This window comes from Vigna unguiculata, chromosome 5 (genome assembly GCF_004118075.2).
Source record: "Vigna unguiculata cultivar IT97K-499-35 chromosome 5, ASM411807v1, whole genome shotgun sequence".
NCBI lineage: Eukaryota > Viridiplantae > Streptophyta > Magnoliopsida > Fabales > Fabaceae > Vigna > Vigna unguiculata.
In genome coordinates this window covers 43783411-43844116 of record NC_040283.1, presented here as the reverse complement: position 1 = coordinate 43844116, position 60706 = coordinate 43783411, and the positions used below count along the sequence as shown (strand labels likewise).

General features: G+C 31.6%; 6 protein-coding genes across 6 annotated transcripts; 2 read left to right on the top strand and 4 right to left on the bottom strand.

Moving 5' to 3' along the window:
* Window positions 1-2167: 2167 nt before the first annotated feature.
* LOC114184759 (heavy metal-associated isoprenylated plant protein 3-like) lies at window positions 2168-13292 on the bottom strand (the record flags this gene model as incomplete). Its single annotated transcript, XM_028072071.1, has 6 exons — window positions 13284-13292; window positions 12933-12986; window positions 2880-3036; window positions 2570-2739; window positions 2397-2490; window positions 2168-2313 (listed from the first exon to the last, which is right to left on the bottom strand). Coding segments are annotated over exons 1-6 (630 nt in total), but the record flags the coding sequence as incomplete, so codon positions are not given.
* Window positions 13293-27780: 14488 nt separating this feature from the next.
* LOC114185049 (4-coumarate--CoA ligase-like 7) lies at window positions 27781-31270 on the bottom strand. The gene is made up of 6 exons (XM_028072544.1): window positions 30091-31270; window positions 29628-29817; window positions 28732-28877; window positions 28373-28440; window positions 28162-28264; window positions 27781-28069 (listed from the first exon to the last, which is right to left on the bottom strand). Exons 1-6 carry the CDS (start codon window positions 31078-31080, stop codon window positions 27956-27958), a joined length of 1611 nt encoding a protein of 536 aa, XP_027928345.1. The 5' UTR covers window positions 31081-31270; the 3' UTR covers window positions 27781-27955.
* A 5832-nt stretch (window positions 31271-37102) lies between these two features.
* Window positions 37103-39016, bottom strand: LOC114185050 (transcription factor RAX2-like). Its single transcript, XM_028072545.1, has 3 exons — window positions 38729-39016; window positions 38488-38617; window positions 37103-38094 (listed from the first exon to the last, which is right to left on the bottom strand). The coding sequence occupies exons 1-3, from the start codon at window positions 38862-38864 to the stop codon at window positions 37350-37352; spliced, it is 1011 nt and encodes a 336-aa protein (XP_027928346.1). The 5' UTR covers window positions 38865-39016; the 3' UTR covers window positions 37103-37349.
* Window positions 39017-48815: 9799 nt separating this feature from the next.
* LOC114183490 (alpha-L-fucosidase 1) lies at window positions 48816-51677 on the top strand. The gene is made up of 3 exons (XM_028070522.1): window positions 48816-49579; window positions 50126-50362; window positions 50791-51677. Exons 1-3 carry the CDS (start codon window positions 48975-48977, stop codon window positions 51554-51556), a joined length of 1608 nt encoding a protein of 535 aa, XP_027926323.1. The 5' UTR covers window positions 48816-48974; the 3' UTR covers window positions 51557-51677.
* Window positions 51678-51835: 158 nt separating this feature from the next.
* LOC114183493 lies at window positions 51836-52875 on the top strand. The gene is made up of 3 exons (XM_028070524.1): window positions 51836-52237; window positions 52340-52460; window positions 52537-52875. The coding sequence occupies exons 1-3, from the start codon at window positions 52076-52078 to the stop codon at window positions 52707-52709; spliced, it is 456 nt and encodes a 151-aa protein (XP_027926325.1). The 5' UTR covers window positions 51836-52075; the 3' UTR covers window positions 52710-52875.
* LOC114183492 (serine carboxypeptidase-like) lies at window positions 52786-56192 on the bottom strand. The gene is made up of 9 exons (XM_028070523.1): window positions 55782-56192; window positions 55048-55216; window positions 54765-54884; window positions 54365-54508; window positions 54122-54272; window positions 53918-54006; window positions 53559-53817; window positions 53234-53367; window positions 52786-53151 (listed from the first exon to the last, which is right to left on the bottom strand). Exons 1-9 carry the CDS (start codon window positions 56114-56116, stop codon window positions 53029-53031), a joined length of 1524 nt encoding a protein of 507 aa, XP_027926324.1. The 5' UTR covers window positions 56117-56192; the 3' UTR covers window positions 52786-53028.
* Between the last annotated feature and the right edge of the window lie 4514 nt (window positions 56193-60706).

Here is a 60706-nt window from a genome sequence, read left to right as displayed (position 1 = left end):
GACACGTGTCACGCCATGAAATTTTTATCTTTTTTTAAATTTTTTTTTCAAAAAATTTAAAAAACTGCCACGTGTCAGTTTATCATCGTGCCACGTGGCAGCTTACAAGCATGACACGTGGCAGTGTAATAGTTATTTTCAATTTAGTACCCTAATTTAAATTTTTGGTTCAATTTAGTACCCAAATTTTTTAAAATGATCCAATTTCGTCCTTTCCTATTTGAGACCAAATTAGTAAATAAGCTTAATTATAATTTATATAAACATGTTAAAATAATTGTTTTGAATTTATACATCAAATCACTACACCTAAATATTCAAATTATTTTATTTTTTACAAGTGTAAAAAATTTCATGTATAAAAGATTACAAAGGTTAAAATGAAAAAAATAAAATAATTTAAGTATTTAGGTGAAATGATTTGATGTATATATATTATAAAAAGTTATTGTAACATGTATATATAGGTTGTAATTAAGTTTATTTACTAATTTGGTCTCAAATGGAAGATGACGAAATTGAATGATTTTAAAAAATTGGAGTACTAAATTGAACCAAAAATTTAAATTAGGGTACTAAATTGAAAACAACTATTACACTGCCACGTGTCATGCTTGTAAGCTGTCACATGGCATGATGATAAACTGACACGTGACAGTTTTTTAAATTTTTTGAAAAAAAATTAATTTTTTGAAAAAAAATTAAAAAAAAATAAAAATTTCATGGCTTGACACGTGTCCTGTACGGACACGGTGTTAACTCCAACTTAACGGAGAGGACCAAATTGAACCTCTTTAGAAAATTGGGGTACCAAATTGAACATTCCTAAAGTTCGGGTACCACATTGAACTTTCCGAAAAAATTTGGGTACCAAATGTGTATTTATATCTTTAATTTTTTATCTCATGAATTTAAAACTGTCTTGTGGTATTTGTATGGTTAAGAGTTAGAGTTGATGCCACTACTTGCATATCCTCTGTTTGATATAAAACATGACAGAATTTCTCACCAAATTATTTTGGCGATATCCACACTCATCTATAGTTTTTCTTTATTGTGAAAAATGGATAAAGAAAAACCCTAATGAAACAGCACAAAATGTTCCGAGTTTGATTCCCAAAGAACTTCAAAATAGTTAGATAAAGATAGTGCTTCACTTAATATAAGAAACAACACAATATAAATAGGCTCTTCTGTTACAAAGCTTACGATGACAATATCAATCAGGTAAATTCTTTGTAAATTAAGGAAGCAATTGAAGACAAAAAACAGTACGTTGTCCTCAACGAGTCGTTCTCAACATTTAGACATGAAAACTGGTTTACTTAAAGTCTAACAGCAACTATGCATGTGATTTCCCAAATGCAGGTCCATTCATCTCAATATGACCTGATTTCTTATGTGCGTAAACTTGTTCTCATTGCCTCAATGCAATTGCAGTACAATGGGAGTTAAAAATATGTGACCCAGGCTAATGAATAGGACAAGTTATACAGGTAGAAAGTACAACTAATATAAGGAAAATCGAGTGCACCAGCATCTTCTCTGTTATAATACTAATACCTATTCAAACCAAAAAAAAAATAACCAAATTGGGTGTATAGGGTGAACGATAAGAGAGTCTATCAATCGCAAAATTCTCCCTATGCTATCCACACCTGGCTCAAATTAAGGAATTTCTTCTTAAGTTGAAAACAAGTGACTCTTTTGTACCCCAAGCTCGTAGAATCACCTCAAATCCATTTCTTACGAGTGTCATAAAAAACTCAAAGCTTCATCACATAATGTGACAAGCATGGGGATTTTCATCACTGAACATATCTGATGCAGGATAATATTGCCCCACGTAGTAGTAGTATTCACCATAACCATAACCACATACAGGTACCATATAATTGTTATTATTTTTTTCAGTTTTCCCCTGGCCATTACCTTCTCCCTCGTTATCGTTATCATTATCTCCTTCATTACCACCTTTTTTCTTCTTCTTGCTGGAGCCACTCCCTCCTTTGTCACCTTCTTTCTCACTTTCATTTTCCTTCTTCTTCTTCTTCTCCTTCTCATTTTCCTTTTCCTTTTCCTTTTCCTTCTCCTTCTCCTTTACTTTCTCATTCTCCTTCTCCTTTCCCTTCTCCTTCGCCTTCTCCTTCTCTTTTACCTTCTCCTTCTCTTTTTCCTTCTCCTTCTTGGGAGGAACCACCTCAACCTTCCTCCTAAACTTCTCCGACAACTTCTGCACCAGAGCTGGCACGTCCATTGTGCCCTTAACCATCACCATTCCCTTCTCCCTATCTGTACTCACTTCCTTAACCCCTACAACACCATTCCAGCACGTGTCAAAAACAGAGACAAAAATAAACACCAAGTCCAAAAAATAAAATGAAAAAAAGAAACACCTTTGAATTTCAACACAGCCCTGCGAATCTTATTGGAGCAACCTTGGCATGGACAAAGATTAAACACCTTCAGCACCGCTGTTGTCGCCGGAGCCTGTCACATAAGCCAACAAACAAAAAATAAAATAAGTAATAATAATAACTAGCTATTGAATTAATATAACGCTAAAAACCTCTTTTTCTTTGGTTTTCTTTTCGTTGTTTTTGGGTTTGTTTTCCTTGTCCTTGTTGGGAGGAGGAGAGGCAACATCAACATTCTTCTTCGCCTTCCCAGAAAGCTTGTCCTTTGGTTTGATGGGGTCAACGCTTTCGGTCTTAATCTCCGGCTTCAAACATTCCACGCCTTCAACATGAATCGATTTCAATGCTTCAGTTACGTCAGATAAAAAAAACAACAGTGAATAAATAAGCAATACTGGCAAAAGATTAATTAACAAATTTGAGAGGGAAAACATGTTTGTGTTCTTGATCGAGTTTGGAAACCTCGGAAAGCGTGTAGGCATTTGATGATTTTTGATGCGCATTCGTCACAGTGCATGTCGATCTTCAAGACAACGGTGGTCGGGTATGACGATGTCGTTTCCTCGTTCTTCCCTGCTTTCTCGTTCTTGTTGCCATAATCGTTCTTCTTCGCCTGTGTCTTTGCGTAATTCAAAGGAAGAGGTTAACATCTAACAATGTACAATGTACGTAGAAAAGAGAAGAGGGATCGAATTTCAACCTGACCCATGAAACTAGCAAACAAATCTAACAATAACTGACTGAGAAGTTTTGGAGTGGCGGAGAGTGAGAAGGATACAGGTACGTATATTTATACAAGTGGGTCCCACCTTATGCATCTTTCCTTTTTTAATTTTTTAATAATAGTAATTTCGGATTTTGGCATTAGGTTGGATTCACGTTGCACTCTCACACACCATTTTGAGTGTCACAGCACTATTTATTTTGAATGTCATATTTTTTAAACAATTATTTTTGCACATAAAAATATCAAAATATATTATTGTCTAAATGTTACACAACAATAATTTGATGTCAAAGAAATTTATAAGAAAATTATGACAAATTAATTAATTGTAAATAACCATATCATTCAATGTTCATTAATTATTTAATAATTATAAGAATCATATACAATTAGATATTTTACATATTACATAATCAAATATATAGTATTTCCTTTTGTATTCAATATATTTCCTATTATATATAATATTATCTTTTCTCTAAATGATATATCTTAATTTAAATTAATTATAAATAAATATAAGTTCATAAAACATAGCTAAATTATTATTCAACAATGAATTAACTTTTGTTTAGGATTCATCATAAATTCATGAACCTTTAAACCTTTCCAAAATTAAATTATGATTTTTAATCAATTTATTGAATTTGTATTTCCTTTTAACGGAGTGTTTTCTTATCTAACAGTCGGTATCACAAAATATTATGAGCAAAATATCATGAGTAGAAATGATAAATAAATATATTTTTATGGGAATTATTTGAACTTGTCTTCATTTTGATGAAAAGTTTTCGCATTGATGGGATACGAGTATGGATACTAATGTGGATAATATTTGATTTTTTCAATTGGATATGAAAACAGAAATTGGTACGTACATATCCTCCTCATTTTCATCCCTATTTCCGCCCTAATACTCATTCTCTTCTCCATTTAAATTACTAAAGTATCTATAGTTTATTAGTTTATATATATATATATATATATATATATATATATATATATATATATATATATATATATATTTCTCAGTCTTTAATTTTATAATTTTTCTTTTTTCTTGTTACACACTTTTTTTTCCTCCTTTCAGGTTAAATATGTTTTTATTCCTTAATTTTTAGTGAAAATTGAAATTAGTCTATCTTTGAAATTTTGGACCAATTTAGTCCCCTATGTTTAAAAATATTGATTAATTTAGTCATTTTAACCAAATTTTGTTAAGTGTTAAGTTTATTTGATGTTTTAAATGTGTTTCTCAGGTAACATTGAAGCGAAAATGAGTTAAACGACATAAAAACCTTAAATAATATCATGAAATGCATTTGAAACATCATATAAATTTTAAAAAAATGGTTAAAAAGACTATATACACGTATCTCTAAAGTTGAGAGACTAAATTAGTCTAAAGTTTCAAAGTGAGACTATTTTCAATTTTTACTAAAAGTTGAGGGACCAAAAACATATTTAACCCTCTTTCTTCTAATGGTTTGACTTCTATATCCACGAAATCCACTCGTATATCCAATGTACTTTTTTTATTATCACAATCTTTGTACGATTATGTTCATATGGTGGTATTATCAATTTTATTGAATCAAATAATTTTTATATTTCACATTTGAATATTACTATTTTTTAATATTTTTATTTATTATTTATTTTTTCAGATGATAATATTTGACTCTTAATTCATACAAAAAAATGTATCTTCTTTTTTCTCTTTTATCCTTAAATTTTGTTTCATTTGATGAAAAACTTATTATTTTATTTAAACAATTTTTATTATCTCTCAATAATTCGACTAGTTTGATATATGAACAGTTTTCTTTGGTCTATAAGACACTTCTCGTCTTATCACATCCTTAATTATACACTTGTTTTCGTTTGTAATGTTTTGTTCAATGTTGTATCAAATTGTTTATCTTCATTTAAAACATTTTTAAAATTGAATATTTTTTTTATTTTATATAATTTTTTAAAAATATTTTTTAATTTTATCAACTTTGTTTCATTAGTGTTTGTAAATGTAATAAATGTTTGGTTGTCATGAAATTTTATTTTGTACTCTAATTTGAAATGTAAATAATTACAATTTTTTTCTAAATATGTGATGTTAAAGAAATATTGTTGAGAGAAGAAGATGTAGATCTTCAAGCCATTCAAGCCTTTGGTTTTTGATGATGTTCGTATACTATCTAAGTCTAGATAAGTATATTGAGTTTAGATAATGATGTAAGTCAAGCAAAATGTTTTTGAAATCTAACTAACCATTGTATAATCAATTAATATCAGCTTTGGCGTGAAAAATGATTCTTTTTGAAATACATATATGCCACCGACCTTCATTAATCAATTAGCTCACTAATCTAACCAATTAAAAACAAACACTTTTATAAATTTTAAAAAGTTGAAGAGTATTAATCGATTATAATACTTTCATAATCGGTTAATATCATAAGTAAGAAATTTGTCTTTAAAAACCCGTTTCGCCCACATTTTAAAAATAAGAAATCTGATTTAAGGAGTTGTGTGACTGTGAGAAAAAGGAAATCTTGCATTCTTGGAGAAAGTTTTGTTGAGTTCTCTCAACTTTGTCAAAGAGCAATCAATTTGACTTTGATTCACAATACTTCTTTCTTGGCAATAAGACTGATTGTAATCTTTGCAAACTGATGTGTATTCATTCCTTTTATTATTATGTATATTTCATCTCTTTACTTTGTTTTCACTGTGTAGGTGAATATCATATTGCTCTTGTGTGTAACATTGCATTAGGCTGTGTTTTTTGATATCTTGGAGTCTAGAATTATTGAGGAGCACTTATAATTCTTGTAAATTCTTTGAGATATAGTGAAAATCGTTTAGCTAAGGTTGCTTATAAGAAAACTAGATGTAGATTTATTAGAATTGAACCAGTATAAAAATGAGTGTTTCCTTTTCTCCATCTTTCCTTCAAAATTCTTCTTATATTCAAAAACCCATTTTTCAACATCAAGAACCTTATTAATTGATTAAAGACTTGTGAAAATATTTTTTTGTATTAAAAAGAATAAAGTATTTTTTAAAATCCAATTCACCCCCTCCCTCCCCCTCCCCCTCTTAGATTGAGATTGAGTATATTGGATGTATCAGGTTTAACAATTGGCACCAAAGTTGGTTTTCGAAAGATAATTGATTAAACGATCATGTGTTATGGCCAATGTCAAATCAAATCTTTGTTGAAGGGGCATCTATAAATACCACTTTTATTTGCCGGAGAAAATCATAATGAACATTTTCATGGAATCAATGGACAAGGGTGTTTGGGATGTTGTTGTAAATGGACATTTTCAACCCACAAAAACTGAAAATGGTAAAACTATTCCTAAAGAATTCTCTACATGGACACTTGATGAAATTAAGAGAGCATATTATGATTTGTTTGTGGTCCATGGTGTGGATGAGCCACAAATACTAAAGAATGATGTAAATGAAGTTGTTGGCTACTTATTAAAAATAACACAAATAAGCTTGATCCAAGAGCTAGAAATGTGTTTTTTTTTATTCAAAAATAGAACAAAAGGTTATGATAAATATGATAAATATAAGAGAAATTATCATATCTCAAAATGTCATTTTTCATGAACATAAATTTATAAAAACTATATATAATTAATAAATATATGGAACAAAATGCTGTGGATATTAATGGGGAAGATTTCAATTTATTATATGAACCTATGGATAATCAATTTTGTGAACATGTTCAAAATAATCATTATGTTAACAATAATAAAAGAACTCAAACTTAAAATGAAAGAGTTGAAAGAAAAAATTTGAGAAGATCTTCAAGAATTCATAAGATCCATTCTTCTTAGACGACTATCATTGTTATCTAGCTACTTCAACAAAAAGGTTTGGTGCTCATGAAGGTAATGGAGTTGGATATTTTGTTAATTTTGTCATTCATATAAAAATATATTTGCTAAGCACTTGTAATATACTTTTGATATCTCTTATCATATTGAACCTCATACCTACGAGGAAACTATTACTTTTCCTTAATGGATTATAACCATGAAAATCGAGATTGAAGCTCTTGAAAGAAACTAAACTCGGTGTGTGATTAATCTCCCATTAATAAAAACGTACATTGGTTGTAAATGGATTTACAAAATAAATTATAAGGCCAATGGAGACATAAAATGTTATAAGGCACGTCTAGTTGACAAAGGCTATACCAGATTGAAGGAGTTTACTACCTTGACACATACTCTTTGGTTGCCAAACTCACCAGGATGCGTATTCTTCTTGTTGTTATTACAAACAAAAATCGTATAATGCTTTCTTATACGATTGGTTTTTTTCTATCTAAATCTAATATTTCTTTGTTTATTAAAGAAAAACATTCTTTCATTGCTTTGTTTGTATATGTGGATGATTTGATCTTAGGTAGGGATGTCAAAAAAATTCGTACTTGTGGGTATCTGTAGATAAAACCCGCAACGGGTAGGAAATTGATATTGAAAATGGATATCCGCAGGTAATGGGTACGAGTATTTTTTATACCCGCATGTTAATGGGGTAGGTACGGGTATAATAGTATTCGTACCCATATCTGCTATACTGTAATTTAAATTAAAAAAATAATTAAAATATTAACACATTGATTTTGAATAGGTTATTTTTTATCAACTGGTTTTAAAAAATCTTCATTTATTTGTAAACGGTCATTCAACACTATTAAAATGTGTTATTTGCACTTTTTTTTGAAATTTATAAATGTTATGCAATGTATTTTTATTTGAAATTATAGTAAAAATTTGTTATTACATATTAAATTTTCCTTTTCATAAATACCCGTGGATATTAAAAAATATACGGGTACCCGCACGGATATGGATAGGGTATGAGACGAATATTTATCCAGCGGATAGGATACGGGGGAGCTACTACCCGTACCCTACCTGTCCCGTTGACATCCCTAATCTTGGAAGGATATTGGATATATGATATAAATATGTCAAGGATGCTTTAATCATGCTTTCAAAATTAAAGACCTTGAACAACTAAAGTATTTCTTTTAGGTCTTGAAATATCAAGATCACACAATGGTATACATATTTGTCAAAAGAAATACCGTTAAGATATTATTTTAGATACATGGATAATGGGCGTTAAGTTATCTCATACATCAATGGATTCAAAGATTTTGTTTGAGCGAAACAATTTTGTTGTAAACAAGATCATAGAATGGGATCCTACGACACTTCTTTACTTAACCAATAACAAATTGAATATTTATTTCGTTGTTCAATTTCTCGGCCAATTTTCGTAGTGTCTAACCAAATTTCATAGTCAAATTATTGTAAGATCTTATGCTACATCAAAAGTTATGCATCTCAATGTATTTTTTTCCCTTATAATTCTCACATTAAACTTAAAGCTTTCTCATTGGATTTCATGTTCTATTTCTCATCGATCCACCACCGATTTCTACATTTTTTCTCGAAGTTTCTCTCATTTCATTGAAGAATAAGAAATAGGTACTATTTCACACTTATACTCTAAGACATAATAGATGGCTCTGCCTGTAACCACATTAGGGATTCGATAGATTAAATACCTTCTTCAACATCTTTACACCACTCAAAATTCTTCTGCAAGTGTTTACTCTGATAGTCAAGTTACAAGACATATTACAATTAATACCTCTTTCTATGAATGTACCAAAAACGTTGACATTGATTATCACATGATTTCTAAAAGAATAATGATATGTTGACAATCAAATTTCGACAACTTTTTCTTACAATTTAAGATGTCATCTTTTAATTGGTTTAAAAATATAAAAAAATGAAAAAAAAAATGAAAAATGGGAGACTATTTAAAAGATGACATATCAAGTTGTAAGAGAAAGTTGTCAAAATTTAGTTGTTAAAAAATCATTTTCCTTTCTAAAATGGTGCAAAATAATTTAATTCATCGTCTTTCAATATAATCTATTGATCAACTTACAAATCTCTTTACAAAATTGTTTGAGCGGTTTTATTTTAGTGAACATGTCTCCAAGTTGGAATTCTTAATATACACCTTCCAGCTTGAAGAAGGGTATTAAGCTTTTCCTTTTTCTATTTTCCTTTTTGTTGTTGCATGTTATATAAATACCTGAGCTTGCTCCACGTTAACATATCATCTATCAATAATATTACATGTTTCTTATCTGCCTTTTGAGTTCTCATTGTTTATTTCTTATGCCGCCACTTGTTTTGTTGCTTTTTTTTTTCTATACCCCGTCACCACTTTGCCATAAGGTTTTATTGCACATTTATTATTTGCTTTAGTCTCTATTCAAAACACCTTAAAAAATTTGATGTGAATACTTTTTTTCATAGAGATTTAAATGAAGAGATTTTATTCTATCTAGTGTGAGTCTTTTTTGTCTCACACTTATACTATTCTCAACAATATAACATTACCTTGCCAATTGTATATAGACAAAATCCGATATAGACTTGATAAACAACAATTTGACAAGCTTTCGATCTCTTTACGATAATTCAATTATACTTCATTCCAATTTGATCATTGTTCATTTATAAAACTTCTTCTATATATGTTGAAGATATAATTCTTGAGTGATTTATTATTTAATATCGATATATTGAAATATTTCTTGGATATATCATTTTCAAAATAATGATTTTGACTAGGCAACATTTCTCATTGAAAATATGCTCTTCACATTCTTCCAAAGTTTGGATTTCTTTCGTTAAGCCATTCTACATAAAATGGTTAGCTATACAAAGATTATTTTTGTACTATAATGTTCTACTTCATGATGTTTGCTTTAGACTTATTAAACACTTGCTTTATCTTATAAATGCATTTTACTGTCCAACTATTTAAGTTAGTTCTTACAGGATCCATCCATCATTGATCATTAAGTTTGTAATTTGTTTTCTTTATATCTTTTCCTGCTTGTAACATCAAAATATATATATATATATATATATATATATATATATATATATATATATATATATATATATATATATATATATAGTATCATATTTTTTCCGTAATTAAACTTTGTTTCGATAAAAAAACATAAACCAAGAAACGAGCTTTAAATAAGTGTAAAAGCTCGCATATATATATATATATATATATATATATATATATATATATATATATATATATATATATATATATAACAATAACAATGACAAAGATGAAAAAACTTATTCTCATATAAATCATTTTTAATCTTGATAAATTATGTAAAATTTTGTAACCAAAATTTATTCTCCAGTCTAAAAAAACTCCTCTTATATATATATATATATATATATATATATATATATATATATATATATATATATATATATATATATATATATAAACTAGATGCTAAGTCTAGATATTTTGGCTATAGAAACAACATGTCATGTTAAATAATTTTCAAAAACAAACAAGCTGTGGTCCAAGTATACAACCGTTTCAGAAAGTTGTTCATATGAGATGAAATAATACATTCAGAGATTATACATGTACCTTCTATTAAAATAATTTATTTAGTATTAAGATATAATTAATTCAATCGATGAAACTCTTTTCAAACATTATTAACCTAATAATGCATAAAAAAATTCTTATTAGTAATGAAGCATAGTTTGAAATCCCTGGAAGACGTATATTTAGTATGCAGTGATGCTTTGAACAAATATGTGGAGAAAAAAATAATGGAATAAGATGATATGCCGCAAATATTGAAAATGAATGGCTAACTTTGAACAACATATCTAGTTTAAGGATTGTCATGAGATTTTATTCTTTCACTTTTCTCTTTTGCTGAATCAAACATAATATTTCCTATTAATACTAATCTATTTTCTTATTCTTTATAGAAGATTGTAATTAATTTTTATTTCAAGATTTATTTAAACAGAATTAATATGCTAAACAACTAGAACAAAATTAATAATAGAAAAGAAAAGCCCGAAAGCAACAATTCTCTGATATCTGAATGTGGTGGGTACAAGTGTAGGGTTTCTGAAGCTGGTTTTGTCTCAACATGAGCCTCATTTTTTACCTTTTTTCCTGATCAACAATTTAAGAAAGAAGTACCCAGTGAGCTGGTTGCCAATTGATTTTCAGAACTGAATAATGAATGCCTTTTGAGAGTGAAGGCAAGAAAAAGGATTATTAGGTTTGTCCCATTTACAGACTAGAAATAGAAACTATATATGCAAAATTCATCACTTTCCCACTGCAGATTTGTCCACAACCTAAACTTTTTGTTTCCTAACAATGTCTTTCCTGATTGATTAGTGCCTGTTAATTTGGATATTTCAAATTCCGCAACATGAAAATTTAAAAATCCATATAAAAATTCTAAAAAGATTCATTTTTTAATATTTTTGATAGAAAAAAAATCAGAAAAGTCTATAAAAAGATGTTGACACTGTATCTATATTTTGTCAGCTTGTATTTCTCTTTACACGTTACAGAAAAACAGAATACCCACAAGGAGACATACTCATGGCAAGTGAAGAGTCAGTCCAATGTCCTAGGTGGCAACGTGTGATTGGTGGGGTGGTAAAATCCCACGTGGTACTGATGCTTTACATCACGTGGGCTTAGACCAGCTTGTTGTGTGGCAGACATGCGCACACACCTCTTTCTAGCTAGCTAGCTTTAGATATCAGAACAAACCATAAATAATAATGGAGACATCCTTATCCACACATAAACCTGTAATCATAGTTTTTTCCTTTGCTTTGTTTAATGTTTCCGTGTTTTTCCCTCACCCCAAATGACCAAAATACACTGATAAATAAATAGAATAAGCACAGACCTGTGAATATTATCTTTATTTTTTTATTTATCTATTTCTTCGCAGGAAGGACATATGCCATTTATCTAGATAGATTGTGTCTACAAGAATTGGTCCAAAATCTCTTGTGATTTGGGTGAATCAATCTCAACACTCTCTCTCATAATCCTTTTCAACAGGAATTTCTGATTATATAAATGTTAGCCGCATCCAAATTTCATAACTTGCAATATAGCAAGTCATTTTAACACATGTTGATGCCGATATGTTGCCTTTATCTGCATTTGCACCTGCACTTTACTTGGTTTCTCTGAAACATAAATGAGCACATGTCATTTGAAGAGAAAGAGAAATATATTATATAATATATTATATATTATATGTATATATACATATGTATATATATGTGTGCATCGAGAAACTGAGAACGAGGTGCAGGTGCATCTGCAGGTGAATGTCATATCGGATTACTGGCTATGTGGTCTATGTGGTCTAGATAGTGTGGTTGCAGCTGTTTGTGGTATATCATAAAGGGTAAGATATTTCATTTACTCCTCCTTGAACACACAGTGTTGGTTTTGGTTTGAGTTCTTCTATCTTCCTTCTAATATACTGCAACATGTGCTATTTTTTGTAGTGTATATCTCTGCATACACTTATAAACACAGTTCTTATGCAGATCTAGATTATGGAGGTTGGTGTTGTTGAATCCATAACTTTGAAGTTTTAGACAAAGTTAGAATGAGTTTCTAGCTTAGCTGGCACAGTTCTTTGTCAGAATTAAGGATTTCATGATATTATATGTGTTCTGATAACCTACTTTCTTCTTCTTTTTTCCATCAACTGTTTGATTTTCCAATAATATATTACAGGAAGAGTCAAATTAGGAGATATGTCCGGTTCTCGCCAAGCATTAAAGATTAAAAAGGTATTATATTTTATCTGAAATTTGAGCACTAGTTTTGCATACCTGCTTCAAGATGGGTTTTAGGGCCTTTTGCCTGAAGGATTCTGCAGAATTTACCTGCAGAAAGAGAAAGTCATATAGGAGGGTTTGAGAGTTATAGTTACCCCCTTTTTCCTTCCCTTTCTAAGCCTATTAAAGTTATGAAAATGACACAAGTTAAATTAATTCTTATAACCACTTGTTTGCTGTGTTTTATGAAAGTGGTGTTAGATATTTTTTAGAAAGTGAAATGATGGAACCCTCGGTTATTTTTTAGCCTATGGTTCTTACTTGAAATGGACACAAGGTCAATTACCAAGATCAAGTTCTCTCTTATTTTTTAAAACTCTCTAACTTTGGTATTTATATATTTACCAAATCCATTTTCCCAGTGGAGGAAGAATATATAAAAGATTGATGAAAATAGAGAACACTTGTCTGAGAGAGCATATATTATGCCCTAGTGCCAGCCAGTGATAAAATAGACTCTCCTAATATCATAAAAGAACCCAATTTACATGTTGAACAATGTGATATATATTGGCTGGAAAAAATCTAGCTAAGACTGTCATCATACACATTTGCATAACTTCTTTAGGGGTGTGGTTGAAATTGAACCTTCTGCATACACTGATCCTAATAAAATTGTTCTTTAGAAGTTTCAAGAAGTGTCTATTAATAGCTAGAAGCTACTGTCCCAGTGTAACATTTTGGAAGAATCCAGAAACTTAGGAACCAGTAGTTAGTAACTGTACCACAGTCTGAAAGAAGGTAGAAAGACCTGGAATCAAATTAATGCAAAACATGGAAGAAGATGAAGCTCAACTTTCAGTTAAAGAGAGATGATGCTTCAAATCTTAACCATTCTAAGTCACCAGCATTGAAGGATAGATGCATTTTCAAATAACTGTTATCCTTTTTACAGAATACAAAGTTGGTTACTTCTCTTTGGAAATCTTTGTGTTGTGTGATTCAACCACTCTAAACAGGGTCTGCAGATGTTTACATATACATACACACATACATATATATATATATATATATATATATATATATATATATAATCTTCTCTCTTTTGTATATATGATGACCTACACAACTTAGTTTTAGTACATTGAAAATTTGTTTTACTGTAAAGTGTTAATGAAGTATTTATCTAAACAAAGTTTATTCTGTTTTCTATAATAAAGTGTTCTTACAAATGTTTAATAGAGTTTGAAGAATTATTTGGTGTTTATTGAGAATATTTAACTGTATTTATATTTTACATGACCTTTCATATATATAAAGTAAGCTTAAAACATAAAAAAAGGAGAAAAAGGAGAACAAGTAGAGAGACTAGTCCAACTTTCAGTAATTATATTTTTCTTGTCAGACATTTTATTTTATATTATACAATATGACATATATGGAATAGAATTAATAAAGTGGTATTATTAGAACCTAGTTGATCTTTGAAAAAAAAAAGTGAACACTGCACAAAACACTCTAACAACCGTTGGTACAATTTGTGCAATGTTTAAGTTTCTTAATTTGAAAGAGAAAACTATTATTTTTAATATAAATTTGAAAATTTTGTTTACTTCATTGGATGCCTCAGAATTCGTAAAAATAGAGTAGGAAGATCAGACCAGTAACACACAAAAGTGAAATGAAAGAAAAATAACACATGTTTAAGTTTTTGGAATGATTAAAAAAGAACTTATTTTTTACTTGTAAAAAGACATAAGTTTTTGTTTAGATGGCGATTGCAAGAGTTATATGATTAAATAAAGAAGATTTTGTTAATATGAATTATTCATTTGCCACAAAAAAGTGGAAGGAAGTGGTAATATTGGAGTCACAATAAAATAAGGAGTCAAAGTGATTTGTATGACTTTTTTTGTGTCCCAAATTAGATGAAAATTCATTTAACACTGGACAAATTTTGGAGCTCGATTATTCTTTTCTATTTGAGAATCATAAACGTAGAACTTTCTACTCCAAAAGAAAAACTATTGTTGTGGTGAAAATGACACATAACAAAAGTTTTCAATTGTCTTTAATTTCAACTTTGATGACTATAGAAGGAAATGACTCTTGTGTATGGAACAAGTTGCTTTGTTGAAAGAATATGATCTTTGGACTCCCAATTATTAAGAAAAAAAAATTAAAGTTGGTGGAGATTGCATGTTTGACAAAACATCATCGACAATTAGAATTGAGTTTATTTTGAGTAAAAAACTAAAGTATTTGATATAAAGTTTAAAACACTTAAAAGTAAAAGCAATAGAAAGTGATAAAGTTCAAAACACTTAAAAGATTATTTTAATTAAGAATTTTTTCGATTAGGTTTGTTTTACAAAAGTATGTTTACTTTTTAGTTGCATATGTTCTGAATATTTTAATGTGTGTTAGTGGCATTACAACTAAAAATAAACTTATAAAAATGAGAAAATAAATTGATCAAAATTTCATGATAATTAAGTTAAAATTAGCAAATAATTAAAGGGAAATATATATATATATATATATATATATATATATATATATATATATAATCTTTCTTTTATATTTTATTTTTTCCATATATTCTATTAATAGTATTATATTTATTGTAAATTTATCTTATTAATCTTTTCTTTCTTATTATATAGAAACATTGAATAGTCTGATTTATAGAAGCAAATTAGGAAAGTAAACATATAAATTATAATAAAATATTATTATCATTTGATATTAAAATAAAATAAAATATTTTTTTAAAAGGAAAATTTTAATTTGTAATAAACCAAATATAAATAACTCAATCATATTATTAATTTTAAATAATTCATATACTAACACGATAATTCCAATAGTTAGATATTAAATTTAGCTAAGTTGGATCTCAATCTGAGACAATCTAACTAAGATATGAATCTATCTACTATTTAAGTATAGTTGTAAACTGATGTGGTGTAATTTATATTTCATATTATTTAATATTTTTAATCAATTATTTTTTTCAGAACTAATAGTTAAACTTTATTTATGTAAATTATATATACAAAATTTTTATTTTAATGTAAATTTTGTATGTGTAATTGGTATAAATTAAAATTAATATATATATATATATATATATATTAATATATTAAATATAAATTATTTAATCATTTTATTATATTTAAAATTTTTAAAAATTACATAAAATTATAATTTACTAATTTAAAATGAAAAAACTATACTGATTTTTTCATTCATATATATATATATATATATATATATATATATATATTATTCTTATAAAAGTATACTTTTATAAAGGAATTTATGACGACTTATTATGACAGGTATAAGTTATTTATCATAATAAGTTGACTGGCGACATTTTTGTAATAAAAGTAACAGTTATTATGATTGGTATAAAGGGATCTATCATAATAAGAAGGAAAAATTTATTATAACGTGCAAAGGACCTATCATAATATATGGGCGCGGTGGCAAAATTAAAATTATGTTAAAAATATATTATGACAGATTTAGAGAAACATGTCATAATATCTTTAAATCCCTATTTTTTTCTCCAGAAGTATACTTTCTTTCTCAAACAGTCACATTACCTTCTTATTTCGCGTTGTCGTCGCCACTTCGTTGGCCACTCCGTTCGCCGCTCCATTTCGTCGCTTGAGGCAGTGTAGGAATGCTTCACCAAAAAATGACATCGTCTTGGCGAACCGGCCTCGCTTCCTTGTCAGCAAGTATATCGGCTACAACAACACCACCGTCACGGTGTCGCCCTACGACGACCACTGGCGCAACCTCCGTCGCATCGTGTCGCTTGAGGTTCTCTCAATGCACTGTTTGAACTGCTTCTCAAAAATCTGAACGAACGAGATCATGAGGCTCGTGCAAAAGCTCGCTCACGACTCGTGCAACGCCTTCGCCAAAGTGAAACTCAAATCCAGGTAAATTTGGCGATAGAATTAAATTAGGTAGAAATTATTGAAGACTACATAACAAAATTTTGATTATACTCCATAATTTTTTAATTTTTTTATTATTGTTTGTATAATTTATTGAAGCTTTTCGGAAATGACTTTTAACAGTATAATGAGGATGGTGTCTGGGAAGAGGTATTACGGTGAATATTGTGATGTGATGTGATGTGAGTGATGCGGAAGAAGCAAGGCAATTTAAAGGGATTATTAAAGAGTTGGTGGCTTTGGGAGGGGCAAATAACCCTAGAGACATTTTGGCTTTACTAAGGTGGTTTGATTTTGATGATTTGGAAAAGAAGCTGAAGAGAATCAGTATGTTATGTTAGGTGTAGAAATACCTATGAATGGAGGAAAATTGAAAAAATTAAAAGAAAACCCACTTATTTTGTTAGGTGTAGAAATATCTATTATAGTAAGTTAGATTTACTAAGACAAATTTTTACGATGTCATAGAAAAAATGCATTTTTTTATGACTCCTGCAATTATGATGTCAACATACCTGTCATAATAAGTTCTTTTTACCTGTCATAATAAGTTCTTTTTGTATAAACTATTTGAGAAAATCTTGTCAATTTCAAAATTCTTTAAAGTTACTGTCTCTTAATATTTTATGATATAATTAAATAAAATAATTATTTACAAATATACATAAATATCTAAATATATATTTATCCAAATTATCTTTCATAAAAAAAATTATTGCATTATCAAAGCTCTTTTGCTTGAAAAAAGATTGATAAAATCACATAGGTCTTTTCTGTTTGTAAAATTCAACTTTCACAGAGTTGGATGTTGAAAAAGATAGCCTCCTCCCTTAATTTCAGGAAAAAGCTATTTTGATAAGAATGTTGATTTTTTTTTAATTTAATATATAAGGTATAAACATCTTGTCATCTCTTCACGTGTTTTTGAAAATTAATATTTTAATATATATTCGTACTTGTATGATATTTTAAATTAGTTTCTAGTGATTTCAATCTTCTATTTAACTATATCAAATAAGTTGGAGCCACATGATTGTTTGAAGGATCATTCTCAAGAGGATTCCGGTTCAAATAATTTCCAAAATGTTTTTAAAATTATGAAAACCCGATTAGGAAATTTAAAATAAAAAAATTATTAAAATTTTATTAAAAATACACTAAAAACTTGTAAATTGAAGAGTGACTTTAATTGCACAAAGTTTATTAAAGATAAATAATTAAAACTGTAGATAATGTGATATTTTCTTTAGTCAGATAGTGTCTGAAGATAAGACTCTCTCTCTATATATACATACTTTGTTCTCTCAGCTAAGTCCTACACACTTCCACTTTGCTCTCTCTCTATCTCAACCCTTCTTCCTTGGGATGATGCTTAAATTGTTATGTGCTCCCAATAAGTTGCCTTTATCTGCATTTGCACCTGCGCTTTGTTTCGTTTCTGTGGAACATAACAAAGAAAAGTATTACATATATAGTCACACAGTGATCATTCATACAAGGTGCAGGTGCATCTGCAGTTGAATGCCATATTGGAATTTCATTGTGCTTCTTCTTCTTAGTTTCTTTATTTTATCACACATATCATTGCTTTTTCTTTGAATATATATATATATACCATCTCCTTGTAGCATGTACTCACACAACCACATTTCTTGTGCAGATCTAGATCTACTTATTACAAAGCTGGAGTTGAATCTCCAACCTAAGAATTTAGACAACTCCTTCCTTACTTTCAATACTACATACTTCTTTACCTTGTGCTCCAGATTTTGGAAAAATATATCAGAAAAAAGTCTGGTGCTGCACAAGTTTAATGGTATACCTCTCTTCTTTTTTCTTTCTCCTTCCTTTCTAAGCCTGTTAATTGTAACATATGATAATGACAACCTTGGAAATTTTGAGGAAAGAGGAATGATGATTTCAGACAATAGTTTTTGCTTCAAAACACATATAGTCAATTAACATATCTAATCTTTGAGATTATTCATTCCACATTCCAAATCTATACTTTTCTTTTCTCCGACCAACCAGCCACACATGAGAATGTAATCAGATTATATTAAGCATGTAACAAGATGATATAACACAGGTCAATTCTCTAGATTTGTGATGATCTAAAAACAGCTATGTACAACTTCAGTTAAGTATAAATATATAGTTTATTTAAATGTTTTCATATTTAGCATTCCCAATTTCTAGAAGACTCTAAAAGCTACTCCTAGAAGCTAGGGTGTAAGGGTAAGACCACTGATAGTATTTATAATTTGTAAGTAAATTTAGCAACTAGTTGTTGCAAAATCCAGAAGAAATGGTTAAAAAAATATATAATCAAAGCCGACGTACTACAGAAGGCGGTGTAACAAAGTGGTGAGTTGTGATGCTTGAAATCTGAACCAATGAAAACCAGTTAGCACTGAGATATGTCCTGTCACAATATTATATAAATTTTATCTGATAAAAGGGTTATTTTTTTATCAATCTCCATGTATTTTTTCTAATCAAGCTGTGTTTAGTCTGCAGACAAATACAAATCTTGGGAACTGTCTGTTTTCGTTGATTTGAATATCTTATCTGAGATGTTGATATTTCCGCTCTAGACAATAAGATTAGAACGATTGAATCACGTGAAAAGAAGGGATGAATCTCAATACACATCCGCTTGAAGTCATCATCCACGAAATTCCTTATTGTGATTATAGAGTATTCATTTCTTTTTCTGCCAACAAATTTAATCAGAAATTTTCAAATTAATTTGTTTTTTTTTACACGAGCCAGCTAGTAGTGTACTACTGTATAGAAGGTTGCATTTTGTCAGTTGCAGAACTTTGATCAACAAACCACAAATAAGTATGTTTTTCTTTTTTGAGTCTTTACAACTGTCTTGATTAGTATAAATTAGGAATTTTGTTAGAAAGTTAAGAACACAAATTCAATGGTGAAAATAGGAAGAAGACAAGAAAATTCTAAAAATAATTAATTGATGTTGAATTTTGTTTTTGGTAGCCTAACAAAGATATGGAGAAAGATGACATGTGACTAATTAAGTGGGACCTCAATGTCAATTTCCACCTACTTCTGTAATTTAATCTCAAGTTTAAACTAAAGAAAACTATACATCTCAAATTTTATATATATATTGTGTTTGTGTATACCATAGACTAGTTTTATAGTGATTTTTCAATCACGAAATTAACTACAAACCAAATAAGTTGCAGCCACATGATTGTTTGTTTTTGTTGAAAAAGATTCCAATTTCAATAGTAAACTTAAAACTTCATACATTATAGTAACTAAGATTTTAAATTTAAAGAACTTTTAAAATGGTAGAAATATAAAAAAGAGATTAAAGCACCATGATCATAAAACTTCTTACTACTAATTAAACTGGCCATAACACATGTTTTCTTTGTCTGCATTTGCACCTGCACTTTACTTGGTTTCTGCAGGTGAGGAACAGAAGCAATTACTCATAAATCACATGGTGCATCTACTCATAAATTATAAATGTTATATGGCTTCAAGTTAACTTGGATGTTGGTGATAGTAACCAGTAACTAGCTAGTTCTAGTTTGGAACACTATGCAATTGTTTCTTTCTTTGTACATACATAATCTCTTTTACTTCTTCACCTTCTATCGCCCTTTTAAATGTACTGCAACACTCTTCACTGTTTACTGTGGTATGTACACATATGCACACAACATTATTTCAACTGTAACAGTAACATCAAAACTTTTGAGTTTATTTGTAATCACATGCTACCTCAATTATAACACCATTACCGATAGCTATCCATAATTCCTAAGAAATCTCAAAGATCACAATGCAATCTTCACTATCATTGAAATTAAAAACCTTGAACCTATATGGGTACTTTTGTTATAGCTATCAAGTATTTGATTCCAATTTTACCAAGAATAAATTATGTAAATGTGTCAAATTCCAATATGAGTACGAGGACAGCACGTCCCAAGAAAGAGTATAAAACAGTTGCTTAAAGCGTACATTTCTGAGTGATTCCCAAAACTAATCTGCAGAAAGATAAGTCTATTGACAGCTCATCCCCTGCCCCTTTTTTCTTCCCATTCTGATGGTGTAATAGTAATGAAAATGACACAAAGTTGATTAATTGGTATAACCATGTGTTTGGTTGTTTGGACATTTTCAGAAAAGAGAAATGATGGAACCCTCGTTGATTTTTTAGCCAATGATTTTGAATGGTTTGAATGAACATCTGGTCTATTACATTGTCAAGTTCTATCTCATATTCTGAGATTCTTCCAGCTCAGAAATCTACACTTATCTCTTCTTAGGAAGATTGAGAAAGAGAGATAAAGTTGTAAGAGAGCATATTAATAATACTGTATGCCCTAGTGTTTGTCAGTGATAATTCAGACAGTTATGATATGAGAATCCAATTCACATGTACCAATTTTAACAGGCTTAGGCATGAAACAAGGTGACATTGCCTAATTCTTTTGACTTTGTGATCTAAGAACAGTCATAAAGGGATTAGGATTCCCTGCATCAATGAACTAACTGCAGAAAGTTTCAATTATATGTGAACAAGTCGTATACTCATAGCTTCAGTTGGATATAAAGATCCTTTTGGGGCATGGATGGTTTTGAAACTGACCTCAGCAGTAACATGCAAGCTTCTACATTATCTTGTTACATTCTGCACAATTTCTAGAGACTCTAAAAAGTTATGTCTAGAAGTTAGCAACTAATAACTACTATAACATAATCTGGAAAATCAAGAGGGTAGAAGGGTCTAAATTAAATATCAAACCGCCACACAGGAGTCGGTTCAATTCAACTTTAAGATAAAGCCTAATATGATGCATCGTATCTGAACCAATCTGAATGGTCAGCACTGAAGTATGCATTATTAAATAATTGTATGTCCTTCTTCCATTTATATTGTTACACCTGTAATCACCATTAAATAATTATTTACCATGTAGGTTTTTGCAGCTATTTATATATATATATATATATATATATATATATATATATATATATATGAATATTTTTGAGGAGATGTTGCTATTTAATCTAGCCAATTTAAAAGAACTGAAATCACACGATAACCTAGCATCTAGCATGATGTCAATACATGGTTAAGTTTCCAGTTCTACAATTGTAGAGTCTTCACTTTTGTGACAAATGATCATTATGAATTGAACATAGATAATACCTAACAGTTGTTTTTGATCTTTCAATGCTAGTTACATGTGTTCCTGTTTATTGGTTTAGAATTTTTCTTAGTTCAATTCAATCTTGGGAATTTTTTTTTTTATCAGCATCTAGGGGTTCTTTTGAAACTTTTAAGTCTACAAATCCAATAATAGAAGAGGAAGAAGAGATGAAAAGTCTGAAAAATATTAATTGATGTCTGATTTTTCCTTTTTGGTATCTTTCGAAAAGATATCATATGGATGTGTGTGACATGCGATTTACTATAGCTAAAACGTGTAGCTGAATGTCAGATTTCAAGTACTCTTCTTATTTAATCAATTCATGTTTAAACTGGTGAGATTTTTTAAGTTGATTTGAGTCAAAGTTATAGGAAATATATAAAAGTTTTAATTTTTATGTATGTCAAGAAGAAGGAATTATTTTTCATCCACCTATGTTTGGATGAAGAGCTAGAAAGATTTAACTTTTTTAAGTGAATTTGAAATACCATACTCTAAATAATTTGTTTGAATATTAAATCTAATAAATTTTAAAATGATGAAAACTATAGAATATATGTTTTCAAGAAAAAAAAATAGTTTCAAGTAATAGGCATAAAATTGATAGTGGGATACTTACATAATCCAGAACAGATAAGATTAAAAATTTTCTCAATCTCAAACAAATTATTTTACCTAGATTATTTTAAGTTGATATAACAAGAGATGAGACATGTCTTTATCTTCATACTTAATTAGTTTACTGCAGTAGTAATGAAATTAGGAGAATTCATAGCAATGTAGCAATGATGACATTTGTTAGTTAAATAGAAATGGAGATTATTAGACAATGACAAATAATAGAGTCAAAATATAGAAAGTTAACAAACATGAATCACACACTTAATACAAAGAATCTATACGTGAAAGGACTTAAATAGCTTGTAGGACAAATAATGAAAATGAAAATGAATGGTTTGAGGAGAATATTAGGTGGAAGGTAGGCAATGGGGAAAAGATAAAATGGTAGAATAAATGGATAGAAGATGAATTATTATCAATAGATTTCTAAGAATTTCTAAGAATGTATATTAATACCATATCTAAAAAATAAAAACCTTAATGAAGTTGGAGAAGGTGGAACAACAATAGGTGAGAAAGAGTCTAAAAGACAAGTAATATTTCTCCAAGAATTAAGAGAAAAATATTTGAATAAAGAAAAGAAAGACAAGTGGGTTTAAAAGGATGATGACTCAAAAACTTAGGTGTGGAAGACAAGACAAACAACTTATATAATTATGGAAAATAAAATGTTTTAGCAACATAGTTTTTTTCTTTCTTATTTTTCTTAGGGAGTGTTGTTAAATTGGGTGCTTACCAAAAATAATCTAATCGGGAGTAATATTATATAGGATTAAATATATTTTTAATGTCTTAAACTTTGATGTTAAATGAGAATTTGTCCTTATTTTAAATTTTGCTACAGTTTGATCCTCAAACTTTAAAAATGAATAAATATAGTAGGAGTGAACCTAACTACATTAAATTTGTTTTGACATCATCAACTATGTATACTAGGAGTTGTGTGTATTGATCATTGCAATGTTGTAGCTAACGCGTTAAGTATCGTACTCAGTGAGTATGTTACCAAGAATGAAATTCAAAGGAATTGATATGGGTCTGCTCAAGCAGTGAAACATGTGGTTTAATTTGATGTAAAGCGAAGAACCTTACTAGGGTTTGACACACTGCAAATCATCTTGAAAGAAAAGGGCTGCCTTGGGAACAAAGACACAAGTGGTTCATGGCTATCATCTACTCGTGTCGTACGATATTGGGTTAAGTCCTGCAACGAGCACAACCCTCTTTAGTTGCCAAGATTGAGCTTAAAATCCTGAGTAGACTACTGATGATAAGCCGAAGGAAGGTGAGGATGACGCAAGTCATGTCCTTCATACCCTAGATGACACACATGCTACAATGGATGAGACAAAGGATTGCGATCCGCAAGGGTGATCTAACTGTAAAAACTCGTCCTCAATTCGGATTATAGGTTGCAATTCGCTTGCATAAAGCCAAAATCGCTTGTAATCACCGATCAACCATACAGGGTGAAATTATTGTAAACATTGTTTGTCACACTATGGGACTTGGCCATGCCCAAAGTCTTACCTTAACCGCAAAGGAGACAAAACAGATTTCAAAATTACGTTTGAGTTGTTTATATAATTTTGATAAGTTCCATCTCAGAAGTAAACATGGAACACCATTTAAAAAAAAATGTTTTGTTGTTAATTTAAAATGATTATATCATTTACTTTTAAAATTTAAAGACTAAAATGTATTAAAATTTAAAATAACAATGTGTCCAAATTTATGAAAAAAAAAACATATTTATCCTTATTACAAAAGAGAACAAATGAAATGTGTGGATTATTAAAAGAAAATACAAATCATATATTGATCTCATAAAACATGGCCAATCAAGTCTGGTATAAAATGCCATAAGAACAAGCACAGTTTCACATTTTCAAGCAAAATAACATTTCAAAACTTTAGTGAAAACAGAATTTGGAAGGGAAAATAGGTAGTAATTATCTAGACTCTATAAACATATACATTTCCTTATTTATTAAAATGAAAAGGTGGATGCAGAATATTGTACAGATAAAAATGTGGGCATGAAATAAAAACAAGTATATCAATTCCAATTGTTCACTTTAATTCAGTAAAGTGTACAATTTAATAACAAAAGACAATATTAGAACACAGGAGATGGATTTAAAAATTATAATATATCTTGAGAGGATGTTACTTGATTTTTAGAGCAAGGTGTAAAAAGACAGAACAAAGATTATACAACCAAAACAGAAGAAGGGAATTGTCAACAATATCAATTCAAGAAAAGAATTAAGTAATAACAATTAGGGGTGGGCATGGATTGGATTTTTAATGATCCAATCCACATCCATTTTATATCCAAACAATTGAATTAAATTTTTGACCCAAATCCATTTCTTCAGCAAAAGTAGTTTGGATTTTTTTAAATTCATATCCAAATATTTGGATCAAGATTTAAATCCAATCCAAATATTTAGATCAAGTTCAAAATCCAGAATCCATTTTTTATAAAAAAAATTTAAATTCAAAAACTTGTGTCATTAAGGCCCGGATGACCCGGATGAGACCGAGGACTCAGACGGGCCGAACAACACGAACAGGCCCGACAACACGAACAAGCTCGACGACGTGAACGGGCCGGACGACCCGAATGGGCCTGACGACACGAACGGGCCAGACGACCCGGACAGACCCATCCAAACAGTCGGGCCCAATCGGGTAGTCATACACGTTTAAGTCGTGGGGCTCGTCTAGGTCGTCGGGTATGTCAACGTCGTCAGGCCCGTCCGAGTTGTCGGGCCCATCCAGGTCGTCGATCATGTCCGTGTCGTCAAGTTCGTTTGGGTCGTCGGGCCCGTCCGGGTCGTAGGCCCCGTCCAGGACGTCGAGCCCGTCTGGGTCGTAGGACCCATCTGGGTCGACGCTTCGTTCGTGTCGCCGTGCCATCTGGGTCGTAAGGCCCGTGTAGGTCGTCAAGCTCGTCTGGGTCGTCGAGCCCATATGGGTCATTTGAGTCGTCAGGTCCGTCCGGATCGCCCGGATCGTTCGGCCCATCCGGGTCGTCCGGCCCGTTCGTGTCGTCGTGCCTATCCGGGTCGTAAGGCCCATGTAGGTCGATAGACCCGTTTGGGTCATCGAGCCCGTCCGGGTCGTCGGGCCCATCCGGGTCGCCGGGCCCGTCTAGGTCGTCCGCCCCATCCGGGTCTTCGGGCTCTTTCGGGTCGTCGGGCCCGTCCGGGTCATCAGGCTCATCCGGGTCTTTGGGCCTTCCTGACCCGTTCTAGTCTTTGGGTAGCCTGACCTGTTTTCGTCATTGGTCCTACCTGGTCCGTTCGGGTCTTCGGGTCCGCGTGACCCTTTCGGGTCTTCGTGTCCGCCTGACCCGTTCGGGTCTTCGGGCCCACCTTACCCGTTCGATTCTTCGAGCTTGCCTAACTCGTTCGAGTCATCGGACCCGCCTGACCTGTTCGGGTCTTCGGGCCTGCCTGACCCGTTCGGTTCTTCGAGCTTGCTTGAGCCATTCAGGTCATCGGGCCCGCTTAGCCCGTTCGGATTTTCAGGCCTACCTGCCTTGTTCGGTTCATCGGGCTCACTCAAATTTTCTGGATTGTTGGGCCCGATCCGTATAGGTCGTCCAACCTCTTATGGTCGTCGGGCCTGCCCGATCCGTATAGGTCGTCGAGCAAGGCCCGTCCTAGTCTGAATTTAGCATAGTCCATCTCAACCTTTAGTCTAACCCAACTAAAAATTTAAATTGAAATTTTGGATTGGATTTTTTGGATTATCCATATTTAAAAATCTTGATTTATAAAATGGATATCCAATCCATAAAATATATAAAATGTAGATTAGATTGAAATCCAGATCCATTAAATGGATTTTAAATGGATTAGATTTTTAATAAAATGGATTATAAATGGATTGGATTGGAACAAAAATGGATTGGATCAAGAAAATTAGATTTTTTGCTCACCCCTACAACAAAGAATGTTTTGAACCTATGGCAAACCCGGAAAAAAGAAAAAAAAAACATTTCTCAGATGCTGTAGAGAACAGAGGCTGTGCAGAGGGAAGATGGAACTGTCTAAAATACAGAGAAACATATAATTGAAGGCTTCTCGAAAAGAGTTCATATTCAATTCCAGAAAAGTTCCAATGTCTTAAAACCAGAAATTTTAAGCTAAGACATTTTTTTTTAAAAGCTGATTTTCCTATTTATTAAGATGTGTATACTTTGAGTAAAAATAAAATATGTGTACAGTTTGAAAAAAAAAAACTATATCTTAAAAATATTTTACATTTTTGGCTTACTCAACTGTGAAAGTAATCACACAAATGTGTTTAGTTTTAGTTATCATTCACATTAAAAAAATTGTAATATTGTTTAGTTTAATTCTTATTTTCAATAGTTAAAACGCCTATTTCTTCACCTAATATATTTAGTATTTAGAAAATGGTTGGTGTAGTTTAAGTTAAAGGTTAGTAACTTGTATCAATATAGTACGATTCAAATAGCAATATTGTAGTTCAAATTTTGAATATCTCTTCGAATTAGAGAAAGAATTTAGGCACTGTATGAACCGAAAGTGGTTATTTTGTTTAAGAAAAACAATTTTGCTTTTTATCATTTGATGAAAAAAGTTTCTATTACATTTATTTTCTTTTTCTTTTTATTATAATGATTTTAAGAAATAAATGTCAATTTTCATGAAATGCATATCATTTCCATTTCATTTTCCAAAGATTTATAAATAGGAGAAAATGAAGATATTATATATGTTTAATAATGATCTGTTATCACTTAAATTCCTAACACATTGTTGAGTCATTTGAGAAAATATAACGAAAAGATTTAATACTAATAAATTATTAGTCAATTCATTTAAAGAAATAATAATAGATAATAATTTTATGAACTCTCTTTCTGGTCTATAATTGTAATCATGTATACTTTTATGAGTTGAATTATACTAGGTGAACTCTTTTTCTTTTCTATTAATTCTATTAAACAAATGTCCCTTGGGCAGAAAATGTACGGTTAATAACACGTACTAGTTCATATTGAAAAAATTCATTAAATCGATCCTTTAACATTAGAAAATATAGCAGTTTAAGAGCTAAAACTGATAGATATGCAAGATAATTTTATTACTTCAAGATTGTATAACTTTATGGACAGTATCATTCCATTTTCCATTACAACAACCATCGTACCCTTCGGGATTCGCTCTATCTCGCAATATACTTCAGAATTTGAACCCCGAAAAGGTGTTGAAAAAATGTAAATCATATCATGACATCATATTTTGGATCTTACTTTCTCAATAAGCTCTCTTCGGAGAATTTTTCCTGAAGCTGTCTTAGGAACAGCATTGATGAATGTCACCCTTCGTAATCTTTTGAAAGGTGCTACCTGCAAACAAATACAAATAAGTTTCAACAAAAAAGGGTAATATACAGAACTAATGCGAATAAAAACATGTATTTTTTAATATCTTATCTTACCTGATTAGCAATAAACTTTTGAATATCTTCCTCAGTCAGTGAACTATTGGGTGAGCGAACGACATAGGCAACTGGAACCTCACCAGCTTCAGCATCAGGATATCTTCAGAATGAAAATGAGTCAATTATGAATTCCAATTACTAAAAACCTTGAGTTATATTTCTTCTGTACACATAATAATTAAATGAAAATCATGCATGTGAAACTTACGGGATGACAACAGCATCAAGTATTTCAGGGTGGGAAACAAGAAGCCCTTCAAGTTCTGCTGGTGCAACCTAGTTAGAACCAGAAATGGTAAATAGTTTAGATGGGTGAAAAATCCCTGACCATAAATTTTCATACTCAACAATAACCCAAAATGATTGTAAACACAAATAATTACCAATGCAGAACAACAAATACATTATGCACTGAAGTTACAAAATTGCCTAAGTACTTGATTATGTTTATACTACTTGTGTAAATGGGAAATTTGATTGAGATCTGGGATATGGGACCACGCATGCATTTATGACAGGCTAGACAAATTGTAAATTTACCATAGAAATGAGATTTGGATTACAAACCTGATAACCTTTATACTTGATGAGTTCTTTGATGCGGTCAACAACAAAAAGTTGTCCATCCTCATCAAAATATCCAAGATCACCTGTATGTACCCACCCTTTTTTATCTTTAGTCAATGTTGTGGCTTGGGGATTGTTATGATATCCTGAAAAATTACTCAATAGCTTTATTAAATTGCTTCTAGGAAGTTCCTATGAATACCATTTAATGCCAAACTGCATAAGAAGTAACCTAAGGACCCTCAGCATATGTTTAGAACAAGAACATGGAAGGAAAATAAAAATGAAGGAAGCAACCAAAGCACTGAGCATAACTATTCCTATACTCTATTGCTCTCAATAAACGTTGCCAACAGGTGCCATGACAGAGAAAGTGATAAATATATTCGTGAAATATTGATTAGAAAAATTAGAGTAGTGTATGATGAAGCTTCCAATAACCCCAAATCCCTTTATGCCATACATCAAACAGACTAACAAGAACACTATAACACGATGGTAGTGTTAGGCAAACAACTTGAGCGTAAAGTGTAGAATGTCTTTTTTTTCCTTTTAGCATATAGGACTAACATGTTTAAGGTTATGATCTAATCTGTCCTGCTTCCGAATTTACACACACAAGCCAACATTAGACATCACCAAGCTAAAAACAGATTAGTGTTTTCTCGCCAAGAAAGAGCCAGAGAAATGTATAATGTATAGTTGAGCAGAATAAGCTTAAAACGAAATAGGGAGATTCAAGCCCAGCATTAAACCAGATCCACTTAATCTGTCTACCTAAGACTCTTTCTCCACATAAGACAGCACAAAATTGATCTCTTTTTCCAATCACTTTCTACTATAGGCCATGTCAAGGACACAGTACAATAATAAACCACACATTGCAGGGATTGTACCTTGCATCATGTTAGGACCCCGTACCCATATCTCCCCCAACTGTCCAGGAGGGAGAGGCTTCAGCGTATCCACGCTAACTATTTGAGCTTCCACTCCCGAAACAAGCATTCCCGCAGACCCACTATGCCGAATCCCCATCCTTGTATTCTCCACAGAAACAATCCCACACGTTTCAGTCATACCATATCCCTGAAACCACAACAACGATAACAAATGCTTCAGTCTCAAATAATTTCAACCCACTTCAAAGAAATTTCTTTTCTTCCTAAGCAGTAAAGAAAACTAAATTTAACTTCTTTCATTATTCGTAAGCTAAACCCAAGTTATGTATTTGATTTTTATAGAAATTTCATCGTTTAACTTCTCTAAAGGAGTGCAGAAGTCATTTAGAACAAAACATTCACTGGGTTAATAAGTACAATCCAAATCAAAACATCACAGACCACAAACGTTGTCTTCTACCTGAGCAACAGTGGCACGAGGGAAACGCTTAGCACACTCCTCCATCAACTCTTTCCCAAGAGGAGCAGCGCCGGAACCAATATGCTTCAGCGAGGAAAGATCGTACTTATCGACCAAACCATGTTTGGCCAAAGCAAGGATAATCGGAGGCACAACCCACAAATGCGACACTCTAAACTTCTCAACCGTCTTCAAGACCAGTTCAAACTCAAACTTCTTCAGAGACACCACAGCGTTGCCCCTCTGAAGCTGCGCGTACGAAATCACCGTCAAACCAAACACATGAAACATCGGCAGAACGCAGAGGAACACGCTATGCATCTCCCCGGCCAAATCATCGTCCAACCCAATCATCAACGATGCCGCCACGAAGTTCCCGTGCGTTAGAACCACGCCCTTGCTCACGCCGGTGGTCCCGGAGGAGTACAGCAGCACCGCCGTATCACTCTGCTTGACGTCAACTTTCGGAAACTCGGTATGCGACCCCGCGAGTTGGACGAGCGCGTCGAAGCTAGTCGCATGGGAGTGCGCCTGGGAGTGGAGGAACACCGCGGGGAGGTTGAGGTGTTGGAGCTTGTCCCAGAGTTCGGGGACAGTGATGACAAGTTTGGGATTGGAGTCTTTGGCTTGTTTGGTGACCTCAGCGGCGGTGTAGGCGGGGTTGACGGTAGTGACGACGGCGCCGATGGAGGTGACAGCGAGGAAACAGACGATGTAGCGGATATCGTTGGGGGCGAGGAAGAGGACGACGTCGTTTTTGGCAACGCCGAGGCGGAGGAGGCCGTGGGAGACTTTAACGGTTAGCGTCTTCAACTGCGCGAATGAAACGGTTTGGGAAGAATCGGCATCGATAAGAGCTTGTTTGGAGGAAAACGGTGCGACTCTGTTGAAGAGGTGAGAAACGAGTGTGAGGTTGGGTTGTTTGGGGAAAACGATTGAAGGTCTGAGAGATCTGTATATTCCGTCGGAGCCATAGCCGGATCTCTGCATTGTAATCGAAATCGGAATCTACAATGCGTAACACAAAGGGTGATATATTATAACAGACACCGATGATGATAATGAACTGTTTTTATTCTGAAAACATGCACTGCGCAACGTTGTTACCGACCAAGTCACCTAACTGGTTTTTCCACATCGTATACAGTTTAACTATTTTCAGGAAGGAAGAAGATTCTCCCGAAAAAACTATATTACGCATTAACTACTTATTAATTTTAACATTTTATTTACAAAATTAAAAAAAAATCCAATTGGAGATGATTTATCCTTGTAAATAAAAAAATTATTGTATTTGTTTTTTTAGAGAGTGCTGGCGTTATCGATTGTGTTCAGATGGATAAGAACAACCTAATCCATCGTACTCAGTTGGATAAAAACAAAAACATTTGACTAACTCATTAACCAATGTGATTTTCAAATTAGTTTTTTCTTTACCTTGTTTTAGTGTCGTAGTCTATTTTTATTTTAAAATTGTTAACGCCAAATAGTTGTTGGGATAATAACTGATTTTCATTTTCAATTTTTTAGCAGGTTACGTCATATTTTGAATGTCAGAAAATCTGTTGTTTGATGATAGGTTGAAATGTTGGAAAATCTTGGAGCTTTGTATTGTACATACTATTCATTTAATACTTAATGCACTTTTTTTTCATATGATAATTTCGTGTAGACACCAAATTTATGCATAGAAAAAGCATCGTAGTCAAATCTATTGATGGATCTCATAAATTGTTCCTTTATTAACTTCCCCTTTCAACCTCCCTTTTCTTTTATTTCGTTGACATTTAAATTTAAAATTAGGAATAATTAATTACGATCAACAAGTCATCGGAAGAAATGTATAATAATTAATTAATTTACGTGACAAAAATGTTTAAAAATACCATCGCATACACTTACATTATTAACTAGAATTTTGACCCGTTTGAGATGAATGAATTTTATTTTTTTGTAGTAAATGAAAAAAAATTAAAAAGTTAAAAATAAATTTTAATAATAATTGATAAATATGATTTAAAATAAAAGATATTAATTTTATTATGTTTATAAATGAATGTAAGAGTTCTGAACATTGAGGATCATGACAATATTAATGATAGTAATCATTGTTAATTATTATTAACTATTTTAAGATGTTTTTATGTGACTATAAACAAGTGTAACTACGGATCATAGTTGTCTATAAATAGTTAAATTAAATATTTTTTAAACTGCTAAAATGGATTTTAAAAAATACTCATACTTTGTATATTTTAATCTTAATTATTAAGCGATAAGATCTACTAATTAACATTTTTATATAACTATCTTATTAGGAATAAAACTTCACCAAATATTTACGTTGTCTTAATCTTGTTTGTTTTGTGTTAAGAACTTAATGCAAACTTAAACCTGTCTGAATTAAAAATTTGGTTGTGTGGTCACCGTTCAATTGGTTTCGCACTGAAAAAATCGTCATGTATAAATTTCGACATGTATTGAACGTGCGTAAAATAGAATGTTTTTTGTATTTGGGCCCTGGGCTTGTTGGATAAAGGCTTAGTATACCTTTAGGCCGAAATCCATACGTTGCTTAGTTAAAGGCCCAAAACATAATCCTTGTCAAATTTCTCGAAGTCCTAAGATTACTGGTCATCACATTAATGAAACTTTTTCCAATTGCTTATGCCTAATTATGTGAGAACGTAATTGATTATTTATTAAGTTATGTTTACACATTTCATAATTAATTTCGGTCAAAGTATAACCAATTGTTATCTTTGCACGTTCAATTATATTAATAATAGATTAATATAATTGACTTAATCAATTAAGTTATATATATTCTTCAAAAACATTATTTTTTTTTATATTTCAATAATTGGAAAGTGAATCAAACTTATAATATAATCTATAAATTTTTAATATGATTTATTAACTTATATTTCATTAGTTCGGAGTCATGAAACTTTACATATGATTAACTAAATGTTTATCATAACCCATTACGTTAAATTACATATGAATAATTATATTTTTCCACAGATGATTTAGTGAATATGAGGTGATAATTATGATAAACTGTATGATCAAAACACTTTTGCATTTATATTTTTTTTCACTTATCTACTTTCTTTTCATAATTTTTTTTTCAGCTACGTGTAAGTTTCTTTGGAGTGGTAAGTAAAAGGTAAGGAGTAAAAAAAATTAATGAAATATAAAAAAATAGGGTAAGAAGTGTAATTATTTGAATTAAACGAAAAAAGAGTAAATAATGTAAAAAAAATAAACAAACTAGTGACTGATTTATTTCATCTCCACTCCTTCACTTTAACTACACAGTATATATGAGTAAAAAGAAGTAAATTCAAAATATTTTTATTCAAAAAATTATTTACATATGCTTGAAATGCTCTAAACTCATATACAATCTTATATACATAAATTAATTTATAGAAAAATGAAAAAGAAATTATAAGTAGTAACAGTTCTCAACATTAGAATGAGAGATACATTGAGTTGTTAGTTTCTCATTACTTAAAAAATTAAAAGCATGCTAAACCTTTTGTCTTTGGTCTTGAAAACCATGGCTTCAGAATTTATTCTGATTTTATTATGTTGCAGTCAAGGGTTGAATTTAAAAAGGAGGAGAAAAGATAAGAGTCAAGGTATTGAGAGGTGCAATGCAACCAGTCCCAAGAAAAAAATGATTATGAGATGAAAAGTGACAACTTCAAAATCAAAGGAACCTTTTCTTCTCACTGCGCTGCACTTCGCAATCAAAGTCAATCCAACAGCACCTTCACCTCACACACTCCACTTTTATATCATTCTATTTTCGCCGATAAAAAAAAATACCACTCAATAATTTTACTTAATTAAAATAAATTTATACAACTTTAGTAAATTCGACTTTAACACGTTTCATAAAGGAATTAAAGTCATCATAGTATTATACAACTTCGATACATAATCTAAAACTAGAAATTTATCTCAAGATATGACGAGTTGGGAGATAAGAAAAATTCATATTTCTAGATATGTATGGATAAAGTCCGTATTAATAGAAAATAGATATTGTATATAAATATTTACGGATAAGGGATACAAATATTTTTTTTATATTTATATATAAAGCAGGCACGAGTATTATAATATTCGTATCCATGAATATCTGTATCTGCTACATTATAAGTTAAATTAAAAAATAAAAATAAAAACATGATTAAAATATTAAGACATTAATTTTGAATGAATTTTTTTTATTAATTGATTTTAAAAAATCTTTATTTTTTTTGAAAACTTTAATTCAACATTATTTAAATGAGTTATTTGAATTTTATTTGAAATTTATAAATATTATGTATTGTAATTTATTTATTATGATTAAAATATATTGTTATATATATATATATTATAAAAATATATAAATATTTACATAAATATAAAAATAAGTACCAGACAAATATTTATTCGACAAATAAGATAGGAGAGAATTATTACTCACATCCCTAATAACAATTTCAACTCTTTCATAAAAATAATCTGAACTTAGCATGACTTCGATTCGATTAAAAGTGTGTGGTGCCAACTTCACCCGATTTGTCATAACTTTTTAGAAATTAGTCCATTACGTATACGTTAATTTCAAAGAAATTACGCCTAAATGATTTTGGTAAAACAAACAAAAATAAAGTGATAAAAATGAATAAAAATATTAATTAGCCAAATTATTGAGCTAACTTTTCACCTTTGCGTGTGAACGTAATCAACTTTTGTTCCAATCAAAATACTTTTCTGTTAGTCAATCAATTTAATAGAGGTGAACAATTTTCAGAAACAAAGAAATGGTCTAATGAGTAGAATAATCAGAAGATGATGACTATTCCATGAGTCGCAGACAATGGTCAAAATCAGAGACAGAAGAGTCCACCAGCTGGATAGTTAGGCCCTAAAATTATAATCATCAATTACCCTCTCTTTAGAAAAAAAAAAACAAAAAGAGAAACTAAGTAAAATAATATTTATAAATTAAAAAAATCCTAATTATTTTATACAGAATATAGCAGTCGAAAATTATTGTTTTAAATAACAAATAATTATATGATTTTAAAATAATGTACAAAAAAAAATTGTATGAGTAATAGTCAAAATAAAAATCATGTATAAATAATAATTGCAAATACAATTATCTCTTGTATTTGCCTTCATTCAACCTTGCATGACTCAAGGTGTAATTAAAATAATAAAATTTCGTTTATATTTTGGATTTCTGTTTCATTTTAACATAGATGTAGTGTTTGTTATATTTAAGATTATTAAGATTTGATATTAGAAGATTATCTATGCAGATAATCATATATCAGCGTACACAGACACTATTGTGCCTATATACATATTTTTTAAATATAAATAGTAGTATGTTAGTATATAATAATAGTGTAATGTTATTAAGTTAATATATAAAATAAATTTATATTTATCACAAAATAAAGTGAAATGAATAGAGAAATTAATTGTTGATGTATAAAAAAAAAGATAAACAATTTTATAGAAAATAAATAAAAATAACCATTAATTTTTAAAAAATTTAATAAATAATTATATTATAAAGGGTAAAATTAGTATTATGAAATGTGGACACAAAAGAGAAAATCTTTTTTATATATTGTTATAGATGGTTCTCTAATGTTGTTGTTAACATTAGAAACATTACAAGTAAAGGATGTGAGATGAAATAATTCAGTTAATGTTGTATGATGACAATGCAAACAAAGGGAAATGTTTTTATATAATTCTGAGATGACTTTCATGGAAGCAAAATTTGTCTTTATGAACAAACTATTGGCTGAAATTCTTCTAATTTGGATTAGTTGATTTAATAATCCAACAGATAAAGTTTGTAGAAGTATATTTAAAACATTAATTTTGTATTGGCTGGTATGAAAGTGGGTAGAAATTTATGTCATGCCCACTTATAAAAATTGTCAATATATACGTTGGAGTGTTCGTAAAAGAAACACACCTTTTGACCTTTACTCGAACAAAAAAAAACATTTCTCCTATTATGATATCATTTTTTTTTTGGTGTAGAGATGATAAAAATTTAGCCACTGTCCTGAGGATTGCAATTCAGTGTAACTTCTAAAATAAAAATGTTTAACAAAAAGTTAAATTAGTTTTCCAATAAAAAGCTTTTTTAGTTTGATTCTTATAGAAAATTTCTGAGGAAAACAAAATGATTTAATGTATCCATCCGTACAAAGAAACAGTACTTTTAACCAATGAAACAATTTAAATCCAGGTAGATTGATATATGAGTTTATTTGTCCAATATATATATATATATATATATATATATATATATATATATATATATATATATATATATATATATATATATATATAACTGAGATTGTGTTTAATAATTTATGTTATTCTTACACAACTTGAATTTTCAATATTTCATAAAAACAGTAAAATTCCTGCACCATATGCATCATACTCTTTCTTTTCTGGCCATCATTGCATTTTATTAGTTTAAAATAATGAAGATTTGTCGTAAACAAACTCTATTTTGACTTCTGACCTAGCTATTATACAAAAGATTCTTCGTCAGGGTGCTTAAACAAGGTATTTATTTCCGACAAATCACACATTAGTATCAAAATCAATGATAGTGATACAAAAACTTAAAAATAGAGAGATTTTTTTATGTATAAGGAACAATCTCTTGACACAATGAATATCGATTTTCAAATAATTAGAAGAGAGAACATAATAAGAATAACAGCATGGGCTAATTTTACTTTCAAGTTCAAAAAGTTGATAATCAAAATAATTTATGAAAACAGCTCCGGATTGGTTCCTTAATTATGTTTTTATTCAGTATTTATTTAAATACTGAATAGTAAAAAGTAGTGTTATAAATAATATTTGAGAAAAATAATTTTGAATGCAAAAGCCTTGTTTTCTGGAATTGATAACATTGATGTCTGATTGGGGGATTGCACTTGCATCGAGAGAATACTTACAAAAACCTAACATCATCGTCATCAAATCATCACTTGAGTTCAGTTCCAAGAGGATATACACAAAATATAAAGAAGCTTTTACCATGTATTTTACCATGTACTGTCAAAATAAGAATTATCTCATTTCATTAAAGAACACAGAACTCCACAACACAGCCTCAAAGTCTTTTCTGAATCTTCCCTACTCCCATGCCTCTCACTGATCATATCTCTCTGATTTCACTTCCACTAGTGTCAGTCACTTCAGTAGTTGTAGTACACTCCCTTCTCCGTCTTGTTTTCATCAATACTAAAATACCCATTATTACTATTATTACTGCTACTGTTACTACTAATCAGTTGCTTAATAACCTCAAGATCATAATCCAGTGCTGTTTCTTGCGTCTGGAACACACACCCATTTGGCTTCTCTGTCCAATGCTTCACATACTCTTCACCTCCATCATGATTCATGTTTCCTTGACTCAGCATCAACTTGTTCATCTGCATGTGCTGATCTCCGAACATCAAATTCTGAAATCCCATTTCTTCTTGTTTTATCTCTCTCCCCAGGCTCACCTGGCTGCAGCTCCCATCAGAGGAACTGCAGCTTGTTTCACTTCCAAACACAAGCATGGAGCTGTCTGTGGTGGGGTAATACTGCATGGGACTGACACCGACCGTAGGATCTTGGTTCTGATAAAAGGGAAGAGATGAGGTTGTGTTTGTGTAATTACTTGAAGGAACAGAAATCTGTTGAAGGCATGGGAAAGACGAGGAGGTTGGTGCTGGGATGTAATAAGGAGAGTTGTTGCAGTAGTCTCTGTAGATTGATGTCTGAGAAGAAAATGGTGAGGGAGGGTTTTGGGAGGAGGAGTGTTGATAGGGTGCTATTCTTTGATGAGATGCAGGAAGCAACCCCATGAGTTTCCTCTTCAGCTTGGTGTTCCAGTAGTTCTTGATATCATTGTCAGTCCTCCCTGGTAACTGAGCAGCTATAATTGACCACCTAAAAACATCATGGAAAAGACCACCAAAAATAATTATATATCAATGTCTTCATTTACCCAACATCATGCTGTTGCTGGATCTAAACTTGGCCTCCAAGTTGAAGACCAGCTTCCCAAATACAGACAGATATTCTAGGTAAGTACATAGTTTTCTCACATTGTCAAATCCCTTGCTGTGTTTTTATTTGCCTCTTTTAGATAAATATGGACAGAGTTCAGGACATTTCACCGGAGAATGTGTTTTATTATGTGATTGAAGTAAAAATGGAAAGAAAAAGAATGTCCATCTGAACATCCTAGATCTGGAGAATAACTAATTTTAGAATTTTTTGAGTACAGTAAGTGGGTCTAGCTATGCATAGTGCATAAAAATGGGTAGCAATAAGTAGTACCTGCTTCCAATATTAGCATAAAGGCTGCATATTATTCTGTCTTCCTCGTCGGAGAATTCGCCGTGCTTAATGTTGGGCCTAAGATAGTTAAGCCATCTAAGTCTGCAACTTTTTCCACATCTCCTTAGACCTATAAACATATATCAGAGTCAAAGTATTGCAGACATACAAAGAAAAAAGAGAATATATACATGCATATGAAATGATATATCTAGGTTTAGAGTGTAACACTGTTTCTTACCAGCTTTCTGAGGAAGAGCAATCCAATTCCCTCCAGTTCCATGCTTCTCTATGTACTCCTTCAGCTTTGAGTCTTCTTCTGGTGACCATGGTCCTCTCTTCACATTTGCCTTGTCACAGCAAGGAGCTCTTCCCATCTTCTCTCCAATTCTCTGCAACAATTTCACAAAACCTCTCTCACGATCCGAGTTATGATGAAACTTTGGTGGGGACTGCTTAGCCTTATAACAAGAGACCTAGCTCTTGAACAGTTAAAATATTACTATTTTATTCTCTCAGTAAGAAACAAAACTGAAATGAAAAAGCATGGATAGGACGTTTATGTACGAAATAATTTAATTTCTGAACATTATTCTAATGTGGACTCATTCTCAGGAGAACTTTCTAACCTTCTAACTCATGTAATTTCTTTCCTTTCAATTTCTTCTATAATTAATATTAATATGTACTCACAGATAAAAAGTATCCAAAGTTTGTCATACAGAAAGAAACATAACGAAACAGGTTTATTGTGGTGATGGTTACAGCTACCAGATTTGTGATTCTATCCAAATGCAGGGACCAAGTGTGGAATTAATTGTCCAAGTTTTCTTCATCCTAGTGCGGTGGCTCAATATTTAATCATTTTGGTTAATTAAAGCATTGACACTCTTGCTAAAGTAAAACATTACAGAGAGTAAAAGACAGAAAGAAAAAATTGAAAAGGTGCACGCAATATATTAAAAATATATCTGTAGTATGATTTAATTAAATCCTCATCTAACTGGCGGACATGTGTGACAAAGGCGCACCTCTCTCTCTCTATATATATATATATTGAAGATATTGATGGACTTAATTATATATATAGTAGTAGTATTTAACTTGTCAGAAAATCATTATGTAGCAGTAGGTGTATCTTTTGGAACTGCACACGACCACCTCCTTAAACTTTACAACAAAAGAACCAGAAAATGAAATATAGCTGGATATGCATTAGTAGATGCTAAATTACACAACATTGTGATGCATAAAGAGTTGTCTCTCCATACACTCTTTCCCTAGCAAACAAAAACATAGGTGTTTCAGACAATTGCATGCACGTTAACTGTTGACGAAACTAGCTAGCATATATCGTATTACCCTTTGGAACAATGAAATATACTAGAAATTATAATTGTTTTACATTTCATACTTCTCATTTGATTAGTTTTTTTCTTATTCTCTTAAACTGTAATCAATGACTTTGTATTAGAAAAAATATGTTAAAAGAGCTTCACATCTACTATGCAAGATTATCTGGCTAATGGTGAGTGTGATGATTATGTTTCATAGGGTCCTATGGATCAGGGGTTGCCCTTAAATTCATCCGATCAGGTGTTTTGTTTAGATTGAGTAATTAATCAGTGGAATTTTACAGAGCAGCATAGTGAAAAATATATAACAAAAACAATTATCAGAGATCTGTGCTGTCACGTACACTAGAATAACATTCCTAGTATAGGGAGTTTTGTGTTGCTTGACGACATATAAAAATACAGAAGAGACCTAGGTTTCATAGATCATACATGATGATATTCCTTCTTTTCCTTTTATTTATTATAATTCTTCTATATCGTAGATAAACATCCCTATACTTTGTACTCTCTCTGTGTACAAAGGGTATAGAAGAAAGCTATATTCAATGGTTTTTAAGAATTCGGCACTACTTCATGGTATCAATTATGAGTTTAAGGCTAACTATTGTTTTTAATTTTGGTATTATGTTTTGAAAATAATTCAATCGAATTCACCAATTATGCAGCTGCATACTTTGATTTGTTTAATGAACCCAGCTGTGTCATTGCTAACGTATGCATGCCACTCTGCCAGCTAACCATACTGTATGTTGTTCTCATCATCTATGCGGTAATTTTATATGGTATTAATTAGCAGCATTAAATAGATTATTCACGTGTTTAAGTACACATTCAATCAGGTTCTGTAGATAATAAATAATCTCTTCCTTTACAACTTGTTTTTTAATCTCTTGTTCTTTTTCGTTTTTCTTCTAATATGTCATCAGTGCTCATCATATTTTTTCCCCTCCCTGGAGTTTTAGAGCTACAGCCATCGATATTCTAATTGTCTCAGATTAATTCAATAAAATTTCATATTCAAATCTTAGTGACAAAAAAAAAATGCGACTAAAAACATTAACTCATGAATATTTAAGACAAATGTTACTAACACACAAGAAAAAAACATATATTTTTGGTGACAAGATAGGATACTTAACATGTAATGATTAGTGCAGTTATAAATTCAGAAAACTCAACTTTTAAAATGAGACTCGAAATTTATAAAAATATCTTCCCCTATTTTTTTAGAGCTAGATTTGAATTAGGTCATGGTCTAATAAAGTTAAAATTTTGTAAACTCCAAATTTAAAATTTAAGTTTCATCTGATAAATATATTAACATTGACCTACTTATGGGAAGATCCACTCACTTTAAAGTAGTAACGGTAAACTCACTTTATTTCATAATTTTTATTTAAATTAAAAAGTTAAGCAGTTGTTAAATTTATGATATCTAAAATATCATCAAATATTTAAATTTGTTCAACTCATTTGATATATATATTCCTTAAATGTGATGCGAGGTTTATAATACATGTTTTTATTATTTTGTGTATGATATTAAATATTTATAAGGGGTCTAATAATACAATAGATTTAATAAACTTGCTAAGATAAGATTGAATATCATAAACCTATCTTTATATAATTGACATGTAATAAGATGATAATTGTGTATATATTGTAAATGATTTTATTTTTATATTGAATACCTAATTAAGAGAACTATCAAACTCAAAGGACATCAAATGTACTATAAAAGAATTTGTTTTGTCATCATAACTAAATTTATCACATTAACCCTGACAAATACTATCTTTTAACATGCTTGAAATTTATTTTAATAATCATATAGTTATCCCTTCATATCTTAGTAGACTTGAGATCTGTTTTAATTAATAATGGTATATAGTTCTCTCTTCATCTTACAATTATCAAAATTACTGTTTTTCCATGTGTAAGTGAAGGATTTGTTCTTGTGATAATCAATAATTAAATTTATCGCATTGACAAGACAATATATCAATCATTAAGTAGTGCCTTAAAGAAATGGTGCTAGTAATTTGTTTCTTCATGGCTTGTGCTGAACTGTTTTGGTTGAATGAAGATGAATGTAGACAGCAGAAAGTGATAGTGGCATATATGATATAAAGTAAAGTGTTTATAATTTAGTATGATTAAAGGAAGCTAATCCTGATGGGTAGGCAGGGATCTAGGAAGATACGTTGGCTTTAGTTTATAGTCCACGCTTTTTGCAATTTGGTAGCTATATATAATACCTGCATCTTTGTTATCACTTTCTGGATCTGTACATAGTGCTCGCAACAGTAACACTAATCTTTGACCATTATCTTCATGTATATGAAAGAAACGTTTCACCGTCCAAAATTATGATCATCCCCACCCAGATATATAAAATTCAAAAATCATTCCATGCACTTTTGCACTTGTGCTCAAAGTTTTATTAAAATGAAAATGTTTGGAAAAAAGATAGAGTTATATTTCAGGAAAACTTATGTGTAGCTATGTCTATGAGATTTAGGGGCTATATGCATATGAATCCGACTAAATCTCTTGCTTGTGTACTCAAAATATTTGAGTAGCCCTGTGATATAATGTGATGGTGATGCTGTATAAAGTTGTGACATGCAGTAGTTCAAAAGCAGCAGCAGCATCAATCTGGTGGCAGGATATGAGACAGAGTAGATTGTATATAGAATAATATTAGTTCTCCTTCAGTAAGGTAGCATCGGAACGTTCAATGCATAACATGATGTGACGAGAGGCCAAGATAGTCAAATTATAAAGTTATTAATCGTACTTTTTAGTTCAAATAACTCAATTTGTACGTAGTAGATTTTTCAAATGGGTGAAAGGTTTGCATAATATATAGTTGGATCAGTAGCATACAAAACCTGCATAATTAAACACTGCAACTTTTAAAGTTAAACATGTTTTTTTCTTGAATTTAGACATGCAAATGCAAGTGGTTAATTTGCTTCAACGATTCAGTGTAATGATAAACTTCTTTTGTGCAATATTATTATTCCAGATTGGAACTTTGTGCATGAGTACAAGCATAGGGTAGTAGGTTATTGCTCCGACATACTCTAATGCGATTTAATGTTGTCAGAGAACCTTCGTGTCGCTAAAGCCATTAAGATCTACTCTTTCCTAGATTGAGGTTGATATACTCAATCTTTACCTCGGTTTGCTTTATTAAAAGCCTTATGTCAACAAATATTACAAACTCTTCTATCACGTTCAAGAGGTAGAAATTCTGAAGTATTTTACTTATTATATTTTATTATGCTTTATAATATTTATGGTTCAAAGTTTACATGGTCTCGGACTAGAATATTTAAGTGTCCTTGATTTTAGATTATTATTTTATGTATAGTACACAGAAGTCTTTTTACGCCCATAAAAAAAATATTTTTAACACGAATTTTAAAAAGTTGGGTTAAATATATTTTTGGTCTCTTCACATTAATTGAAAATTGGAATTAGTTTTTCTTTGAAACTTTAGTCCAATTTAGTCACACGAGTTTAGAATTATGTGAATTTAGTTCTTTTAACCAAACTTTGCTAAGTTTATTTGACGTTATAATTGTGTTTCATGATAACATTTGATTTGTTTACACGATATCACACCTTTTCACTTCAATAGATGAGAAACATGTTTGAAACATCAAATAAATTTAACAAAATTTGATTAAAGAGATTTAATTCATACATTTCTAAATATAAGAGACTAAATTGGTTCAAAATTTTGAAGAGAAACTAATTTCAATTTTCATAAAAGTTAAAGGACCAAAAACATATTTAACCCTAAAAAGTTTCCATTTTCTATACCAGTTGTTCCAGAATCGATATAACTTTTCTCAGTTAGAGTTTATTCTTTGTTATAGACTCCTCTTTTGCTATCTTCACCCACATGCAATAGAAGCAGCAACTCAACCTAACATCATTGTCGTTTGTCGCACTCAAAAGCAAAGTTACCATCATCGATGAGTTTCTTCTTCTTCACCTACAATGGTCACTCCTCCTCATTGTCTCCACGCTCACCTCCACCACCGACATCACTACGGCACGTTCGAGAGAGGCGTCGACGCACCCACCATCGCGCGATGGTTCTTCCTCCTTCTAGTCGCGAGTTGTTGTTGCTCAACCTAACTAGAATTGGCGACTCGTCGATGTCTCCCACGTCGATTTTTTCCCTCATCGCGAAGGGTTTCCTTATTCTTCTTCTTCTCTAAACACCTCACATCTCCACCACCACTATCGTTCGTCGTTCTTGCAGCCAAAGCATCATTGCATGCTTGCCTTCGCCCAAGCTCATCATCAGTGACTTGAATCTCCCCCACTTTCATTTTGGCAACCTGCAACATAGAGAACTCGAACCACAACACATAGAACCGGTAGTTACGACTCCATCTTTCTATCCATTCAACCTTCTTCTTCTCTTCCTCTCAATTTCTGGTTGTATTTGTGAATTAGTGCCTAAAGAGTGTAATGTGGGATTGGAATTGTTGAATGTAGTGAGGTATGATTGTAGTGTTCAAGTTACTATTTTGCTATTACAACATAATGTTGTCTTAATTAAGTTTGAATCTTTCATAAATTTATGTATTTCCTATTGAGTCTATGTTAAAAAAAATTATTTGTTTAGTACTTAAATTTTTGATATTTTTCAATTGAATCTATGCAATTTAATTTGTATGTTAATTAAAATGTGATTGTTATCTTGTTTTGTCATCTTACTTGTCTCAACCTGGTTGGGTATATGTCAAGTTTTGTGGTTACCACAAAATGTATTGTGGTTAATATGCACTGCAAGAATTTTTGTAATTACTAATGAAAATAAATTTGTCGGTAAATCCAAAATTAAATATGAATTTTATCAATGAATTTTAGACTTTAAGTTATCAACAAAAAATTTCACCGGTAATGAATATATTGGTTAGATCCTTTTGGTAAATTATAACTTTGATTTTTGACAGATTTTTTCATCAGCAAATTCATCGATAAATTGAGTAGCAAATTTCCTTCTCAGTCTGATTTATATTTTTGATATATTAAGGAGAGATGAGTGAGGAGAAGGAAGAGGTGCAAGAGGAGGAGGCAGGGGTCGATGACGATAATGGAGTCACAACAACTCGGTGACAATGTTAAAGTATGACAACGACGGAAAGGTGCATGATGATGACTGCCAGAGTTAGAGGAGGTGGAGGAGGAAAAGGAAGAGGAAGAGGAAGAGAAAGAGAAGGAGGAGGAGGATAATGGAAAGGAGAAAGCAGAGGATGAGCTTGAGGTAATGGCAATTGATGTAGCAATGACAAGAGCGACAATAGAGCTGCGACGAGGAGAGGAAAAAGAAAAAAAAGGAAAAAGGCGAAGAAGAGAGGGAGGGAAAGAAGAAGACTCACTCATAATTTTTATCGACAATTTTTACCTATGGTCAGAATGTGTTGGTAGTTACCAACAGATATGTACCAATGAATTTGTAGTCATTGATAATTATCGATGTATCGTGAAATTCGTTAATAAAATGCATCAACAATTGCTTTACCCTTAAATATTTAGGTATCGATAAAATTGAATTATTGACAATTTTTTGTTATTACTAACAGATCGTGTATTTCGATAATATACGATTTTTTTCTAGTGATAAAATGACAACTGAATTTTATTATTTTCATTGAAAATATGTCGGATAACAAGATCATCTTGTTTCTCGATGACTTCAATGTCATTTATCTTTTTATATTAATCACAATATCATTTCATGTTAACCACGTAATAACATTACAATTTTAAATACATAAAGACAAATAAGCAAAATGATAAGACAAAATAATAAATGTATCGCTCATTAAAAAAAAATTAAACCACAAAAAATATATAATATATTTAATAAAATATTTTTTGTATTAATATTGTTTATATATATATAGTCTGTTGCACATGGGTTGAAACTTATAGCGAAATCTCCCGATTTAGGGCATGTAAATAATTGCATATTGATAAAATACTAATGTACGTATTCGTAAATTTTAAAAGTAAGCGTGATTATTTGGTTCATATGTTACTAACTCAAAGCTTCATTAGTCAATAGTGAAAATGTGTTTAGTGTTAATTTCTCTCCCACTCCCGAATGGGTCACCATCGGTATCAATTCACGATATTGATAAAAAAAATTAAATTTAATTGTTTGAATAATGAAATGGAGTGCTGTCATGCAGTGTAAAACAGTTGTCTTTGACTCTGAAATAGCATATGCTTTACCTTTTCTCAACGGTTGGCAAACTAAGCTGGAAAAAAGGGATTTACAGCCTGTGATAGCCTATGATGCACCTTTGTAGTAATACTAATTCATATTAACATTTTAATTTGCATTATTTGATTTAATTAGTCCAAACAAAATTGATATTAGTAGTCTTACTCTTAACTACCAAAACGTCATAACTATAATAATGAAAACGAAACAGCTTTTAACTTTTATTCTACCTGAATTTGAAACTCTATGTTTATATATTGCATTAATTACATAAAGTAAGGCATAATGACATAGTGCCCTTGGTACGTTATGTCATACAAAAAAGAAAAATGATTTTTTGAATTGTATTTTAAGATATTTTATCATAATTAATCAGGTTAACATACAGTTTATTATCTCAGTGGAAGAACTTCTATTCCTATAGGTAGTATTTGCTTTCTGCGTATTTTTGCCTTTTTTTTTTTTTTTTGACAACATATCTATAATATTCAGAAAGATTTTTTCACATATAAAAACCAACGTAAAAATGAAGGATTGAAAGGGATGGAAAGAAAGAAAAGGGTTGGTGACAGAAGAGAAAAGTCAAAGAATTTGTGATAAAATAAAAGACAGTAATGAAAGATTAGGGACAGACACATCGGTGGTGGCCCGTGACGATGATGTTATGAATAAGTGAGAGAAAAACGAAAGAACGTGTTTCTCTCACTTTCACTCTTGTGGTTGAAAGTTTGAAGGCTCGTAATATTACTGGTCGCTCGAAACGTGGCCATAGTCCTGACTGCTGAGGCTATGGTCCCAACGACATGACACTTCCCCGCACGTGCATGCACGCTCTCATCTCAACAACATCAATGTGGCAGAGCAATAGTAACAAGCAAGTAGAAATGTCGAAGAACAGAGTAGAATAGCTGCCACACTGTATGGTGTATGGCATATCCATCATACAGAATCATATATATGCATGATTGTTACCACTTAGATTTTTCGCTATGTTAAAAGTTTGTACTCTTTTGTGTGTGTTGGTCAAACACTCAAACATGTGTGTTTGTATATATATATATATATATATATATATATATATATATATATATATATATATATATATATATATATATATATATATATATATACACAAATATCTACGTACAGCTTTCAGGTGAAGCTATTGTTCTTGAACTAAGTTTGATATGTTTGTAATGTTTTAGCTGATACTGAGATATATGTGTGTGAATAAGATAAATAAGGGTTTGGGGTGGGTTGGTTGGTTGGTTGGTTGGTGCATTAGTTGAGTTGAGACTGAAGAAGAAGAGTTAGACTGAGACTATAACTGAGAGCTAGCTAGGTTTGCCTTGTGTGTTTCTGTATTGCTTTGGTCTAAGATATAGGGAAAGGAAAAAGGACCAATCAATCAGTCACCTCATCATGCAGATAACAAATTACAAATTGCTACAATAATTTCAAAACTCTTTATCTATTCCTCACATACTATATTAATTTTCTGGTAGTGTACTTCTTCTCTAGTTCTTCTGTTTGACCTGTAACTTATGACAATGGATCAAACTAAAGGTACCATACACTATATATTGTGGTGGATTAATTATAAATTTGATGTGAGGTTGGTGAAGAATGGTTATGAAAGTTTGAATTTGAAAGTTTAGATATCTACCCGGTGGTTAAACCGTGTGATGGTGTGGCTAAATGATTTAATAAGTACTAGTATTTGGATTTGTGACAGAGACATGGATATTTATACTACTATTTCATACATAAGTACAGAGTAGTCAGTGCAATGTAGTAATAATGAGAGGTGTACAGAATTTCGTAGTCATCAAATCAGTTGACTGTTCTGTCTCTCTCTCTCTCTGTGGTTGTTCTCTCGTGACAGTCATTCATCTTCCATTGCCACATTGAGTAGTTTCATGATCATACACGGGCGTTTCTACCTTGGATGAGAGAGATGTATCACTTGCGTCCCCACAGGCACAATCTAATGAAACAAGATTTTGTATCTATTAGTTTTGCAGCTGAACTATTATATTTTATTTTTGGGTTTAATAAGTAGGATAATATCTATTTTTATTTATATGTGTTAATCAGGTCAGACAAAAATTATTAAAGTCATTAATTTAATTCATGATTTTTATCACTAAATTTTAATATAAATATCCTTACTTAATTTTGAAAGTCACTTTAAACATCAATACAATTAACCGTGTTAATAATTTTTTGTTATAAAAGACCTAATTGAGATATTTTTAGAAAAATTAGAACTCAATTGACATATTTTTAAAAATGGACATATCTAAATGTAATTTAAATGTAATGCTGGTATCATCCCATGGATTAAACCTTATTTTTGTTAAACCTTATTTTTGTTAAGGTAATTACTTTCTGCACCCTCATCAATTTGTTCCTGCACCCCATTATTTGGAATTCCATCTTTATCCTTGCTAGTTTTATTTGAAACTGGTCTTCGTCATGAAGACTGGTTTGTGTGGGGCTTCTGGACGTGGTTTTGGTAGGTTTGTTGAGTTGTTGTTTTTGTTTTTAGAGTGTGAAATGATATGGGCTTACTAATGGCTAGTTTTTATAATCTTTGATAGTTGCTTCCTGCACTCCCCAAATGACACGATATCTGGAGTTCCTATTTCAGAAACAATTTAATTTCTTCTCCTCAGATCAGATTATCGATTTGTCATAAAAGTGCCACCTCCATATTCCAGAGTCTTTTGATTTTGTGGTACTTATTTTTCTCTCTTAATCACCATTATATTATAATTATCTTTTAGTTATCAGTGTGACGTTGCTTCGCTAAGTGGCAGTGTCACAAACACTTGAGGTCAACCATACCTTGTGAAGTTACCACCATGGAGCTGAAGAAGAGTTGGAGATCATGGTGCAAACCCCACAATCTCTTCATCAAAATCTCAACTTGTAGACTTCCCAATTTCCCAATTCAGATTCTCCTCCTGGGTCTCTGTCATTTCTTGGTCCCTGCATCTTGTTCCCGGAAACCCCCGCCTCTTCCAATTTTGCCCCTCCCGACGGCGTTCCAGCTCCAATGGCAACTGAGCGACATGGCCCTCTTCTTCCACTTCGGCACCAACACCTTCACGGACTCCGAGTGGGGTTCCGGCCACGCTCACCCCTCCGTCTTCAACCCCACCAAGCTCAACGCATCGCAGTGGATAAGGGTCGCTAAAGATTCTGGTTTTTCCACAGTAATCCTCACTGCAAAACACCACGACGGGTTCTGCTTGTGGCCCTCTGATTACACCGACTATTCCGTGCGTTCCAGCAACTGGAAGAACGGGAATGGCGACATCGTCGCCGAGCTTTCTGCCGCCGCAAAGGATGCCGGCATCGGCCTTGGAATTTACCTTTCGCCGTGGGATCGTCACGAGACATGTTATGGGGACACTTTACGGTATAATGAGTTCTACTTGGCCCAAATGACTGAGCTACTCACTAGGTAACTAAATTAAGTACTTGTGTACATATTAAATAATCATTCGAATATTAATACTTATTTGTTAGTTGTTTTTATAATGTAAGGAGATAAACGTTACATTAAAAGTTCATAAGTATGTAAGTATTTGCTGTATAATCTATAAAGTGTATATTAGTCTTAGTTCCCCTAAAAATTATTTATTTTAGTGCTTAGATATGTAATATGTAAATTCTTTTAATAGTTCATGTACTACACTTTTCATTCTCATTCTCTTTTATGGTTTATGAACGTCAGATACTAGAATGATAGATCATGTGATAGTATAAAATAATTGGACTATTGTTCATATAGCTCATTTTTACTTGTGAGGCTCTCTAGTCACACTTGAATTTCTAAGAGTTAAGTTTGTGATAATCTACTATCTAGTTAATAATGCAACACATCTGTGATTGGAGTGATAACATAACTACTTTGAAGTTCTCCCTGTGATCCTGTGAATCATATTTTTATTTGCCAATTTGCTGTCAGTATACATTTCATGTTTAATAGTTAGTGCATTCGAAGCAGGTATGGAGAGATAACGGACGTTTTTCTTGATGGTGCAAAAGGGGAAGAGGAGAAGGACATGGAATATCTCTTTGCAAGCTGGAATTCTCTGATTCATCAGCTTCAACCAGGGGCGTCTATTTTTTCTGATGTGGGTCCTGATACAAGGTGGGTTGGTGATGAGTACGGTGTTGCTGGCTTCACTTGTTGGTCTCTATACAACAAAACAGGCTTTGAAATTGGTGATGTTGATCTCCAGTAAGTTCAATTTTTTACTAATACTCCTACTGTACTTTCCCTTATTTTTAAATGTTTATCTTGTTGTCACTTAGCATTGTAAGTAGCTGGATTATAGTTCATGCTAAACACTTCCACACAGCAATTTTGAAAGTCATGTAACTCTCTTTCAATAATTCATACATGGGTGGGTATTCAGAGAAATGAACTTATTTTGATTCAGCCTATTCATTGGTTGTAAATGAAGTTGAATGTAAATTTCAGTTAGTTCTTTGTTGTTTGTATCCACTGCAAAGCTTGAAAATCTAAAGAATCATGTACATGACTAGAATACTCTCAAAATGGCATGTGAAAATGTTAACACTCTCAGATTTCATAGAACCAGAGGTTCCCTTGTCTGTATTTTGAGTAGTGTAGACATTTACCAATGTGTTTTGGTCATCAAACAGATACAATAGCGAGGGAGATCCATTTGGTCCTGATTGGATTCCTGTTACATGTGATGTCTCTATAAGACCCGGTTGGTTTTGGCATGCTTCAGAAGTTCCCATGTCTGCAAGGAGTCTACTTGAAATATACTATAAATCAGTTGGTAGAAACTGCAAGCTGTTATTGAATGTGCCCCCAAACTCCTCAGGTCTTATTTCAGATGAGGATATCCAAGTTCTTCAAGAGTTCACTGAACTTCGGAGGTCCATATTTTCTCATAATTTGGCTAAAAATGCTGTTATTAATGCCAGCAGTATAAGAGGGGGGATTCAAGATACTCACTTTAGTCCCTTCAATGTTCTTAAAGAAGGTATATACACATATTGGGCTCCCGAAGAGAACCAATCTAAGTGGATATTGTACGTAAATCTCCAAGAACTAGTATCATTCAATGTTCTGCAATTACAAGAGCCTATTCACATGGGGCAGAGGGTGATTGAATTTCACCTTGAGGCGTTGACCCAAGATGGTGTATGGACGAGGGTTATAAATGGCACCACAATCGGATATAAGAGGCTGTTGTTGTTTCCAAAACTGAAGTCTCAGTATTTGAAGCTAGTTGTTGACAAATCACGTGCAGACCCATTGATATCATACCTAGGAATCTACATGGATTCTGTTACCGTTTTGAGAGACACACCTGATAAAAAATCACGAGCCTGCTTCAATGGAACTCAGGCTCTGCAGACCTCCACACATAACAGTTCCCTACGTGCTGCAGTATAAAGTTGGTTCAACTTTATAATATTGTAAAATTTGAAAACTTTACACGGATAATACCCGGTCAATCTTCTTAGATTCTTTGTAATTCCATATCAATGAATTGATTTCTTCTTAGACATATAAATAACGCAGAAGTGTTGCAAAAGGTCTCATCTTTTACTTTGTCATTTATTATAGAATAAATTTGAAATAAGTTTTACTCAATAGCACCATCAAAGAAAGAATGTGTTAAAAAATGTATTAATTTCTTTACTGGTGAACACAGACCTATGAAATGGGTGTTTAATTTTCTCCAAAACCTTACCATTCCCCTTCCACTGCGGTTTCATTACTAACTAGTGGCATGGCCCTTTCGCTGCCAATAAGCCTAAAAGATGCGGAATTTATTGTTGACTTGCGTCAGTAATACATTCTTTACATATTTATTTTTCCTCCAATCAAAAACAGAGTAGATAGGCGCATGAAATTTGAGTTAACCTAAACAAGCGAAGATAGCCGGAGAATCAGAAAAGAAACACAAAAATGGAAGAAGGAAGAAAAAGAAGAGTAACGTGCACCATCCTATCAGTAGACCACACCGATATGTTTTACAGAGTGTGCGCGGTTTGCGAAAGAACTCTTCCCAACCCCTCTTCCACCTGCCACCCCTCCAACCCTCCCTCCAAACGACTCTTTCGCATCCTCGTATCGTGTCCTCTCTCTTTGTCTCCTTTCTTTTCTCTCCGACCAAATATAATATAAAAACCTTGTTTTGTTTGGTTTTGTTTTGTTTTGTTTCTTCGGTAGATGTCAGTCGCCACAGACACAGAGGTTTTCACTATCGTCTGCTTCGACAGAGTTGCCAGACTCCTCTTTGGCTGCTCCGCGGATGAATTTTTCGACTTCGCCAAACTTCACCCTTTTTCCGGTATTTTCTGCTACTTTTTTTGTTTTGTTTCATATGTACTATGCATTTTCTAATAAAAACATATCCTATAACGAAGGGATCACGCTAAATGAGATAATGGAGGGAGAGATGTTTTCTATGACATTATCCAAATCAACGAACGCCAATGCACAACATGTCAGAGTTGCATCCGCTGTTCCTCTAAGCTCTTCATTTCAACCCGCAATCAACCTTCTGAAACAATGCTACCAAACGCCACACGCTTCCTAGTCTTGTCACCACTTTACTATACTTTGTTTTTAATATCGACTTATTAACATTCCCTTTTTCTTTATTGTTCTTTGTATTGCTCAAGAATTGAAATTTGCTTTCGATACAATCTGGTGTAAAGTTGTACACGATTTGGTGTCATGGATACATGATTTGTTTCAAATTCTTCAGTGTGCAGTTTCAATGATAATAAGAGAAACAAGAAAAAAAAAAAGAAGAATTATATTCCATCCTCCCGTTATACACAAGGAGAAGACATCAATATCTGTGCAAGAAGAGGGATGGTTTTGGGTTTTGGGTTTTGGGCTCTCTGAGTGCATCATTTAGGAGAGACGTTATCTCCATTCTTTGTCATTGTCAGTTTCCCTTGCATCCAGCTTCTTAGCATTGTAAGTGCAGCTTTTGGTTGATCCATAGGCACCATGTGACCAGCCTCGTATACCTGTTTTTGTTTAACAAAAAAATAAAGTCACCAGAAGTGAATTCACAATTTCACGCATAGCAATAAACCCTTCAACACAAACCTTCAAGAAAGCGAGAGGTCCATGGCTTTTCAGCGTGCCTGCTTCTGCACCATCCACCAAAAATGGGACTGCACCAGACGCCCCAAATTCTTTTTGACCAGACCACTCCATTGCCTGAACCCACCTTGAATTCCCTGCCCAAATCACAGACACATTAAGTGTTTGTTTGAAATTCACGTTAAGTTTCCAGAATCATGTTCAAATATAAATTTTTGAAATCAATTTTGCAAATGTTCATTCAATCACTCTAAGAATGTTAAATGGCCTCTCTATTCCTTTGACAAACTATATTGGTTCCAAATGAATTGAGTATAGGTAGGTTTACCAAGCCAATTGCATATGAGATCTTCTTCTCCAGCATACACAAGCACCTTGATTCCATCCTCTAGGAGTGCGGGAATACCCGCTTCTAGATTTCTCATCCAGTCTTCCATCATAGCACTATACACTGTGCTACTGCATGAAACGAAGTCCAAGTCCCCAACTCCTAAAGCATCTCTCACTGTCTTCTTGTTTAAAAATTCCTCCATCTCAGAGAAGTCATAACACAGATCTCCCACACATTTCTTTCTAATGTCATAGTACTGCATTTAGAATAACAGAAGTATTCTTTTTATATTGGAAAAGTTAAGATACAGAAGTTTTTTAATGGTATAACTCCAACTGCGTTATTTTAGATCTTACATTAACATCTCCAGCAATGTTCATTATCCTATTGAATATCTTATTGCAGACATATAAGGAAGTTACACAGGTTTCTCCACCTTCAGTGCCTGGCAAATGAAATACAAATTAAGAGTGTCACTGAACATAAGTAATATGTGAATAGTGCAATAAATTGGTAAAATTCTATCCCTTGTGGTTTCTTAAAGGAAGTTTTATTTATACCGCAATCTTCTATGGCCTGCTTGCATGATGGGAGCAACTTGTTGATGCTATTATAATCAGCCTTTTGAATTAGTCCTCTGTCTAATGCATAGTCTGTGTAAGCCTGATACTGAATTTCAGGATTGGTTAACCCATTACCAATAGCAAATCCCTGTGGAAGAAAACGAATTAGTCCAAGGAAGAAAAAGCAATTACTTAGCCTTTCATAATCATGCTATAGGTTATGAGATAGTAGAACAAGACCTTTAGATTTATATGAATTCCCTCTTTTGCTTTGTTTCCTTGGTGAACCCTGGATGCAAGAGCTGGAATGTAGTGTCCAGCATATGACTCTCCAGTAATATAAAAGTCATTCTTAGTAAACTGAGGGTGCTCCTTGAAAAATGCCTGTCATTGTTGTAAAATTTAGTGGACTCATGTATGCTCAGCTGAATAGTCTAAAATACAGTTTGAAATTTAGATGGTGTTTATATATCAGTTATCATTATCATCTTGCATGTTTGATTTATCTACAACCAACCAAAGGTAAATCAATTTTAACCAATTCATATGAGTAATTATAAAATAAATAAAAAAACAGAAATGATTGAGTTTGATTTTATTATGAATTTATTATTTTCAATCAGTTATCAAATCTACTTACCTGCAAGAAGTCATACAAATCATTGCTAACACCCTCTTCATCATGGCGAATGTCACTCTCATCAGAAGTATAGCTGAATCCCGTTCCAGTGGGTTGATCAACAAATATAATATTTGATGCCTGCAAAACCAGAAAACACTCTATTGGTTCTAACGTGTAGACAAATACAGTGTATCAACTTCATTATTTGAGCTAGCTATAGTCTCTATTAAGAGTGAACAGAGATATACATAATATGCGAGTGAAGTAAAGTGAGAAAGATACAAGGGGAATTAATGGCTACCTTGTCCCAACCATAGTCATTCCACACAAGGGACAAGTTCTTGGTAAGCTGAAAAGGACCATTTTCGTAAAACAAAGCTAGTTCACTGCTACATCCTGGTCCTCCAGTCAACCATATCACAACCGGATCATCCTTTCTGTTTCGAGATTCAAAGAAAAAGTAGAACATCCTGCAGATGATAAAGTGAAAAAATTATTCAATTCAAAGCAGGACCACATAATTAGCTCCTAATTATCTACTAAAACATAAAATTGACTAAGAAGCAACCTATAAGGAATCTGCATTACTAACTAATTAGCCTAAATCAGTACTATATCTATGTGAGGGTAAATCTAACTGGTTGAAATTCAAACATGCATGGTGTGATGCATCAAAAAAACCATGCAGGACAAAGTCAACTCACTTGAAAATCTAAAGGAAACAATTTCTAATTGAGTTAACCAAGATTCTTGTCACAAGCATTACCCTTTGGTAAAACTGAATAATTAGTTAACCTCAATGAAATCTTTTATGTACATTATTTAATCCACATGACATGGCCTCAACTATAGCTGGCAGGAATTTTAACTTTGGTTGCTTTTCACCAAAACATCCCTCTTCCTCGTGACACTTTACTTTTCCCACCTAACCGAATAAAGCAGCAGTACGCAAGCTAAATAACCCTTCAAAATCACAGAAAAGAATTCTCTACCAAACAACAACAACCATTTCTGAACATGAGTTTGCATCTTTACCTTGCAGCTTTAGAACGAGGAAGGCTATAATAGCCTGCATGATGACCAAGTTCTTCCACAGAAGACCCTGGAGAAACTAGGCTATGAAAAGTTAACTTCTTCTCCACAATGTTTCCAGCCACAAGAAGAGAGTCACTCTGGAGTGTGTTAATGGGGTCTTTGGGGAACAGGTTGAGCCCTCTTATGAGTTTTTGTGCCGTTGAAGAAAAACTAAGGTCATTGTTTGTGTGGTGAGTTGGAGAGGAGAAAGAAGGTGGAATGTTGTTGGAGATGAGAAAGAAAAACATAAAAGACAGACATGTGTAGAGGAACCTTGAGGATGACGATGGTGCCATGTTGTTTTGTTTCGCAGAAAAAAAGTGTGGCAATGGCTATGAATTTATAGTGGTGGTTACCTATGCAAACTGGTTTGGTTGTTACAATTCTGTCTAGTCTAGGGAAAAAGTTGAGTATGGGAGACTTTGTGGTTTCCTGCACTTTTCAAGTTGCTATTTTAAAATAAGCCTACATGCAAATAACTACTACAGGTTTTTAACTATAGCATCACATGAAAGAACAACTTTGCCTTTTAACCTTAAAACCTTTTGCAATCAGAGTTTTTAAGAATTAAATAATATGTTTAATAATATTGCCAAGGTTGTTTATTACATTATTATTTAAATGTAATATATTGGCATACATGATATGTTTTTTATTTTTAGAATTACTATTTTCAAAATTATGTTAAAGATAATTTTTAATTGGTCGAACGTTTTAACACTTTTAGTATGAAAATCCTGTATGAAAAAAAAACATTTATTATATATATAAACTATTCAATAATCTCTATTTTGATATAGTGAGGTTCTAAAAAGTAAACATTGTTTTTGTTTATTTCAATTTTTCAAAAAAAAAAAATTAATGTGACGGAATCAACATCTAGATGAAAATAAAGAAACAATAAAATAGTTTAATAAAATTATTAATCTCATTAATTTTTTTTAATCACTGGAAAATTTTAACTATTGATTGTTTTAAAGTGGAAAGAGTTCTGAAAAATACAAAAAATATGGAAGAAGTATATTTTTAATTAATTTGCAGTATTTGACAAAATACATAAATATTCCTTAATCTACGCCATTACAACATTGAGAATCTCTTTATATATTTTATTTTTGATCAGCAAAAGATATCTTTATTTATATGTTTTAGAAAGTTAATTTTGGTAGTAATGAGTTTAAATGGTATATATAATTGATAGTGCACTCTAGAATATATATACCCTGGGAATTTGATTTTGACAATGAGTGCTGCTAACATTCCTCATCATTTAATGTTGCAAAGCAAATAAACTCTCAATCTTAATTAAAAAGAAGCTAACATAAAATACGATAGTTATTTATAACTATGTACCTATATAATATATATCGGACACTATCGTAATTTACCTGATAATTCTCACTTATTTTAGAAATAACATAATACAATACTTATTTAAACATATATAAAAATTTCTAAAATATGTTAAATATATAAAACATTATTATTATAAAAATACTAATACGTTATAAATTAATTACTTCCATCTATGAAAAATTCTGAAGTATCTTAAGATTATATATATATATATATATATATATATATATATATATATATATAAACAATAAATAAAAAGGATTTCCTCTTTTGTATCTACATTTCAAAATACTAATTTTATCCTTTAAAATATAATTATTTATTATATTTTTGAAAATTGACCGTTATTTTTATAAATTTTGTTTTTAAATCGTCTATCTCTGTTTCTTCTCTTCTTTTCTATTTATCATCAACATTTATTCTCTCATCTTTTCTTCTTTTCTGATATATTAACTTAAGAACATTACAGTATCATCACCTATTATATTTATCAACATTTATTTTCTCATCTTTTTTAATATATTAACTTAAAAACATTACATTATAATCATTTACTAATATAATATCATACATATTTAAAAAATATACACGATAATTGAACTTTGAATCTGATAGTTAGGTTAAATTTAAATTCAACGTTCATAACAAATACTTAATAGAACAAATATACGGAAACTTTATGTTGAAGTAAATGAATAAACATCTCTTCAGACACATTAATAATTAAAAAATGAATAAATATTGTTTTCTTTTCATTGCATGATGAATTATTGAAAATTAATTAATGGAACAGAGTATGTATAATCTATGATTGCATAATAAAGTTGTTCCTTTAATTGCTTTGTCTCTGCCAAAACCACTTATCTTGTGTCTCATTCGTTATGTCAAACATAAAGTGAATTAGACAAAGTAAGAGGTGAGATCCTAAGTTTTAAAAAACACTTGGGATTAATATCCACGACACACTCATTGTAAAGTAGAATTAATTATATGTTAAAAAGAAAGTTGGGATAGTATGTTCTGTATTTGTGAAGCTAATAAAGTAGGAAAGTGTAGCGTGTAAGATATGATAGCGGTGACTTAAATGCATGCACACGCAATATTGACTAAGCATCAACAAACAAAACTCAGGAGTGTGCTCAACACTTTCATCAACCACAATTCTTCTCTTCTTTTAGTTTCTCATGTTGCAACTGAGTGCCTTACAAGAGTACCAACATTTCTATAATGAAAATAATCCTACCAAAAAATCACAAATTATTCACAAATCTTAATCCGTTTGCCATTTGTTATTACTGACAGATTTATATTTGTATAATTTTGTTAACATAAATATATATTGATAAAGTTATATATAGAATTTTTGTCCAAATATTTGTCGGTAAATTTTTGCTAACGGTCATCAATAAATTTTGTCAATAATTAAAGAATTATTAATAGATTTTTTGTAGTTACCGATGGATAGTGACCTTCGATAGTACACGATTTTTTTTGTAGTGTAGATACCTACACTTCTCGTACGCATTCTTGTATCTCAGTTATATCGGTTGGGAATAGTTCAAGTATGAGTCAAAGTCTTACATTGGATAAAATAGACAAAGTTAAACACTATATAAGAATAAATGTCCATAACATCATTGCCTTAAGGTTTTGGTGTAAAAGTGGTGTCAAATATCTTATATGTGTAAGACTAATGTTATATAATCATATGAAACTACAATCTCTCGATAACTATGACTACAAACCATATATATGAAAAATATATATAACCCAACAATATCAACACATGTTATGTTATAAATTTATTGTAAAAATGAATCACTGATTTATTAAGATATTATTGTTGTGATTTTTTAATTCTTAATCTATTTATGGACATGATTTGATGCATATTTTCAGTAGTTATAATTTCGTCTTATTTTTGAATAACAAAGTCATGTAATATATATTTATATTGATGTTTAATGAATAAAGAGATGTGTGTTTTCTTATTATACAGCTTATGAGAATTTAAACAGTTATTTACTCTTTTGCAAAGTTATGACTTCTATTTGTTTGTATTTAGTTGGAAGAGTTTTTCGGTTGCTTAGTGTGACTAGTCTCATACCTAACATGCTCTTAGCATGATATCTTTATTACATGGTGAACTATGTGTGTAATGATGTATGGTAAGTTTGAAAGTTCAGAAACCACACAAAATATTTTACTAACAGACAAGTGATAGAGCTTTTAAAGATATGGTGACCTTACCAGCAGAACAGAATGGATATTTTGTAAACGCAATTTCTTTTCAACACTTAATATCTAAAACCCTGTTGTCAAGAGATTAGTTCGAGATTAATATTGGAATGGATAATCACGAATTTGAATTTTTTACTGAATTTTTTTTATTATTCTTCTATTATATTTTTATAATACATTAATTATTACTAATTTTAACATTTTAAAATATATTATAAAGATATTTAAAATATTAATACAGTGTATTTTTAATATACAGCATAAGACAATACTAAAAAAAATTAGTAGAGAATTTGAACTCGATAATCACACTTCTATTAAGGCACTGTAGTAAAAATTCAACAATACGTGCTAATTTTGTACTTCAGTTATGTAATCATTTGCATCAATTCTGTGTTTAGTTTTTATATTATATATTTGGAGTACTCGTTTTAAACTTAGAAATATGTTATTTTAAAACATGTATAATAGTATATTAATGGATAATTTTATATAGACGAGTATACTGGTTTTGTAATATTTAAATTTATAAAAAAAAATAGAATAATTATGTAAGCTGTAAGGCCTATTAAAAATCTTTTAGTTTTTCTGCCCTTGTAAGTGGGCCTAAGGCCGGCCCAACATATATAGTCTTTAGGTCTGCCCTAAACCTAGTATTCCTTACCATTTCAGAAAAGTTGTCGTCCTTGTCTTGAGCCGCAGCCGTCTTTCACTTCTGCTAGGGTTTCGACGTTCTTCAGATTCACGCTTGGCTTGACCATTGTTCTGCTCACTTGCGAATCGGGCTCTAGGAGCTGCTGTGGTCCTTGTTCGTACCCAAAAACCCAACTGTTAGCCTTTTTCCAGGTACGGGAAGTTAGAGCTCTTGTTTTCCAGTAGTTTTAGTCTGTAATGGTGTGGATTCCTGCTTGCATGATTCAATCCTTCGATTTGGGGTATGAGAATGCTTTGTATGCTGGTTTGGCTTGATTTTCATGGCTGTTGCAGTGAAGAACAGTGGCGAGACCTGTTAATCTCGCCCAAGCGAGTCCATCTCGCCTAGGCGAGATGAAACAGGGAAGCTCGCCTAAGTTTTTGCACGAAAGGTCGCCCAAGCGACTCGCTTAACTTTTGAGCGAGCAGGCAACTCGCCCAGGCGAGAGGGATCTCGCTTAAGCGAGATCCCGCATTGCTCCTGCACTTGTTTTTGTGCTCTCGCCTAGGCGAGGGGGAGGCTCGCCTGAGCGAGCATGTCTCGCCTGAGCGAGACCCCTCAGCCTGAGCGAGATGCTGGGCGAGACAGTGCTGTG

Excerpts from the sequence above, each read along its gene's own strand:
- LOC114185049 (XM_028072544.1), bottom strand. The coding sequence starts at position 31,080 with ATGCAGAGATCCGGCTATGGCTCCGACGGAATATACAGATCTCTCAGA. Across the intron at positions 28,441-28,731 it reads TCAAGTATAAAGGTTATCAG|GTTGCACCAGCAGAACTTGA; the intron begins GTTTGTAATCCA and ends GGTTCTAACTAG. Across the intron at positions 28,265-28,372 it reads CTTGATGCTGTTGTCATCCC|ATATCCTGATGCTGAAGCTG; the intron begins GTAAGTTTCACA and ends TTCATTCTGAAG.
- LOC114185050 (XM_028072545.1), bottom strand. The coding sequence starts at position 38,864 with ATGGGAAGAGCTCCTTGCTGTGACAAGGCAAATGTGAAGAGAGGACCA. Across the intron at positions 38,618-38,728 it reads TGCTCTTCCTCAGAAAGCTG|GTCTAAGGAGATGTGGAAAA; the intron begins GTAAGAAACAGT and ends ATATGTTTATAG. Across the intron at positions 38,095-38,487 it reads TATGCTAATATTGGAAGCAG|GTGGTCAATTATAGCTGCTC; the intron begins GTACTACTTATT and ends TGATGTTTTTAG.
- LOC114183490 (XM_028070522.1), top strand. The coding sequence starts at position 48,975 with ATGGAGCTGAAGAAGAGTTGGAGATCATGGTGCAAACCCCACAATCTC. Across the intron at positions 49,580-50,125 it reads ATGACTGAGCTACTCACTAG|GTATGGAGAGATAACGGACG; the intron begins GTAACTAAATTA and ends CATTCGAAGCAG. Across the intron at positions 50,363-50,790 it reads ATTGGTGATGTTGATCTCCA|ATACAATAGCGAGGGAGATC; the intron begins GTAAGTTCAATT and ends GTCATCAAACAG.
- LOC114183493 (XM_028070524.1), top strand. The coding sequence starts at position 52,076 with ATGGAAGAAGGAAGAAAAAGAAGAGTAACGTGCACCATCCTATCAGTA. Across the intron at positions 52,238-52,339 it reads AACGACTCTTTCGCATCCTC|ATGTCAGTCGCCACAGACAC; the intron begins GTATCGTGTCCT and ends TTTCTTCGGTAG. Across the intron at positions 52,461-52,536 it reads CAAACTTCACCCTTTTTCCG|GGATCACGCTAAATGAGATA; the intron begins GTATTTTCTGCT and ends CCTATAACGAAG.
- LOC114183492 (XM_028070523.1), bottom strand. The coding sequence starts at position 56,116 with ATGGCACCATCGTCATCCTCAAGGTTCCTCTACACATGTCTGTCTTTT. Across the intron at positions 54,885-55,047 it reads ATGACTATGGTTGGGACAAG|GCATCAAATATTATATTTGT; the intron begins GTAGCCATTAAT and ends CTGGTTTTGCAG. Across the intron at positions 54,509-54,764 it reads ATTTGTATGACTTCTTGCAG|GCATTTTTCAAGGAGCACCC; the intron begins GTAAGTAGATTT and ends CAACAATGACAG.